The 72,089-nt window shown below is 38.7% G+C and overlaps 4 protein-coding genes across 7 annotated transcripts in view; 2 read left to right on the forward strand and 2 right to left on the reverse strand.

Annotated features, from left to right (window-relative positions):
• Nucleotides 1-5,625, forward strand: part of LOC145482134 (calmodulin-binding transcription activator 1-like) — a 23,796-nt gene extending 18,171 nt beyond the window's left edge. For 2 of the 3 annotated variants that reach the window (XM_081460737.1, XM_081460738.1), the window contains one exon: nucleotides 1-409. This exon is cut by the window's left edge and continues 4,343 nt beyond it. The gene's annotated coding sequence lies outside the window, so the exon portion shown is untranslated. Of the gene's footprint in view, nucleotides 410-5,238 lie in introns of those variants that run through there. The other variant, XR_014048723.1, reaches the window with a different exon arrangement.
• Nucleotides 5,626-6,110: 485 nt separating this feature from the next.
• On the reverse strand, nucleotides 6,111-12,415 carry LOC145482137 (adenosine receptor A1-like). The gene is made up of 2 exons (XM_081460742.1): nucleotides 12,398-12,415; nucleotides 6,111-7,294 (listed from the first exon to the last, which is right to left on the reverse strand). Exon 2 carries the CDS (start codon nucleotides 7,285-7,287, stop codon nucleotides 6,241-6,243), a length of 1,047 nt encoding a protein of 348 aa, XP_081316868.1. The 5' UTR covers nucleotides 7,288-7,294; nucleotides 12,398-12,415; the 3' UTR covers nucleotides 6,111-6,240.
• A 10,180-nt stretch (nucleotides 12,416-22,595) lies between these two features.
• Nucleotides 22,596-25,923, forward strand: LOC145480350 (uncharacterized). 2 transcript variants are annotated; one of them, XM_081458640.1, is made up of 3 exons: nucleotides 22,596-22,865; nucleotides 23,625-23,704; nucleotides 24,400-25,923. In XM_081458640.1, the coding sequence occupies exons 2-3, from the start codon at nucleotides 23,654-23,656 to the stop codon at nucleotides 24,631-24,633; spliced, it is 285 nt and encodes a 94-aa protein (XP_081314766.1). In that variant the 5' UTR covers nucleotides 22,596-22,865; nucleotides 23,625-23,653; the 3' UTR covers nucleotides 24,634-25,923. The 2 variants fall into 2 exon arrangements, with proteins under 2 accessions (XP_081314766.1, XP_081314765.1); XM_081458639.1 differs by lacking the exon at nucleotides 22,596-22,865 and having other exon boundaries at nucleotides 23,533-23,704.
• A 24,853-nt stretch (nucleotides 25,924-50,776) lies between these two features.
• LOC145482140 (uncharacterized) lies at nucleotides 50,777-59,879 on the reverse strand. Its single transcript, XM_081460744.1, has one exon. It carries the CDS (start codon nucleotides 57,803-57,805, stop codon nucleotides 56,774-56,776), a length of 1,032 nt encoding a protein of 343 aa, XP_081316870.1. The 5' UTR covers nucleotides 57,806-59,879; the 3' UTR covers nucleotides 50,777-56,773.
• Between the last annotated feature and the right edge of the window lie 12,210 nt (nucleotides 59,880-72,089).

The raw sequence follows: 72,089 nt of genomic DNA on the forward strand, positions 1-72,089 counted from the left end.
AGCACTGAACAGATTAAAACGAAAAACAACTCGTTAGAAAGTTTTTTCAAAGCGCAGGACAGCTAAAATATTTGTTTACCGTTTGTTAGAACTTTCGCTCCGTAAATCCCGGTGCAAACCTTTGCATATTTAATTTTGTAAGTGAAAATGTCGTGCGCGTGTAAATGGTCCTAAGTCATGTAGTAGGCCTGTCGTAAGCTTTTCGCATGCGTCAAAGTCGTACCGTGTAAATCGGCCCTTATATGGCTTGTGTTTGAAGCCGATGTTACGCGCGCTCTTATTGCCTATCTGTAAGACATTATTCTCCCGTTATGCCCACGGGCCGATTATGGGCCTGCAAAGACAAAGCAAAACGCCATGTGTTAAACAACGTATTAACCTGGAACGTTCGGTCTTTACGCCAAAATCTCAAACCTCCACCTAGCTGTATCAAAACGACACGGTCCAGGTTTGAGATTTTTTCGTAAAGACCTCACTCGCGGTTAATAAGTAGTTATTGTTAGCTATTTCGGCGTATTCTATTTCATCCGCAAGAAGACGAATTACTCTTATTCCATTTTCAAAAACAAAAAGATACTAAAAGGAAGGGAGGGAAAGCAAGTTTATCGAGTTTATGAGAGTAGATTCTATGAAAAAAGGACAGTAATGGCACTGTTAAACATGACGAAGACATTGATAACCTTTGCAGCGTTAAAGAATTCGTGAGCAAAATCTTAAATGATTTTCGTATCAGAAAATTCTTCCTTAAATTAGCATGAAAAGATCTCTTGTACTTACCATTCAAATGATTTCTGTCAAGGTTTATCCTGCAAATTTGCTTGTTCCCCCTTGATCTACCGTTAGAAGCAGTTTGCTAACTTGAGCGATTTCAATTGTGGATTCATGAAGTCTGTTAAAGTCCCTGTGTACTCGAATATCATTGCCAAGGTGTCTTGCAAGCCAGTCGACTTCTGTTTCTTTCAGAGACAATACTAGCAAAACAGTTTCACTGTACTTCCTCAGCCTGGTACTGGTGATATTTGTAAGGTTTGACAAAGGTGGTTCACAATTTGTGCTTAATATCTTGAGATAATTCCAGACATGCATGGGCTCTAACGACTCTCAATTTGGTCTTGCAAACACGTACGGATTTTCATCTGCGATGCCCACTGTTTTTCTCCTCTTGATAAGAATATCAATGCCGTTGATCATCTCAGGGGTCAAAATGACTGGAACCTTTCTGCCTCTCTTGCCGCGAATCTTCTAGCCTGTTCCAAGCTCTCGGTAGCTGGGCTCTTGGTAGTTGGGGACGAGCGAAAACGAGCGAGAGAAAAAACGAGGGAGGACTAAGGCGAGTCCTTCCTCATTGTTTCTCTCGCTCGCCCTTTTTTTCGCTTGTCCCCAACTACCGAGAGCCTGGAACAGGCTACGAATCTCCACCATGTCTAGTCTAAATAAAATAATAGAAGATAACTGTCTTCATTTGTGCAAAGTCCACTCTTTCGAAAAAATGGAGTTCTTCTTAATGAAAGCGCAAAATAGGGTTTGGTCAACCAGCCATCTAAACAAAGAGCGAAGCGAAAAATACATTTATAAAGTGACATAGTTAGATAACCATTTTCGCCTTTAGCTAGTCTAACTGAAAATCAAGAGTTAATTAAAGTTTCCTGAATGATATACAGCAGCATTATATCAGGCAGTCTAGCTTATTTTCAGCATGTTAACGTACATTTATGCACATATTTAAATAATTATTTCACTGACCTATAATGAGTTTAAAACTTGACAGTGAAAGCTTGAAGATGTCGAAACGTTCTTTCTCTGGCCTAAAGGCTTGGAAAAGTATTAGAAATTTGACAAAACGCGCGTTTATTTTCTTACTGTACTCGTCGCTATTTGATTACCCATACTTATAATATATCTTTGACCAATGCAGTTGCAAAAGCCTAAGACATTTAACTTCACGGACACTCCGAGTAATAGTTCCGTATCTTCACTTGCCTTCTGGATAATTCTCTTTCAAAGCTGCTAAATGCTGACATTCTTTCAAGATTGTTCAATTTTGTCCAGTCTGGTCTGTTCTGGTAACTGTTCAGAAGCATCTTCATCCCTCTCTTCGTTTGTTAAATATGACCAGCCTTGCTAGAGTTGCTTGGGCTAAATCACTTCACGCTTGTAGCTCAGGCTGTTCTTCCAGAAGTTTTACACTAGAGGACACCTTGACGAGGACAAACTTCCGTAGTTTATCAAGCTCATCTGCGAGAGACAACAGCTTCACTTTGTTGAATTTGCTTGCACTGAGAGAGTTAAGAGAACGGTGAGATACACAATGACTCCACTCAGATTCCAAAAGTTTTTCAAAATTGTCTGCATCCTCTTGCAAGTCCTTATCTTTCCTGCACAACGCTTGACCCCGAAGAATGTGAACACACTTTTTAAGGGAATGACTCAGCTTTAAAGACAGAGAGGGAGTAGCCACATTCTGGACGCCTCCTTGAAAATGAAACTTTAAAACCTTTTTTACAGCACTAACGACATCAAACTTGTCAGGTTTCATGAAATCAGAGAGCTGAGCATCAGGTCGGAAATCGGTTTTACGAAGCTATATACAGCGCGAGCAGAGCGAGCTCCCTCATTTTTTGAGAAACCAGGTTGTTTTTCTTTTCTCTTCTCGAGAAGCATCACTCCAACATCTCTGATGAGCTCGTCATTTCTGGCGATTACTGAAATTTCATCCGTTTTCATAGTTGCGAGGGGGCAATGGCAACTTCTCTTCCAGACTTGGTGCTTTAGCTTATAATGCCTTGCAATTTCAGAAAACAAAGTGCCACAATAGTAACAAGCTTGTCTCTTGTCATAAAACCTTATTCTTTTCTTGTCTACTTGTCTGTGCACCTCGTAAAGACACTGAAATGATAATGATATGAGTTATATAAGTACGTACGGTGACGTCATAGGCAAAGCTTTTGCCATCCATAGGTTACCACTTCCATATGACAACAACAACAACCATTTATTTGTACTCACAATTTATAAAATAATTACAATAAACATTAAATTAGTATAGAGTACTGCCTGCCCAAAATAACCATAAGGGCTAAAAAGAATGGGCAGACATTAAGTTACATAGATTATTGCAAACACGTACGGATTTTCATCTGCGATGCTCACTGCTTTTCTCGTCTTGATAACAATATGCATGATGCCCCGCTAAAATGATATATAGATTTAGCCAAGCCTAAAAGCGGAGCTCCTAGGTCGGGTTGTTCAAAGCCCAATAAAGCTAACCCAGGGTAAGGGATAATTTTGATTGGAGTTTTGTAACTTTGCGGTGAGGTTTTCTTTATCTTGTTTGGCTTTCTGTTTTGAGTTTGAATAATCTCAGACTAAACCGTGAAAGCAGTGAAAAACACTGTTATATAAGAAAAATTTATTTCTTCGGTTAACTTTTAATCTTGGGTTAGTGTTAACCGCCTTCCGAGCAACCCGGCCCTGATTACAACAAGACGCATATCTGCGTAAACTTGGGCGTCTTTCCTGGCATATCGAGCTGTAAACGCCAGGAAATCGACATGGTGAAGTCTTAGTTGTCTTTTGTCGATAGATTTACTTCAGATCTAAAAATTTCAACAGTCTTTGGCAAATGAGCTGGTGAAAAATTCCCATTTAAACTTAGATTGTCACATAATCTTTTTCCATTGTCCACAATTTCTGCTAAAGTGTTTGAATTCCAATAACTACATGATTTTATTAAAGAGTAGTAGAGAGAGTAGATAGCTACTGCACAACTAAGATTGAAGTTTTGCATTCCAAAAGAATTGTTTGAGAAAGTGTGCTATTTTGAGCTTGATTAATGTGTACCCCTTTTATTTCAAGTATTTCATTTTCATGTATACTCTGAAAATAATGTACCAAGCTAATCAGTGATGGTATTTCAAACAGTACACATGTACCTTGAGGATGCCCTCTGCCATACAAATCCCTTGCATGAGAATCAAATATTTTAAACCCCATATTACCATTACAGTAGAAAGCAACACTAATAACCCCTACTGTTAATATAAAATTAGTGTGACCATCAGATATGAGTGATTCAAAGGCTCTTTGTAAAGAGGTACAGTACTGATATCCTTCTATTATTGTCTCTCGATGCACAGTGCCAGAATAGCTTTCACTGTATTCTAATTGATAGTCATCCTGAAACACATTTAACATAGTTGGCAATTCTGTCTGCATTAAACAGGACTGTCTTGCTAATTGAGACAAACTTAAAACAATTGATTTCCAAAATTCATTATGTTGATGAGATCTTGAGCAGAACTAATGCTTTGTCTGGTATTGTAAATCAAAGAACATAAACTCATTGCTACACATTGTTGCCCGGCATTTGCCCAAATACTAAACCATTACCTTGGCTATATGGTGCTGCAATTGTTTTGCTGGAGTCGACAAGCATTGGGGTAGGACCAGGGTTCTTTTCTATGTCTGAAATCAATTTAAATTTACAATAATTCGCTGCATGGGCCTGACTCTTGTAAAGACACAGTCTATTTGGAGAAAACAATGACAAATACCGACTAGCTCTCTTTCTCAACTCTAATAGACTTTCATGGATTGTCCCAGATCCTTTAAACAAAAACTTCGTTTTATTTCGTTGTTTTATAACTGTTACATAACAATGCACTTTGGAGGACTTCGGTGTACATGAACGAATACCTTTATAAAGAAATTCTCTAACCTTTCTGTTCTTGTTCCTCAATCGTTCCAGAGTTCGTATTGGTATTCTGCTGGGTTCACGATCACGTCTAAATACACGATAATGCTTGTGAAGCTTGTTCTTTGCATGATTAACATTGGATAGCTCATTTGATATACATCTAGCATGGTTCTCGATAGGTTCACTCAGAAATCTTCGCTCGTAAATTGATCTCTCGTAAAGTCCGCGGAGCGACCCTTTCAAAAAACGTTCAAAAACGTTTAGCGTGGGTCTACCGCAAACGGTGTGTGCATTTGTATGTGGTTTGAGCGTAGAAGAAATCATAGTGTTCGTGCTTCCTTCTAAGGACGACGCTTGAGATAAATCCACCATTTTTTACCATGTGCTGATGTGCATACGTGCGCATGCGCAGAGATAACAAGCAGGGACGCAAAGGGACGCATGCGTTGTAAGGCCCAGACGGCGATTTGTGACTGAACGCAAACAAAAATGAAGGGCAATTTTAAACTTGGGCTCCCTTTGGGATACGCCCAAGTAACAAGTTAAGTCGACATGAGCCCGCGATCCAATCGAAAACGAGCAATTGGTCAGCGGTAGCTCGTCGCTGTAATGGGGCCTACAACTCTCTGTTTCTCTCGCCGTACAATTTTAAGTAAAAAATAAGTCAATGTCATTCGAGTGTCTGGTCGTTGCTATATTTGAGAGAATAAACTTCACGGATTTCCTCGCCTTCTGCTATTGAATTTGCTGTAGAAAAGTCCGATTTTAAGTGGGATTTATTGAGGTATATACAGTTTAAACAGGATGAGCTTCATCGACACCCCTGAAGGTATACGGTAACCTTAATGAATTTTAACAGGCTTATTTAATTAGGAAGCAAAGTGTTGCCCCTGATACGTTCTCGGCTTGATTTTTCAATATATTTATATGAACAAAACTTGTAAATAAAATGGAAGAAGCGTGGAAATAACAGTAGTTATTACAATACGAAATCGAGACAGTTCATTAAAAGCTGGACAACATTGCTATATATAACCTTTATTTACCCTCGGCAGTGTTATAGCACAAGTGCTAGTGGGGCCGAGCAAACAACTGAAGCAAATAATTCAAATTGAACATAACATTGTTAAGAATCCCAACTGGCCGGAGGCAAACCAGTTGGCTATTTACAAACATGGCAGAGGATTTGAACTTGGGGCTACCGAAAAACAAATCCCGGTAGTGGTCAGAGCGGGACTCGAACCCGGGACCGCTGGATTGCGAGTCCGACACGCTGACCACTCGGCCACGCTGCCTCCTCTATCCATGTACATTTTCATTATTATCGAGTAGCCTAAATATTTTTGGGATAATGAAGAACTTTTTTTAAGTCTTAAAATGGTACAGCGCACGGGTTACTGGAGTAAAAACACATGTACCACAACTGTCAATGAAAGACATATTCGATAACAACCTGTTGAGGTAACTTTATTCTGCAAGAACAGTGTCACAAGCTCTTATGAGCACATACATCAGTGTATATTAAAATTTAAAACGACAGTCTCTTAAATCTGGCTGCATGTTTTTGCTTCCCGGGCGTCTATCAAGGGAATTCCGGCGGGTTTAAGCGAAGCTGCCCGTGCAGTGTTATAAGGACTAACCAATGGACTGTGTGAAGGGACGCGAGTCATTGACGTGCTACTGTCGTAGGTAATATCTTGCAGCAGCACATCTCGACCCTCACTGCGGGGTTTTGGACGACGAATTGACACCAATATTGCTTCCTTAAACTCTGGAATCCTAAACGTGTACACCGCGGCGTTCATGAAAGAGTTACTGTAGTGTAACAGCTTTATAAAGAAAACAGTGTTCATGGAAAAGACGCATGTCTTACAAAAGTGGACTAAAATGAAGATGAGTTGAAACGGAAGCCATGAAAGGACAAAAATAGCCGTTACACACAGCAAGGTTATACTCAACCGACGTTCAACCGTTAAATCTTTCTGATCTTTTGCACTGTTATTTTTCTGATTGATTTTAAAAATGATGGCTATGTAAGCAAAACAGGCAACAGTCAACGGCAAGGACAGAGAGAAAATCACGGCTGTGTAGAAGGCTTCTCTCACAATCCGCAAATAAAAAGCAATGCTAATGGCTGCAACGCATCCAGCGAGACACCACGTCGCCGCAACACAGCAGAAGTAAACCTTTCTGGGTATCATCCTGTATTTGAATGGAATCGAGACAGCCAGGAGCCTCTCTAGGGACACAATCGCCAGCGTGAACACGGACGCAAGTCCAGACAGGATATCCACTGTTGAATGAATCATCGGCAACACAAGACTCTGGCTCCACATCTGTGGATGCACCAGGTAGGAGATAAACAGAGGCACGGACACGGCTCCGACCATGAAGTCAGCAATGGACAGGTTGATCAGGAAGTAGTGGGTATGTTTTCGACGTGGTTTTGTCTTCATAAACGCAGCAATGGACACCGTGTTGGCCAAAATTATCAAGATGGCCACAATACCGTAAGACGTACCCCAGAACGCAGCTTGGACGCTGGAGAGAGTGGTCGGTAGTCGTCTTTGGGGAAGTGAGGAATTGTTCATACTTATTCTGCGATACAACAAGAAAACGAAAAAAATCATCAATGAGATGCAAACACAGTCATTTCACGGTTTAGTGCTAACGAAGCCAGTTGTAGCATTAAATAGGTGACGTGCGTCAAATGTAAATTAGTGTTCTGGCGTTGTTTTGAATTTATAATTGTGTAATATTGGAAAGCTTAATCCTTTTTATCTCCGGCACATCACGATTATGGTTGACAAAGTTATAAACGTGACCTGACGGATCTATTTAGTTGAATATAAAGCTGATGTTGACATTTTACTTTAATTGCATCTCAAGTCAGAGAGATATAAAATCGGGAGCTAAGACTTTTCAGCTTTTATTTCCTTTCAGAGTGTAAACACAATAGCAAAACTCTTGACAAGCAGTCTTGAATTACATCGTATTTACTCGAATTAATTACTCCTTTACCATACGAAACAATAAATCCCTTTCAACCAAAGCGGGCCGTAAAATAACATTATGACTTAATGTTGCCAAGAGCTAATATCATTTTGTAAGTGTCATATCTTTAAAAATCTCTTCACTTATATTTGCTATTATTTTTTAATATGATTGTAGCCCTTAATTACTTCCTACAAGATACAAGGAAGAACGTGATTGCCCTTGTCACATTTTTCCTTGAGGCTGGTCTAACATAATTTGCAGCCGTTTAAATCACAATAAAAAGTACACCTGTGCTGAATTTTAATTTAGTAAAGTTACTGAGAAGGTTTTAAAAACATTCCCAGTTGAAAACGAGTCCAAAAGTGTGCAATTTTGTTACATTACTGTAGTGCCTCTTTGTATAGAACAAAGTGAACATCAACGGATGATCGATCTACATGATTTAGCCGATTTTTTTAAGCTTGTTGTTTGTTTGTTCTTCTAAATCTCATCTAATCCTTCTTTTATGTACATTTGGGAGGCAGCGCAGCAAAAGTGATTTTTCACGCCGGCAGCGATGCTCTCAAAGTCACCGCGCCGACCTCAAACCCTACGGCCTGCCAAAACAGCATGCATCTTAGGTAGATAGGCGCGAGATTTTCTTCAAGCCAAAATTTATGTTTCTAGCCAACTAATCAGCCTCCACAAGCTGGAGTCTACCTTTTTTTATTCGAGGGTCGAGAGCAGCGGTTTAAGTCAAGTCCAAATGTTGAGGGAACAATGTGGCATAACCGTTGAGGAGCTTTTAATTCCAAAGTAGCCTTTGTCGGGAGATTTATATGCTTTGTCTTGAACAAAAATGACATTGTTAATCGCTGTAAAAAACACACAGAGAGCGGGAGTCAAACTCAAATTTAAACAGTTCACTTTGACATGTTAAAAGCTTTCATTGTCTTAAGGGTTGCCAAAGTAATTAATGCATCCCTGGTCTTTCAAGTCCGCTTTGCTCACTTGGTAAATTTTTGACTTTTTTCGTCACACACAATCACAAAATGAAGATTTTGTTTTGATTAACAGAAGGATAAATAAAAATGCAGGTGAATCATTTTCAAAAATACTTCATTCAATTATCCGTTATCTTTTACCTTTCACAGGAAAGACTTATCTGAACGACGTGATCACAGTAAGGTTATAGTAAAACTAGTCGTAGTCACATTCAGAGTTTTAGACGTTACGTAATCCCGCACATCTGTTCATTTCGAGAGACAAGAAGAGACGCAAGAGAATATTTCCAGAACACTCCACTACTCCAAAAAATAAATAAAGAAATAAATAATAAAAAAATATATCACAGGATGCCAAAAACTGCACCTCTCAAAACAGCCTTAAGCCCTGGCCAAACGGGCTCTCATGTAGTCGCAAGTAGACACAAGTTGAACTTGCGTAGAGACTTGTTGGGTGGTCAAACGGACTCGCAAGGTTTCCTCGCAAGCACACACTACTGGCAGAAAAAAACATTCTCAATTCTCAAAGCAACGGGCTATATACATGTCCTGTATATCATTGGACGTTAACAACGAATGGACGTCACTCAACCTGCGTTGACTTGGGTTGGGTGGCCAAACGGTGAAAAAGTTGCGTCGACTTGCGAGCAAATTTCAGCTGGAATTTGATCTTCACCAAAGTCAGCGCAATTCATCGTTCAAAGTTAACGCAAGTGCACGCAAGGCCTGGCCAAACGGAGTCGCAAGTAGACCCAAGTTTTCCACTCGCGTCTACTTGCAAGTCCGTTTGGCCAGGGTTTTATGCAGAGTTTTGATCGGTGTGTTGCTGTCGTCATTTTGTACTAAAGGAGCGAGCGAATAGCGGGTTCCGCTAAACTTGGTTTCGGTTCTTTTGTTTGTTTGTTTTTTGTAAGTTGTTGTTTTGTTATTATTTTTGCTTGTTTGCTTGTTTATTTGTTTATATTTTGATTCGTATATTTTAATTGTAGCTGTTCAAAACTAATTGGCTGTGAAGTCTGCTTTTCATTTGGACATAAGCACAAGCATAAGCATAATGGGAACTATAGCTTCATCTTAACAAGCTATTCGCTATCAAAGGAGCATGATGTGAAGGTTAATGGGCTGGTTATGAAACTTAGGGTTTTTTTTTCAGCCAACTTGCAGCTTTCGAAGCACGCGCTGGGCTGCAGCCTGGTTGAATGAAACCAATTTTGGTTTAACTCGGCGCCTTCTTTCGTTTTCGCCGATGCTTCGTAGACCTTAACGAAATTTCTGTAGTTCCTCTAATAAATAAACGGTGAAAAAAATCGGAATTCAAGTAACTCGCCACAATTGAATCCAAAATAACTAAAAAATTAATTGCGTGTAAACGGTACTCATGACAAAGCACGACACAAGCGACATGCTGACGTGTTCGCGCATGCACGGTAGGAAATCGAGCGGTTGCGAGCAGAAGTTCTGATAATCTCGTTTCCCACCGAGCAGAAACAGAAGGAAATCCCTCTCAGGGATATATTCTGATATATGGGTAGTCTGAGTCCCGTAGTCGACTTAACAGAGCTTCAGTGGAAAGACAAGATTTCGCAATTAGCCTGCAATTAGGTAGACATTTTGGAGGGATTACAGCAAAGACTTGCGTCACATGTTTGCTCCATAAAAAGATTTGATCTATATTTCACTTCACTGGACATCTGCAATAATAGCTTTGCGTTATTAAAAACCGCATATGGTCGAAGTTTTCACTAAATGTTGTACCACAAAAGAAATGTGCATTAATGAAATTATAAAGGTCCCCCCCACACTTTATTATCGAGTGCTTCAACAGTCCTCCATTGGGCAAAATTGAAATACATTTGACAAGTGAACCGTATTTATGTGTATCTGCTTATGTACAGGTAAATAAAGATCTCGACTAAATGATTTATTCTTTTCCATCAACGCCGCAAATTTTGCTTTTATCTTAGATGTGATCAAAAAGATCAACTAAGATTTTACGTGAAAATCTGCTCCGAGCTTGTGGTCCGGCTGCCAGACCTTTCTCCGATAATTTTTCAACAAGAAAGATGCGCGGAATAACAATCTTGATGATTTTCTCAACATTTATATATGTTTCGACATCCGACAACGCCAAGAAAAACAATACATTTAAAAACCATTTGATTGCAGTGCACAAGAAGCCCACAAGTCTTATTTACAGGCGAGCAAATATTGCTAGCCGTAAAATCAAGTAACATGACTCCCAAAAGCGAAAGAGTAATTTTAAATTTGTTTTGTAGCAGTAAATATCGCCAGGATATTAAGGGAGTGTTACAATTTATGTACATATTCTAATAGAGCACAAAAAAATGTTTCTATCTATATTTGGGTAAACTATTTTCGGTTACTGTAGTATAGCGGATGAAAGTAAAACAGTTTGCGCAAATCTTTTCGAAAAACAAGACTTAAATGAAAATTCAACAAAATTGAATGACCAATTCCCTGTAATTACCGCGTTAACGGATTCGGCAGACACTTGTCTTTGAAAACTCTGCTGGAATATAGCGGAAGAAAGCACACCAGTTTGCCTGTTTTTTTTTAATTCATTTTTTAATAACTAATTAAATGCAATGAGAATAAACGACGAATCCATAAAAAAACAGCGTCAAATGGAATATTCGGCAGACACTAGCCTTCGGAAAACACTAGATAATTTATCTTCGAATAAGTCTGGAATGGATCGGCGGGGAACCGATAATATTTGGTTTTGAAAACCTCCCGCAAAGTTCATTTAAACCGATAATAGCGGAAACATTGAGGGTTTTCATGCTAGCAGTTTTCACGATTTTCTTTCAGACATATCGTGTTGTTTTGTATCTTTCTATCTTTGAAGGAAGACACCGTTGTAGTTTTACTGTCAATGTAATTGAACAAAAGATGAAAAAAAACAGGTTGCTAAATTACCGTGTGCACCGTTTTGGAAGGACTTTAGTATGGATATATTTTACTTCAAATCAAATATTTCATGGACACTTTGGACTAGCTGTATTTTAGAAGAACTCGTGGCTAAAAAGCTCAGCAAATTTTGAAGTTGCCAATGATATAATAACGTGACTATACGGCAACTAGGAATGAAAATGAAGGAATATTTGAGGTTAAACTATCGTGCAAGAGCGACTTCCAGATAACCGCGTTCCATTGAAAATGAAAATGAACATAAATATTGAGCAAGTACGTACATATGTTTATTCTGGTTTTCAATTTTAAGCTATGTCGCTTTTGGTTGTCAATGGAATCGCTGAATATTAAGGAATAATGTAAATTGAACACCTTTGTAAGTTATCTTTATGAATTCATTGGTCGGCAGTGCGTATCTCTTGTGTCTGTCTGTCATCATTTTGGAGAGCCCCACTTAGAAAAACACCGCAATACTATGGCCTCCAAAAAAAGATATTTTCTTTTCTTTTCCTCTAATTTAGTGAAAAGTAAATTATTAAACACTTTACTCACTGCGGTGTCCGGTCGAATTTAGGCTTTCACCAGTTGCAAAATTCTTTCAAACTTTTAAAGTCTTCATGTTTAGCTTCCTGGTTTGTTTTGCTTGACAAGTAAGAGCAAGCCGTTTTTCGCGACAAACACACATATTTATTAAGCGTCTAAAATCGACGTTTATCTTGTGCTTAGACTAAAAAATGAAAGCAAACAATTACTGTGCAAAAACAAAAACAAAAAAAAAAACACACACGTTTCTTCAAGAAGACTTCTTCCGCCACGAAGCCAATCAATAAAGCGACGCACAAAAAGTTTAACTTACCTTCCTGAAATGTTTTGCGTACGTTTCCGTGTGACAAAATTAAATATTCTCCCTTGGCTCTTGATCTTAATTGTAACTCTAGCTAGCTCACCCTGGCGATTGAAGCAACTTCTCCGACAGCTTTGTTGAAAACTGATATCAGAAAGCAATTCGCTGAACATTTTAACTGATCTCAAGATAAATTATCAAAATTTAATGACGTCTTCGTAAAATTAGGATCCGATCCAACTGGACTGGACCAGATGGTAGATGGTGGACTTCTGTCGGTTTTGTCTGGTGTTGTGTTGAATTATCTTGGACACCGACTGAATTTTCCATGACCAGAAAAGCAAAACCTCGCGGATTATATTATCAAACAATGTAAATTGCTTCCATTTGTAATTGACTATAGATAGGAACATATTACTTTGATTTCATGAAATTTAACGAGACGTTCTTTAAAAATCTTACTTGAGCAACTCAAAACCTCTCTTGGCGATCCAAACGGATGTCACTTACATTGAACAGGAAGAACTGTAAAATAAGTTTTGACGACCCAAAAAGAGGCACTATAAGTCTATGTGTGTATTTGGAGAAGGGAAAAAAGATGGAGAACGGGATATTTTCTCAAGTGCAGTCTGAGCCTTTCCGGTCCTTTCCGATCCTAAATTTACAAAACATAAAATATTCATGCAAGAAAGATATCTCATACTTTTGTTGTGAAATCCACGTCTGTGATGATAAATGATCGCTCATGCTATGGGAACGGACTTCAAATTGTTATTTTCACTCAAGAGCTGCGTATACATAATAAAATTCAGACTTTTCTGCTAGAACAAGAGTACAACGTTATTCAGAAGTATTTCCTCAAATAAAATTCATTTACGATGTCTTCCTTGCTTGTCGAAATATATAAATCACGCGCGTAAAAAAAGAAGTCGTGACTTTAACCGCTAAAATAGCACTACTTGGTAAATAAAAGCTCTCTTAGAATTTCCTCTTTCACGAAAAGTTTAAAAAGGAAGTAATTAGGCCTCTTCTTTCTTGGATTAGGCAATAAAATGACAGCACCTCTCCAGGACTTAAGTAAATCTTGAAAATGACCCCTCCAGATACGTTTTCTAACGTAAAGAAATGGCGCAAGACATTCATGAGTGGACAAGTCAATGAACACTAAAAGAAATTTCTTTAATCCCGCTCATCTTCTCTTTAACAATTAACACCTACAAGAACCATGGAGTTTCACCTGCATGTAATTACTCGCATGAAAATGTAAAAAAAAATTCGTATTCTTCAGTATCGTGAGAAACATGATCACATGGAGCAGATGCATGTTGTAAGAATTGACAAAACATAATGGAACATTTTGACTAAAGCGTTCAATTTTATATTTGACCCAGAAGAAACTTAAAAAATGAACTGGTCAAATTCAGACTAAACTTATCCCCACAGTGACAGTGCGAAAAAAACGTGTGAAATGTTTCGTCTGATGCGTTACGTTACGTTGCGTTAATGTTGTCTTTGTACGTTAGCTCATGAATTTGAATGAATCAATTCTTTCTACTAATTTTTATACGCGAAATTTTTTTCTCATGAGAATTTTCTACTTCAATGAACTAATCTTTTGACATCCCCAATAATTTATGACATCAATAACTTTTTATTCTGGTGCCATTTAGCGCTGTGCATTCTCACGAGAGAAAAGTGGCTACCCTTCTTTAAATGGAACATCGATATTCGTCTCATAAAGTTAATGTATATAGAAATTGTTTAGTCAGGGCCGAACATTTTGGTCTTTTAAATTGAATTAATAAGTTTAGTTAAGGAGTTTCGTTTTAGGAGAGATTTACACTTTTAGAAGCAAGGACCAAATCAGCAAGGTTTGTTCAGTTCATTGTTCGTTCAGACGTTATTGAAAGCAAACGAACTGGAAATAGCTCTTCAGTAATACACATTAAACAACCCGGATGCTCAATTCTTCGGAGCCTCCGGTTAATTCCCTTTTTCATGGCATGAATTGATTAGCTTCTCACTCGTAAAACGGAGGCCAATTCATTGCTGAACACTTTGCAGTATTTCTTGAACTTGCCTCTGTAATTCGGCAAAACCGCGCTCTTAGGCCCTTCTGGTTATGGAGAGACTTTATTTGGGATGATGGCTTTGCCAAAGATTGTAATGAAGCATATATTATCCTAGTTTCACTTTTAATCTGAGTTCTATGCGACTTTTTGTTGGATCGAACCAGCGAGTTGCAATTTTTCGCCTTTCTTAAAAATATGTAATTACTCTAACACATCTTGTGAGAAACGACGCATTATTCTTTTAAAAAAATGGCATTGATTTTTGAAATATAAACACCACAAATATATTAGCTCATAAGAGCTGCTGTGGCTGATACATATGAGTTATTGACCAAGTGTGAGGTCAAGATGGCTGGATATTGGCCAAGTTCTTTTTTTGCGAGTTTATGGGCCGAGACGGAGTCGAGGTCCATAAACTCGCAAAAAAAGAACGAGGCCAATATCCAGCCATCTTGGCCGAACAAGCTTGGTCAATAAAGGATTTATTATATGGCTTTCGGGGAAATTTTTCTTGCGGGACACGGCGGGTAGTCCCGAGCGGGCAAGATAGCTCCATCTTGCCCGCTCGGGTAGCCAATCACAGCGCAGGATTTGATTCATCTTGCCCGCTCGCGGAGCTTGCCATATAATAATAGGATTTATAGTATTAGTGCAATATCTAGAGGTGAATATTTGAATTGAACATTCTGATTGGTAGAAAAGTTCGGCTTATGACATTATATTTACGTTGAAAATAATATTTCTAACCTTGGTTACCAAGCTTGCCACCTTTGCAGTTTTGGCAAGTAAACATGGTAGACAGTTGATGAATGAAATTTTCATTTATTCGAAAGACATCGCTTCAAGTCCAGGATATTTGAAAGCATGGGGAATTTTTAAAGTGACTACTGTCGCCCTTGGGTCACTTGATGATTTCAAGAACTCGTATTCCAGGCATTTTAGAATCGTAAACACAGTAGCTTCATTGATCGCAGATTGATCGCCAGCAGATCAGAACGAGTTCCCGAAATTTATTTTTCTTCAAATTGAGGCTCTCACCACACTACAGCGGAGAAATTTGAAAACGAGGCTTTTGCTTTGAAAACGCATCAAATGTTTTCCGTCCACACTACGCCGGAGAATTTTGAAAACGTAACAATCACCGGTCATTTTGGATTTGTGTTTTGGGGAAACACGGGCAGTTAAATCACATCATTATCGTGACTTCATTGTTTTCGAAAAGTTCCGTATTCAAGGTGATTTCCACCCACACGCCATTAGTGTGGGTGGAAAACGCGTCCGTTTACACGGACGCGTTTTCAGTTGTAACCGCATATTTTTCGATGCGGTTATGCCTTCCGTTTACATGGCGACGATGGAAGAAATAATAAAACCGCGTCTTTTTGAAAACGCTGTCAAAAGTGGAGCGTTTTCAAAACGATACGGTTTCATGTGCCATGTAAACGGGAGTAATTTAAACATGTCTTTTTAAAAACGCCTTTGATGTACGGACTCCCAGTCAAACTTTTCTGCACTTTTAGCGACTTTCAATGTTCACTTCGCTTTCGGCGAATAATGCTTAAATGAAACCCCTGAATATTCTTTCGACTTAGTAAAACGCCAAAACTTAATATGTTACCAACACCGTAATCGGCGTTAGAAGATCGTTTTGGCTTGGTAAGCTTGAACAGCACCCTGGCTAGCCTACATGAATGTAAATAGCATTTGGGCGAACCTACATTGTGAGCGCAATTGAAAGGGCTACTTACAGCTCACAATTATCGAGAGCTATCCGTTTACGATACTGTGCCATTTAAGCTAACCGGAGTGCCTTAACTTTTAGCGCCAACCTTCCGAAAGAAGATTAATTGCACGCTATTTTTAAAAACATTCCCCTCGTTAAACGTATTTTCAATGTTTGCCTCATTAGCATAAGCGATACAGTTTCTGATAGAGGTACAGAAACATTAGTTCTGAATATTGAAAGAGCACAGCTTGATTCATTGTCCCAATTAAGGATTTTCAGGCCGATGTATTGAACACTTCTTGTGCGATGCAGGTCTAAAAACTCAATTTTTACAAAGAATATGTGAGATCATTGGCGATTTTGCCACTCAGAAATTTTGCAAAGCCAATTTCTCCTCGAATATTACACCCAAAGAGCCAAGAATTTCACCAGTTACTAAGGGAGTTTTACAAGCTCTTTAAATGTCGCCGGAGAAATTTGAAAGCGGAGGTTTCAATCTGAAAACGCATCAAATGTTTTCTGTCCATACTACGCCGGAGAAATTTTGAAACGCAACGATCACCGGTCATTTTGGATTTGTGTTTGGGGAAACTCGGCCAGGAAAATCACGTGATTATCGTGACGTCATCGTTTTCCAAAACGGCTCTGTTTATGTTTTCAAAAATGTTCTACGTCCACGGTTAAAACGCAAAGCCGACGTTTTCAAATTCCACTGGTTTGAAGAGCGTTTTCGAGAGCGTACGTGATCAGAGGCAAAATCGGCATTTAACATTATGCGTAGTAACCCTTATTTTCGCATTCATTTAAAGAAAGTTGTGGGAAAGTCAGAAAGCACCAGAATGATGAATAATATGTGAATAATATTTTATATGATAAAAACTTCATCTACTTCCTACCTATTTTTTTAGGACAGATTAACTATTATGCATTGAAAACTGAAAACTGCCTGTTCATTAGTAACATTGTGTTTCTTTTTATTTAAATTTTCGTATGAAAAAAAAAACGAATGAAAGTATGTTTGTCATTGATAAGTGTTACTTTGGACGACGTTTCCATGTCATAAGAATGACGTGTGAATTTCTATCGATAATTTACACAAAATTGACAGAGCATACAGAAGGCGATAACTAGTTTTCTTTTGGCAAACTGCAGGCTTTAAAACTGATTGAATGTGATGGCTCTTAAATTGTCTTTAATCCTCTCTTTTACCTCTACACTCAAAAATTCAGTGCAAAGGTTCAAAAACTGTTGAAGGCTCCACATTGGGTGATGGTGTTGTTCTTTCAAGTTTTCGAATATTAAATCTTAGGACCAATTTGTGAATGTCGCTGACTGTAATTTTAGCGCTAGCACCACTGATCTCAGTGGTATTACATTATTGAGCGACTATAGAAACAACATGTTCTATTTTGCCGGTTCTGATGGCACTGCGCTGCTTGAAAGCAATTTCAATGACTTTTCTGAGAGTCGAACAAGTAAACATTTGACACGACTGAAATAGAACTTACCAATTAAGCCTTATTTTCAGATTCCAGTTACTTGATGGATAGATCTTTATCCTAAACTTGTTTGTCTAGTAGCTAGTAGATATTGATTGAATTTTAGTCACCAGCAAAAATACGAGCGATTTATCAGGAAAAACGTCTGCACCTAGCAGCTGTTTTATTTTTGTTTTTAATATGGAGGTGAGTTTATTGAATGCGTTTAGATTGGTCGGGTTTTGTTTTAGTTTCCTTAATTTTCAATGTTTGACAATGCGTTCGAGTGTGGATCTTGGCAACACGCGGCGTCGCGAATTGAGAGTTCTTACATTAGAAACAAACCGAAACATAATGATTTCGCATTCGATTCGATGCCCCCTGTTACTTATATGGCTTGCCTTGCCATATTTGGACTGAACATGTGCTTTCTAGTTATATGTGTCTTACATGAAGCAGGCATTAAAATGAATTGAGTTACGTTTCAACGGGTGTCTTGTTGTGCCATCTGCCCCGCCTCCCTTGACAAAAACGTTCAGCTATCGAGTGTGACTTACATTGTGTTCGCTTTATTCACCTAGGCAGAAGAATAGTTAATAACTGGATGAGTTTGAGTAAAATACTGTGGTTTGTCAATGGCGAGTAGATCAGTTATTTGCCAGAACCGAACGAAAGACGAGGAAAATAATTCATCTGCGAAACACTGACAAAACACGATATTTTGCCACAACTGAGATCAATAATTGTTTTATCAATCGATCACCAAGTGTGCTTTCATATTTAAATCACTTTCTGATAGCTCAAGGAAGCGATCTGCCATTTTTTACACAAGAGCGCGGTTACAATTACGCACGAGCAGAATATTATTTGCAGAAAAACACATTTAGACGGTACTACGCATGACCAGACCTTTATTTGTAGGCATTTATTTGCAGGTCACGTGGTGGGGTCTCGCCCAGTGAAAAGGAAGAAAAAATGCATCGACTGATAACAACCTGTAACACATTAGATATTTACTCCTCAGAATAACATCGGACTAGATATGTTGGTATGTTAACTGAGTTGTCTTTGCCAAGCAATTAAAACAGAACAGGACTACTACAACTGTTATTTTAATCAACCGAACAGCCCCGCTGAAGGAAGCTTTGTTGCCTTTTTGCGCCCTTTTGCTTTTTTCTTTTGATTAGGACTTGCATCTTGGTCTGCAGCTGTTTCGCGCTTCGTGAAACTGTCTCCAGTGTTTGTTCCAGTGAAGACCTTGGTCAAACCACCCTTGCCATCTGCAGTTATGGCTTCATTGCTGAGGGACTTTTCTTCTTCAGATATTATTGCCTGGAGATTTTAAATGACTAATTTAGTGGGTCTCAAGGGAGTATCAATTTCTCGGTTGAGAGGGAAAAAAGGGTATTAAAAATCATATATCTTGGAGTGAAATAGGTTTATAAACCCATGAATTTCGTAGAATACAATGTAAGTGACAAACGTGAAAACACACTGCGAAAAGAGAAAGCCAAATGATCGGTTTGTGCACCATTTTATGGAAACGCTTCAGTTCAAACGCTGAGAGAATAGAATAACACATTACGTTAATACTTGACGTGACATACTAAATCAGTTGACTATTCTGCACTCAAATTCAAATTCATCTAGGAATCGCATACATAATCAAGAGAGTTAATACATATCATTTTGATATCCAGCAAACAATTTAGTTGCATTTACAGGGAAACAAATCTGAGCACTTTCGCAAATCATCAGATGCCCGTCATGTTTTCCCTTGGATTTGAACGAAACCCGAGTCTAAACCCAGTTTGCCACTTTAAATTGAAGGAGTACTGGCCTATCTGATGGTGGTTTGCCAGTGGGCAGTTGTCAAAAGCTCACAGAGGGAGAGCGTGTCTTTTTGTGACACCTTTGCTAAGTTAGACACTAATTCACTAAGTAGGACACAAAGTTTTGAATGCTAAAAAAGGGTGATTATGACTGTTAAAAATTGCTAGAGGGTTCTGCGTTGAGAGAGGACCCTGTTGGAGACCGATGTTAAATAGATGAGTGACTGGCCATTCTCCTAGCCAGTAGGGTGATCAAGGGGCGCGAGTCCCCTTAATCGGCCTTCATGCGGCAAATTAAAATTGGCGAACTATTTTTTGGCAAACTTCAAAACGTTGTTGCCTTCACATGACCAACACGCGTCAAATCACGGCACACGGGAGCGGCAGGAAGGAAACGAGGTTGCATAGAATGAATGTCATGGCGTAAAGCCTCCTAGAATGTCCATATAAGTTAAATCACTTTTCTGTTGCTCTTCATTTTCTCTGAGGTTAAAAATGATTCTAAATCAACCTTTCCTCAAGTTTAACTCACCTTCAGGAAATTAACAGAATGAAAGTCAATACGGCGACAGACTGACATATATTCACCAGTCCGCCATGTTGACCTTTGTTTTCTTTCAGAGAAGGACAGCTAAACTAGCCAAAAATTCGATTTAAAACATATTTTAAGAGCGCACACTCATGGTTCTTTGAGTTATTTTGGCCATCCACAAAATTACCTTTAGAAGGAAACCTGAAAATAGTGGCTTACTGAGATTGAAAAACACCAAAAAGATAATAATAGACCATAAAGGAACAAGCTCGGTTAAGGATGGTGAAGATTACAAACGATGAACTTATAAAATTTAGGCTTACCTCTTCAAGATACACAGGGCTTTAAACTTCAAAAGAATCCCGAGGAAAGAGAAAGCAACTCTTAATTTCTTACCAGCTTCTTCATAAAAGTTTCTTATATAGTCAATGTTGATATATAATTATAAGGACATAATGATAGTTCACCTACCTTCTTATTTTCTCCAGAGCAAACGTTGTCACCGATCGAGACTCAACAGAATGAGTGAACTCAAACCGCAGTCAGTTTCTAAAAGCATTTAACTTGTAAATTATTTACAGAATAAATATTCTTACATCAGAAATCATGGCCATTATTTCATAACTGGAAATATTGCCGACTATTTCGTCTGTGTCCGACTCTATTTTACGAACAGCTGAGTTGGTCAGAAAATTAAAGCACTTAACTAAAATGTCAGTTTTTTTCGTTAAGTTCAAATATCTACTGAAGATATCTAAGTAATTGTGTTTGTCAAAGCATCTCTTTATTCCGTTAACCTGTCCGCTAGCCGGGGGCTATTCGGGTTTCCAATTCGGCTGTCGAGCGATAACGTGCGGCCTTTAACTTGAGAACCGTTTAATACAAATTAAATCTAATTTGTTCTTTACATTAAAAACCAAATATAAACTTAACTGAATATTCCTTTGCTGTTGAGTTAACTAATGTAAAGCTTAAATCGATCGTTCTTATTGTAGGTCAGAATAGGAGATGTCGAAAGATCTTCCTTATATGAAACTCTACTGAGTTTATGAGATATGAAACGACCAGAAAGATAGGCTGCAGGTTAACCCCGAGACTTTGCCAGGTTGCCATTTACACACCTGGATAAAGAAGACCTATAGATAATTATCACACCTTCGACAACTCTACCCTCAATCACAAAAAAACTAGAGGTTTATACAAAAAACATTCTGATTTCTAACCTAAACCTGGAATTAACGCCCTCCGTTCACGCTACGCCGGAGGGATTTGAAAACGAAGTTTCACTCTGAAAACGCATCAAATGTTTTCCGTCCAAAAAACGCCGGAGGAATTTAAAAACGCAACAATCACCGGTTATTTTTGATTTGTGTTTGAAGAAAACTCGGTCAGGGAAATCACGTGATTATGTGACGCCATCGTTTTCGAAAAACTCCGCCGTTTTTGAAATGTTTTCCGTCCACACTAGAACGAAAAGCCGGCCGCGGTTTTCAAAATCCTCCGGTTTGAAGAGATTTACTTGAATTTACTTTTGCTTTTCCATTTGCATCTTCTTTCTCAGTTCAGTAATTTTTACGACTGACCTGTTCGTGATCGGGAGTAGCTAGATCGATATTGAAGGTGCGATATTGTGGTTTTGAGCGAGACACTTAAATCTCACAGTGCCTCACTCCACCCACTGAGGTGTGTAAATTAGAGGCAGGGAAATGTGAGGGCAACCTGAAAAAGTGTTTGAGCTAGGTTACTGAATTATAGCCTGTTGTGGTGAATTGTATCAGAATCTGTCACTAGAGGAGGGCTACATGGATTTGAAATTTGCTACCCTGTTGAGGGCAGGATTGTTTACCTATTCAGGGTCCTAACCGAAATTTATAAGACAAGGTAGGAGACGAAGTGTCTTACGAATAGTGTGTCCTATTCGTGTTCCGGTAGAGTCGTTGAGGAGGCGATAGTTGTTGAAGCGTTACGCAAGACACTTAAAACTCTCACAGTGTCTCGCTCAACACAGGCGTGTTAATGGGTGCCAGGAAGGTCTAAGGGCAACCTAACGACATGCTGGGGGTCAACCTGCAGCGGTTCCTTTTATCACATCCTGTCATTCAGTTAAAATATCCCTGGTCGCTTTATACAAATCAAACAAGACGTTCTCAAGCCTTCAGGGTTTCTGACCTACAATTGGAACGGTCGACCTTAATTACCTTAACCACAATAACTCCATATTAGAGGCATAGACATTCCCACTTTGTTCCTTCAATAAAAAGATCAAACTGGACTCAAATAAGTTGTAGAAATCGTCAAACCAATGTTAACCTCCGTCTAAGTTTTCTTTTTATCAGTTATGTGAGTTCTTAAAGACTGTTGGTTTTAATTTCTCGCGATAGCCGAAAGAATATCCCTCGGCTAAAGGAAGGCTTGATGGAAGAGGACCGGCTTCATGGAATTAAGGCTTCCCTTAACAAGCAGGGTTAGTTTGACATTTTCAGTTGATGTTTACTCGAGAAACACAAAGCTGGCATCATTTTATTTTAGTGCTTTAATTTTGTTTAAATTAGCCCTTCCCAGCAGAACTTGAAGTCGCAGACAAATTATCAGCTAAATTTCACGTTATAAAATGACGGTTCAACAAGTCTGCCAATGGTTTATGACGCAAGAATATTCATTCGTAAATAATTTATAAGTTAAGTACTTTTAGAATCTATGTGCCTTTTGATTCACTCACTCTGTTGACCCTCGGCGACAACGCAACTAAAGGGGAAAATCACAATTATAAGGTAGGTAAACTATTTTAAGCTTCATCTCCTTAAAATAGGTATCAATATTGACTGCATTTGGAAATTTAATAAACAGGCTGGTTAAACAATGAAAACTTGTTTTGGCTTTCACGGGATTCTTCCGAGGCCAAAAATGATTTTAAATTGAGGTTTTGTCTTGATAACTGTCCTTCTTCAGAAAATTAAGAAAATGAAAGGCATTATATGTGGTAGACGGATGTCAATTTTTCACATGATATGATATGGAACGATTCTACTGATTATGCAATTCGCTCTAAAAGAATGATTTTGAATCGGAATGCAGAACAGCGAACTGACTGCATACATACATGGTTGCCACAGACATCCCTTTTCAAAATTCTCTGACTTTTACCTGATGAAATTAAAATATCCCAGACCAAATAAATATGAAATGTCAGATGTAGTAGCGGCTACTAACCTCCCCTCGCAGCCGTCCTTTCCATTCGTTCATTGAGACTGATAATGTTTCAACAAATTTTCCTTCTTCACTGATGAAAACATCGGGTAGATTACAGTGATCCCAACTGATTTTTCCAGCCTTCAATGGTATTAAATAAGTCGCAGTAAATTACTTCAATTTCGCCTAACTTTTCTTCAAAATGTCAATTTTCCCTAGCTCATAAGAAAATTCCCTGACTTTTCCATGACCTTGAATAATTTTCCCCTGACCATTTCCTGACTTGTGGCAACCCTGCCATATGCCATGTCTAATATTAACGCCTTATTATCTTATCCTAGCGATCTTTACTTCAAAGCATATTCAGAAAATGCTGCACAAGTGGACTATTTGTCTTGCTCTTTTCGCAGCGTGTATTGAGGTTTGTCACTTACGTTGTGTCATGCGTATTTGATGGGGTGACACCCTTACCACATTTCAGTTGTTCAAAATATGTGATTTCTATTTCAGGCTGAGTCCGCACTTCGCCGGAGTAATTTGAAAACGGAGGTTTCACTCTGAAAACACTTCAAATGTTTTCCGTCCACACAATATCGGATGAATTTTGAAAACACAACAATCACCAGTCACTTTGGATTTGTGTTTGAGTTAAACCCTGGCGGGAAAATATCATGCATGATAAGCGTAGCCTCATCGTTTTCGAAAAGCTTCGTTTTCAAAATGTTTTCTGTGCATACTAAAACGCAAAATGGGCGTTTTCAAATACCTCCCTTGTGAAGAGCGCTTTCGAAAAGTACCGTTTTCCTGACGGATTAAAGTGAACGAAAGGCCTAACCGTAAAAATAAAGCTGCGTTTTCAAATTCCTCCGGTTTGAAGAACGTTTTCGTGACGGATTAGTGTGGACGGTAGGCCTAACAGTAGAAATAAAGCTGCGTTTTCAAATTCCTCAGGGGTAGTGTGGACGAGCCTCGTACTTGACCCAAACTGGTACTCTTTTTAGACATGTGAAATTGGTACGTTTTTCAACTTCAGCTGACCAGAAATAGCTTCCAGTTATAACAAAAAAGCGTTCCAAATTAAGAGGACGCTTCTGATGTAATTATCATATTTTTTAGGCCGTCCCGTTCAGGGGACAAGAGTTTCTGAGCACCGGAGATGTAATTGTGGGCACCAAGGAAGATGCTACGGGACATTTCATGGGATCTCTTTCAGAAGAGGGCTTTAAAAAGCGCGAAACGGCCGCTGTAGAAGACGTGAGCAGAGATAAAATCAAAACAATCAACTGGCAGCTTAGTGTGAAAGGACGCCAAAAAAAGAGACCGCGAAATCCTCCACCGAAAACAGGCTGAGGCTTAGCCGATGAGCCGTGTACTTCTAAAAGGATGACTTGATTATTAAGACATGCATACTGATCGGTCCTTTGCAGGGACGAATCTTAATCTAACTAAATGTACTCACCATAATACTGAAATGAACCAGAACACTGTAATAACTCTAAACGTACGTACCACCGAAAATAAAGTTGTTGTTACGGCTCTTACGAGAGAGAAATAATTGATGGAAAATTATTAAACCATGCCCATTTTTTTTAAACTGAGTTTAATGACAAGATCATCCCTCAATATTTTTTTTCTTTTTCTGTTTTGAAGAATGGAACTAATTCTTTTGTTCTCAGTTTATAGGAGAACTTGAATTGCTAGAATAATCTGAGAGCGCTAGACAGGCGATTGAACTGAACCTTTTGTTAAGTAGAAAAGCCCCAGGCGTCCGCCGCGCGGGGATTGGATTTGTAAAATTATGGGTTAGAAAATAAAAAGGAGTTGAGCACATGGAATTTTATGGCGTGCTGTGTCGGTTCGTGTTACAGTAGATTATAGGTCCTTTCCCTGCCCGAAAGAATATCCGAGGGCCGAAATCAAACTCTATTACAAGGGAGTAGAAATCATAACTATAAAAAACGAATTCATTGTGATTGGCTCTCTGGTGATTGACCCGATCACCTGGGTTTCCAATTACAGGAATCAAATTAAGACTTTCTGAACACCTTGGACGCTTTCCATTCAACATAAACTTTTGGAACTTTCGAAACAGGAGCAAAAGGTACACAAATGTTCAAGGAACGTTTCCGGAATATCCCAAAAGAATTGTCGAAAATGCAAAACGAAATAAAAACCATTCAACAGAAAATTTCGAAATGTGAAAGTTTGGAAGAACATCAAAAAGATGTGGAAACACTACAATTTTTAGGACGTCTGCATCGAAAAGGAAGAGTTTGCCATGAAAGGATACAGAGAACTTTGGAAACAATCTTGCAGATTCTAAGAAACATTTATAGTACGAAAACCGAGATAAATTGACCTGCTATATCGAGATTCGGTTAGTTAAGGTAATTATTACAAGTAAATCGAGGAAAATAAAGAGAACACTTGCAGAGTGCTCACTCACGTGGCCGGCAGCCATGCAAAGTCATTGAAACAAAAGATAGTGTTTACATAAGAAAAAAACTTTAACTCCCAAAGGATTGGTTTGGGATAAGGATATGCACGGGTTTTAAGACACCAAAATGGCTACCGTGACATCACGTGAAAACAGTCTATAATCCTGAAAAACATAACAATCATGTTTAATAGTTTACTAGTGTGTCCTATTCGTGATCGGTTAAAATCGTTGAGGGTTCGATAAAATCTAAAATTCCCGCAAAGCCTCACTCAAACACAGATGTGTAAATATGTACCAAGAAGGTGTGAGGGCAACCTGGTAAAGTGCTGGGGGTTAAACTGCTGTGTTGTCTTTTATTACGTCCTGTCATTCAGTAACAATGTCAATACGTTCTGATCTATTCGGGGTTTCTTACCTATTAGGAAGCTTAAGCAAACCACCGCTACGATAGCAATGACAATTAACGCCACCAAACAAAAGGTTTAATGAGCAAAACAATAGCTGCAGTGCACGTGCATTATAAATCTTCTTACATTGCTTTGCCGTCCGCTGCAAAACAAAAACTGAAATAACCAAGTTCTGCGTAGTCTGAGGAACGAGAAAAACGAAGGCTAACTTTTCATTTTCTTCATTTGGAACTAAATGCTGTCATTGCACATTTAGCCCGAGTACGTTTTTAGAGCCATTGGCGTGCTGAAAAGATCTAGACAATTGCGAATTTCGCTGATAAATATAAACTCATTTTTGACTAGGCGTCGTCCTTAGCGTCGCCGACGTCGTTGCTTAGGCTCCCTATTTTGAACGGTCCAACTTACCTTAACCTTAAATGACTACACAAAAGAAGAATGCCCACGTTAACTTTGTTTCTCTAATATATCGATCAAATTAGATTTATTTAAGCTGTGGAATTCCTGAAACCAACCTCCCTTTAAAGTGAGTTCTTTAAGGCTGTTCGTCGTCGCACGATAGCCTGAAAAATAACCCCCAGCTAGATGGGCACATATTATTTGATATTTTTAGTTAATATCTTTACTTGAAAAACAAAACTGACATCATTTGATGATGTAAGAAGACTTTCCTGTAAATAATTTACATGTTAAATGCTTTTAGAATCCATGTTCCCTCCGATTCACACATTCTGTTGACCCTCGACGGCAACGCAGCTCCGGAGAAACTCGCAACTGAAGGTATGTAAATTATTTTAAGCTTTCTGTCCTTCCTTATGTGGAGGCGATGATTTTTATTTAAGCTAGATAAGAAATTAATAGTGGTTTTCTTTTTCTCGGTATTCGTTTCATGTCAAAAATGACTTTTAAATGGACGTTTCAGCTGGAATAAGTAGAGATGCACGCTTACTCCACTTTTTCGCGTTGGAAAAGAAAGTTTGGTTTGATGACATTAACGGAATGTGTGGGGAAATCAATGGACTCTTTATCACAAAAGAAATAAAGAAGCTTGGACTATGCTCTGTTCTATTGTAAAGCACTTAGGAAGCGGTAGAGCACTCAAGAAGTAGGGAGAAACACTCAACTACGTCTCGTGTTTCCCCCTACACTTCCGTTGTGCTCTACCGCTTCCTGTGTGCTTATCAGAGCACACAGAGAACAGAGAGAACAGAGCACAGTCCAGGCTTATTTATTTGTTAATCAAAATCTTCAATGTTTTCCTGTACAGCTTCTTGTCCTATACGCCACCAACAGAACTTACACGGTCTCCGCACGAGATTGCCATTTAGTTTCAATTTTCGAGTATTTATCGACTAAACTATTTTAAAGTTCTCCCATTTTAGGTTGGTTACCCACATTTCATAAGATAATAGATAACATAACATAAGATAAAATAAGATATGCTTAGCTAAAACCGTGAGCCCCCACAACTGGCCCAGACTTAAAGGGTCAAGGTCTGCGACAGTCCGCGTACCAGCTAGTCTATAGGTATTACACATATTTTTCGAGTTTGGTTGAAAGTTTGGTTTTTTGCAATTTTCAGACCGTTTACGAACCAAAACAATTAATATTTTCCATCCATACAAACCGTGTGGGTCGTCAAATCGCTTCACGTATTTCTTCAGGTAAGAAGTGAAAGTCCCCTCAATGAGATATAAAATAGTTTTTTTATGGCCTGCCAAACAGTATGGATCGTAAAGCTGTTTTTTTCGAACCGCTTCAGTTTTTGAATATTGAACAACCCTCGTCCCCTTCTTCTACGCTTTTCTCCCTTCCCCCAACTACCTGATATAATTAGAAAATGAACAGCTTAAGTGAGTGCCCGCTTCATGAATGAACTTGGTAGACATGAACACAGCGCAAAAGTAAGGTGTGGTTCTGATTATCAGTTCATGTAAGAGACTGACTATAACCTGTACGACGTAACATAAATGCTGGACCACGCTACATAAAACAACGTACCGAGGTAGGAGGCAAGGTGACTTTTGGATTGGTGAGTCCTGTTCGTGATAGAGGGAAGAGTTGTCGTAGGTGTGATCATTGTATTGTGCTCTTAGGCAAGACACTTTAGACACTTTACTCTCACAGTCCGTCACTCCACCCAGGCGTGGAAATGGAGCCAGGTAGTTGTCAAGGCAGTCTAAAAAATAGCAGGGTGGTTAACCTCTTGAGTGGTGACTCGTATCAAATTTTTTCCTTCAGTAGCAATATTCCTAAAATTTGAACGGTTGATTTTACCGTTACTTTAAAGAACTTTGTTTCCTTAATACACTTTCGATAATGGATATATATAGATAGATAGCGAAATGGCTTCGTATGCCACGTCCAACATTGACATGACTTATTATCTTAACCTAGAATTGCTAGAATCTTCATCAAAGCATTTTCAGAAAATGTTGCCCAAATGGATCATTTGTGTTTTTCTTTTCGCAGCGTGTGTTCAGGTTTGTCGCCGGCTTACATTATATTTTACGTAATTTGCGGGGCTGACACCCTTACCCTATTTCAGTCCAAAAGATTTGAGTTTTTATACTCTGCGTCCCACTCGACCCAAAACCTGGCCTTAGTTTTAGACCTATTAAATAAGTACATTTTTCAACCACGGCTAACCAGGAATGGCTTGAAGTTGTAACATGCAGAAGAGCATCTTACACAATCAGTTTAAGCCTCGGTAAATATATTTCTAGCTTTCTGGTTGGTTCACTGAGTCTCGGTTACCAGTCAATATACCTGTGTTCGACCGTATTTCGAAAATGAGCGCGGCACTGAGGTGTCGCTTGAATTGACGTCAACTTTTTCGCAGACAATATGGAAAGTTCTGTAAGGAAAAAATGACTGAAAGCAGCTCGATTCATTGGTAAGCTTTTTATCGCTGAAACATACAGGGAATAATCGGTAATGTCAACCCTGAAACTATAAAAAGCCAAAAACATCACGTTTACCCCTACCCACTTAGAGTTTGATAGCTTCATTTAGCCGAAAGGACTTGTTTAAAATGTGCAACTGCAAAAGCGACGGAATCAAGAAGAAAATGATATGAGAAGATTCCAAAATGGACCAGGAGCCATAATCGGGGACGGAGACCGTAAGCGCGCGCCATTTCAAGTATTGGGGTTGTCCCCATGATATGGGACAATAATTCTATTTTTAGAACAAATTGCGCCATCGCCTGCGGCACACGCGCGTACATGCTGCGAGGATTTTTGCGGATGTCGCGCGGGGGAAATGGCGTCCGAAATTCCCGAAATTTTTCATGTTTTTGGCCCACAACTCAACGCGTTTACGTCTGTTGGAATTTTGCTTAAGTATTTTCTTCGTAAGCTGCTCCAGTTTGAGTGAAGGAAGACAGTGTCGAATTTAGGTATGTTTCGCTGTAAGCTTATATATATCGCTGACCAAGTTGTGTTCCGACGGATGCTTCTTTTACATGAGCTGTACATTACTCTACTTTAAATTTCACATATGTTGAAGATTAACAGATTTTCCATTACACAGCAAAAAAACTAGCTGGATATATTTAGATATAGCAGAGCTTCAGGACTTCATAGTTTCCTAGCTCCTCTCGCCACACGCTTGCGAGCAATTTCAGTCTATCGCGACCGAAAAGTAAAACAAAATAATTGCTAGTTTGAGTTTCGCTTGAATTGTAAGCAACGCTTGATGTTTCATCAAGGCCCAATAACTTCACTTCCGTATATACTGCTCAGTTTTATCCGTGTATAAATCCAGTAAATTCTCTGTTGTCGATGAATGAGAGCGCCCGCCGATGCGTGTTTTGTACAGTCAGTAAACATGACAAACTGTACTTCCGCCGCACTTTCGTGTGAAAGCGTACATCGAACTCAAACAATAACTCTATAGTTTTTAAATATGTTTAAGATCGATAAATGTTTGAGAACATATTAAAAGCTAAGCTGAAAGTATGTGAATAAAGCAGAAATAATCAGCAAAGTTACGATGACGCTTTCTTTAATCAACTTGGAATAACGATTTCGATTTTGTTGATCGAGTGATCAAAACTGCTTGTCTATTTTCATTTTCGCAGTGTAAAACTTCACTATGCTTATGTTGAAGAAACACACATGATGTTAGTTGCCTTTTTTGCGTTCGTGAAATTTGTTACAGCATCTCAGCAAAAAAGATAACGAAAGAAATCTTTGTCAAGATTTGTTGACAACTGAAAACACCGACTCGGACTTGAAAGTGCACGAGCTGCATTATGCAAATGAGCTAATTGTACGCGTCAGACTTTCCTTTCAAAAACTTTTGCAAACTCACTAAACAAGCAGAAACAATGAGAAACCGTCCAACCAGGTTTTGGTTCTGATGAACCATTGTCTGAGAAACTCACAAATTAGCTCGGTACCAGAGTAGAGAGTTTTCTTGCTATATTCTTAAGTCAGAACAAACGCAAAAACATACGTGTAAGCTTACAACTAGCGTGAGCAGATATTATTCATTCCCAGCGCGAGATTGAAGTCTTGTTTTCGACCCTGAAAAACCCACCTTTTCCGTTAGCTCAGAGCATAAAACTACATATAAGCGCCCTGGTTCGTATTCCCTGCCTTATTCCCTGCCATCGCTGCGAAAAATACGCAAGAGACTCTCTCAACTCTCACCATTTGATCACACAACGTGACAACATCCACGCGAGAGCCCCCGACATGTGCGTGAATCCGCGCGGATATATGACGTCAGGATGGCGCAATTTGTTCTAAAAATAGAAAAATTGTCCCATATCATAGGTGCGCGCGAATCCCAAGACTTACGGTCTCCGTCCCCGATTATGGCTCCTGAATGGACATAAAATCGGTTAGTTAGTTAAACAAGTTTTCGGCATAAAATTAAGCTGAGCACTCCATTAAAATTTGATACTTTACATTTGTTGCTCGGAATCGATCGAGTTCAATGAAGTATAAAACAGGGGGGATTTCTTGATGACAGTCGGGCAAACAGGAAAACTCTTAGTTGATTGCTTTTTAGCAATTCCACTTCTTCGGATCTTCCCCTCGTAAACCTTTTGTCGTTTGTCACCGATTTTCCTGCAGAATGCGGACAACTTCGGAGGTTTGATTAGATGAAAAATATTTCGTAAGAAAACAATTTCTATGTCACTTGCTTTCCTGACAAGTTATTTTTTCTTTCTGACATGTTTCATTCAATTCAAAAAGTGAACAACGCGCAACAAATTTTCCCGCCTTTTCGTGCCATCACTTCGGTTAGATCTAATTGAAATATCCACCCGCCTCGTTGGATCCTTGTTGGATACGGGGTGATTATCAAAATTTCTCATGTCCAGCGTTATGCACCTCGTTTATTTTTTATCCCGTCCGTGCAACGGACATGTAAGTTTATGGAATAATTGTTAATTATTCACTTTTTAGGAAATACCGTTCGTTTAGGAAAGATTCTGGGCATTGGTGCTGTAACTGCCCATGTCAAGGAGGCTGCTACGGGCAGTATCTCATAGAAACTGTTCCTGGAGAGAGTTTTGCAAAGCGTGAAACGGCTGCTGAGGAAGACGTGGACAGCGATGACAACCAAAACAACAAAGGGCACCATGGAGTCGCAAGTGATTTTTGGAAAGGTCGTGGAGGTCTAAGCGCGAAAGGTCGCAAAACCAAGAAACCGCAAAGAAGTGACCAAACGGTCTACTTCTAAAGCAATGGCTTGATAAAGAACAGTGCCTGTAATGAAATGCAAACTTATCGTTCTTTACAGGAAATGAATCTATATCTAAAATAACAACTGGTAATAGTTATCACTTAAGCTGCGCCCGCTTTTTTTAATTTCTGCTGATTAAATTTTTTTTTTTGGTAACCTATATGACTCATACTGTTTCAGTAACTTAGGCATCTTACCATGAATATGATCCAAACAATCAACCAAGTTAACTAAACCAACACATTCCGCTTAATTCATTCTATCACATGATATTCTTTACATAATATTCTCACGAAGCATTTACAGCAGAGCAGTTTACCATATCTCGTTAGAAAGGACACAAAAAGTACTTTCTGAAAAAAAGGTTGCCTTCATTCAAACTAATGTTTCTTTTACAAAAATTTCACTCAGTAGAACTTAATGGGGAAAAAAGTTTAAAAAATTATAGCGAAACAAAAAATTATGTCAAACTACTCTGTTATTCCATATTGATGCTGAAACAAACCATTTGTCTTGATATACGAGCAAACGTATCTCGAAAGCAGAACAGAAGTCAAGATTTTTTTCCGAGGTGTAAACAGAAGCATCGCGTTTCAGTCACCATATATGCAAATTAAAGTTAAGCTTTCGGTCCTCAGCGAAAACGCAGCAAAAACGCTGCAAAACATAACACTTACATTTGGATGCCCGCAAAGTCACCCAGCCGTCACATGAGCTCTACGCCACGTAAGATTACTCAATACAGGCGGCCCAAGCTCACAATGCGAGGAGTTTTTTTTTTTTTTTTAGTCTTTATGCGAACGTTCAGCGCGCGAAACGTGACACGGTTACCGCCGACATCTACTATTACATAACGACCGAGTTTGGTTACGGGAAACGTGACCTTCGCCTTGCAGTATGTGGTGGTGTTGTGTTACAACGGTTTGAATTTATAAAGGTTTGTATGGGGAAAAACGGTAATCGACATTATAGCTGAAATTTCGGTATTTTTGCAATAAAAATGACTCACCTCAATGCCTTGTTGTCTTTTCTATTGTCATCTCGCTTCTCAGCTCGATCCGAGGCTATTTAAGCAAGTTGTCGCTTTTTGGTTTTCCTCTACTAAGAAAGAGTAAAGGCTACACACTCGATTCTGGACTGACCCCCGCAAGAAGCGAAAAAAAAACACTGAAATCCCGCCAGCCGCCCCAATTCCTCCGCAGAATCATAGTACAGGTTTAAGCGCTCCCTTGCAGTTAAATTCCAAACCAAATTCATCTCCACAGCGCACGATACAAAGCTCTGAATCGAAGAAAGCTGACCATCCGGAATCAGTGATCATGCTGCCGGCACCATTTGTGGACACATTCGAAACCCGAGCGGAATGCCGGGCTAACAAATTGACCCTGACCAGGGGAAGGGAGCGCACAGTTCTCGACAAGCCAGGTACTTTGAAACGCCTTGTACGCGAATTACAAAATGCGATTTAAAAATTTACACAGCGAATATTACTTACCACGTTTTCCATTGAAAATTCGAAGACATCCTTCAAAGCAAAGCTAGTTAAAACTTTCACGGACAATCCAACGATTAGATTGAGATTGCCGGTGCGAACGAAGCACTTTTCTTCAAAATTTGTAAACACGTCTAGTCGTTGCTTTGATTGGCTTGTCACAACAATGCTCGGTCGGCGGCCTGGACAAAAATCTTCCCAGAGGACCGTGGAGCAGAGTGCCTGGCTTGTCGAGAACTGTGTGCTCCCTTCCCCTGGTCAGGGTCAATTTGTTAGCCCGGCATTCCGCTCGGGTTTCGAATGTGTCCACAAATGGTGTCGGCTGCATGATCACTGATTCCGGATGGTTAGCTTTCTTCGATTCAGAGCTTTGTATCGTGCGCTGTGGAGATGAATTTGGTTTGGAATTTAACTGCAAGGGAGCGCTTAAACCTGTACTATGATTCTGCGGAGGAATTGGGGCGGCTGGCGGGATTTCAGTATTTTTTTTTTCGCTTCTTGCGGGGGTTAGTCCAGAATCGAGTGTGTAGCCTTTACTCTTTCTCAGTAGAGGAAAACCAAAAAGCGACAACTTGCTTAAATAGCCTCGGATCGAGCTGAGAAGCGAGATGACAATAGAAAAGACAACAAGGCATTGAGGTGAGTCATTTTTATGGCAAAAATACCGAAATTTCAGCTATAATGTCGATTACCGTTTTTCCCCATACAAACCTTTATAAATTCAAGCCGTTGTAACACAACACCATCACATACTGCAAGGCGAAGGTCACGTTTCCCGTAACCAAACTCGGTCGTTATGTAATAGTAGATGTCGGCGGTAACCGTGTCACGTTTCGCGCGCTGAACGTTAGCATAAAGACTAAAAAAAAGGAAAAACTCCTCGCATTGTGAGCTTGGGCCGCCTGTGTGTTAAACTGACTTTAGAGATTCACTGCTGACAAGATAGCCCTGAGCAAAGACTGTACAGTTGGACCCCGCTATTTCGAACTGGGTTATTTCGAATTCCTCGTTATTTCTAGCCTCCCACAAAAGGAAGGAACGCGTGACGAGCCTTAAGAGCGTCAGTAGTGAAGGGCGCATGATAGAAGCCTTTCTGAAGGGCAGCCATTTACATAAAGTGGGCAGACATAATACGACGACGTTACAAAGCATGATAACGTGGCGCGAGCGAGAAACTTCTTAATTTATGCAGAACATGTCTGGGCAAGTAAGTAAGCTTCGATATCAACTAAACACGAAATTTATCTATATTTTCAACCAAAAATGTACATTAGCAACTGTCTACAAAGAACGAACACACCAAAGCTAGTAATGATTGAAACCTACGTACAGGTCATCTGGTATACTCTGCGTCGCATACAGAATTGATAAGGGCTGATATGAACTAATTTAACAACTTTTGAAAAAATGAATCCGAGCCATAAAACTAAAAACATACATTAATCAACGCGGAAAAGATCTAGTCATTGAATCAACCAGTTATTCTGAAATACATCTTACATGCCGTTAGAATTTCCCGTAGATCCCGGGCAGGAATCGTTGCAAAACTTAGAAAGTAAGTTGTTTGTGTTCGTCGTCATCCGGAAACTCTGCTGGATCAAGATCCATTACGTGTGCAATACACTTGTAGGCAATCAACACCACAGTATCTTTGGTTTTGAACACAGTTCCCTTGGACTCCTCCAATACCTTGACTTTGTAGTGGGCTTCTATCCCGTAAACTTTGTCTCCGACTCGTTTCACCATTATGCGCTCTTGCCAGCGAAGGATCTCTTTAAGATCATCAGAGGAAGTCATGGTACTCACCAACTTGGTCGCCGTCTCGACGAGAAATCCCATAATGGGGAAACCACCGAAGATTCCTTGGATATCACGTGTGATTTGTTCTTTATCTGTCAACTGGCTGTATCGCATCAACAGCGCGTCTTGCTCCTGGCAGACAGTGTGATGGACATTGCTCCTAAAGGCGGATTCGACTGTGATCACCTCTTGTTTGAGCTCCTCAAGTTGATTTTCGAGCCGACCGATAAGTCTTATTCTTTTGCTTTCGTCACTTTCTACGACTTTGACAATTTCCTTCGGGGTTTGTTTGGACGAAGACGAACCCATGGTTGACTAAAATGTTTTCAATGGACAAGAACACAACAACTGTTTCTCCGAATCTCTGGGTTTGACAGGATCATTGAACAGAGGGCGCGACTAGTTCCTTTTATGGTACAGTGACGTAGGCTGGGACAATAGACTCGTTGCTATGAGTGACGCAAGAGCTACGTTGTTGTCATTAGGAAAACGTTCGATAGACCGTCGCTTGTGCCGAGCAAAGTCAGACGAGAAAGATTTAGTAGTTGGCTAGTTTTTCTCGAGAAATCAAATACTGCACTTTCGTCATCACTTATCGTTCAGTTTAAGAGCGTGTCCATGGGTGCACCAGGCAAGTCTGCTACATGCCATCTCACCGATTTCAATGAAACTTAGCCAGTATAAAGGGCCTACGCCAAAACTCAGAAAGACACATTGGTTTCGGTTTTGGATCTTTCAGGGGGGAAGTAGGTCACCCCCTCCCCCTGGTTTTACTAGATTTTTGTCAAGAAAATTGCCTCAATATAGGCAAAATGTATGAAGCTCTCAGAACAACTGTATTCAACAGATTGCTACCAGGTTTTGTACACATATTGGTATATCTATAGTGAATGCAAGAACCAAGTAACACTCTATTTGATCAGCCGCTTGTCAATCAATGGACATAAATACGTGACTGTGTTTTTAGACCTTCAAATATTTGACGCTTTTAAGGTCAAATATCTCCCCTTGCCAAAAAGGTATGACACTAATTTCAACGTTCCTTTGTCCATCGATCATTTATCTTTAAAAAACAGTTAAAACATCTTTGGGCACTGCCGTATTTTCGCTTCGAATGCCACTTGAAAACTGCACTAAAACAAGCTTACTTTAACCCTATCCATCATACAATGCTGGCAAAAGCGGCCACTAAAGAAAATAAATCGACATTTACAAATTTCTTTAACAAGAAAGCTGCACCAGAAGGAAAAGTAAGGCTAAAAGGTTTCGAGATTTTGAGAAGAAATTGATGAGATTACGCGTTTTTAGAGATATGTGTCATCAAAATATCGGATCACTCACGGTTTCCGGTAAACCAGGCTAATAGGACTCGACAAAAATCGTCTCGATATAATGTGTGCTCGATATGCAACGAAGACGTGACTCGTTTAAAACGCCAGGCTCGTTCTTGAAATTTTCGGAAAACGAGACTTGTTTTGACGGAAAACTATTCAAAGAAGAAGACTCGTTCGGAGTGTTCGGAAAACGAGACTTGTTAAAACGAGACTCTTTTGAAATAACGAGACTCGTTCGGAAAAACGAGACTCGTTTGGAAAACGAGACTCGTTTGGAAAAAGAGACTCTTTCGGGAAACGAGACTCTTTCGGGAAACGAGACTTATTCAAAAATCGAGACTTGTTCGTGAAACCATTTTTGTTCGTGAAAGGAGGCTAGTTAATTACTAAGTTCTTTTAGGTAAATTGACAACCCGATCAATAGACTGAGTTTGATTTTAATTTCAATGTTAATTGTAAAATTTAAATATTATGCAAAAGTTTTTATTCGCAATCTTACAAACTATATAAATGCTAACCAGAAACTGTAACTTTAAATAATCTTAACCTTGAAGCCACACGCGTAGGCTCTCACACGCTTGCCCGGTTCCTTCTGCCTGTGAAATTAAATCTTGCTGTTCCTCTTGATAGGAAATTGTCATAGGTTTTTATAAACAGATGGGTAACGCCCCTGAGAACCACATCATTATAGGCTAAAAGCGATAAAGGCGATTTAAAACGCTTTGTTCCACCAATTGCAAGATATTTTGCTTACTAAAACATTACAACAATAAAACATTTTTGAATTACTCCCTAGACACTACGTACAATCTGCGACAAAATTCAGTAAGCACCTTTTTAGGCCGAACTCAAAAATGAACTTTAAAACCAAACACACCTCGAAATACAATACTCCAACCCTTTCCTACATTCAATGTTGTACAAGCACAAATGAGGAAAAAACTAATTTATCAGGGGAGAGTCGGTCAAATTTAAGGGAGTCGAGTCTAAAATAATATAAAAATATTGTGATCTCAGCGGCAATGTGTGGGCTATTGTGTGGCAGATTGTAGGCCCATCTTTCTTTCAGACGATATGCTGTAAAAATTATCGCAATGATTTAAAAAATGATTGACAGGCCTAACACGACTCCCACTGTTTCGTGATAAACGGTCTTTGACCTTTAGAGTTTAGCTCTAACAAGTATGTCTTTCAGAGATTTTCCTCTCCTGTAGGAGATGAAAGGAGGGTCTCTGTATATTTCTCTAAGCAGAGGTTGATCTTGGATTAAATGCCATTTGCTCATTAAAATGCTTTTAAGATTGGGCACTGATGGATTATATTGTGTGACAAAAGGCAATAATCTCTTTTGCAATTTTGGTTTCTGTTGTAGTGCCGACTTCCTGTTTTTAAATTCGATTTCTGCGAGGACTTTGTTGACCAGTTTCTCTGGATAGCCTCGAACACGCAAATTTGATCTGAAATTTTTGATCTTTTCTTCAAAACTTGTTTTTGAAGAGTTTGTTCTCAGAAGCCTAAGTGCTTCACCTTTTATAAAACCTTTTTTCACACCTGGAGCGTGACAGTACGTCAAAGTACATAAACACGCGTTATGTCTACATTTGTGTAATCAAAAGCGCTCGAGCGCATCATAAAGAAGTTTACGGTAAATAATTCTCAAAAATAGCTTTTCTTCATTTCAACTGAGTTGATATTAGGCCTGTTCAATCCAAACCAATTGGGTAAGATTTTTAACAGCCGTAAGTCGTGATCATTAGCTTAGATCTCATCAGATCTAAAACAATCACGCGTGGGAAATTTGAGAGAAATCAAACATTTGTTGCGTCTGAGAAAGTGCTCATTTTAGCTCGTACTGGTTTGTTTGGTCATTCTGACGGCCGCGATTTCACAATATGCCCCAAGCATCGTGCAGAACTTGGGGTGAGATTCAGACCTTCAATAAAATGCCGGCATCCTCTTCACGGCAATCGGAGACGCAAGGTTGAGAGGGGAATAAATCTGAAAATGGCAAAAGAAATCAAAGCAAAGTTTAACACTGTTGTTCCATTTTGTGCAGGTAATTTTAGACTGTATTTTTTGTACTGATTAAAGTAGTCGGATTGTAAACTATTCTTGAAATAAAAAAGTTTGGAGGAGCAATCTACTTATTAGGCGGTTATCTAAAATCAATTTTCCCAAGAAGTCGGGTATGCAAATGAAGTTTACTTAAAAAGATAAATCCTATCACTTACTAGGTATATGCAGGTACTGTTGAGGCGCCCATACAGATAATATGGAAGAGGGTGAGCCACCCTCTGAGATCCCCACCGAGACACGGGGATCCTGTAGTCCCTTCGAAATTTCAGCTAGGCAAGAGGGGGAGTCTATGGATTAGACTCTAGTGATATATATACTGGGCAGGGAACAACAGCCATTGCGAACAATTGAGATGTTCTAAGTGAGATGTTCTCCTGTCAAGAAGAAGGATGCATCAAGACGTTCAAGTCATTCGCCGCCCTCCAAAAACACCTGGACGTCGGGAAACACATGGTGAAGCTAGCAAAGGAGTCCGCGTACGACGAGATCAAACGGAAATGGACGGAGGTGTGTCATTCCGTAGGTGGTGGTTACGTTCGTGGTCAGACATCAGCCAGCAGTTCTGACGACCAATTCCCCCGCCCTGGCTAGCCAAGTGGAACACGGATGGGTTCTTCGGAGAACACGGAAATCAGTGGCCTTTTCGGAAAAACCGAAGAGCTATCTGTTAGATATGTTCTGGATGAGAGAAGAAACTGGTAAGAAGGCAACCGCTTCCGATGTGGCTTTTAGAATGAAGTCTTTAAGAGACGAGACTGGTCAGAAAATGTTCACCAAGATCGACTGGTTGACAGAGCAACAGATCGCTCGATACTTTAACCGACTTTCTGCCCTGAATAAGAGCGGCCAACTACAAAGGACCAGCTCTGTAAGTATGAATGAGGACGAGGAAGCTGATGCCGATGATCTTGCTGCTGAGGCTGAAACTGTCCGAAGAAGGCAGCAGATAAGGAGAGAACTTGAACTTTAGATCATTAGTTTTGATAGGGGTGCAATTATCACCTTGTAAAGAAGTAGGAGGGAGGGTCTGGATAGGACGTTAAAAATGCCAGTTGTAAATGTAACTTTTGACAATAGACCATTTTACAGCTGTCTGCTCAGTGGCCTGCACGGATTTTGAATGGCAGCGAGGCTGCAGATGACCTTTTCTTGATAAAGACCTCACTGCTTTTGTTGTGTAAATCAAGTTGTTCGCATGCTCACTAGTTGGCAATGAGGACCGCAGAGAGGTCTATATCAAAGCAAGGTCACCTCCAGCCTCGCTTGCATTCATAGGCCAGGTAACTAAGCACACAATTGTAAAATGACCTATTCATCATTGGTCGGTGCCATCTATCAGTTGATTTTAATTTAGCTTAATTTTGTTTTGTCGGAACTGATTTAGGTGAAAAGTCACAAGAGATAAGAACACAATACTAGTTTGTAAAAATAATAACTTCTTAAATAATTAATATTAATTAAAAATGCAGAATTATTAGCCAAATAGGATTAGATTAAAAGAGCAATCAAGTGTTTTATTAGAGTGGTTTTTAATTTGAGCGTCGAAAAGTAATTGGTTTTGCATCACTTTGCTACACAATTGACTCAAAAATCTCGCGCCACTTTCTTATTCAGTCCCAAGTAAAAGCAAAACCAATGCTGCCCCGTTCTAACGCGCTTTCTCCTGTTTTACCTCTGCGTCAGTTACATGTTATTACTTCGATTTTGATTGGTTCACTGTATTGTTTGTGTCCTTTGTGATTGGCGAGAGTGATTACTTTGGTTTTAACTTTACGATACTCAATTAAAACCGCTCTTGTTGTCAGTAAAACGGACTACAAATGTCAGTAGCCCGTTACATTTTAAAGGCGATTTTTCAGTTGTTAGTGAAAATTTTAGCAATTTGTCAGTTGTCACTTAATCCCGCCCAAACCCCCAGTCTGATATGGATTGTTGAAAGAAAGCAAAAAAGTTAGCCCTACCTTCCCTCCGTAGCTAGGGAAGACTACAAGTGGGAAGGTACTGATAGAAGTGAGCTAGAAAAAATGTAAATGTTTACTGCTAATCTAACTTTTTTCAAATTCACTATCTTTCCCTATGCGAACAACTGAATATGACTGAAGAGTCGACTGAAGATGCAAATGGCGGGAAACACGTGGAGATCTGCTGGTCAACACATTGCTGGCTCAACCTTTATGTAACGCAATTCAACGCTGCCGATCCAGAGAGATACAGATTTAGTCAGAACAACATGTATTTAAAAAAAAAATGCGGATATATGCCGGCCAGAAAGTAGATAAATGTACTTATAGAGATTTGTAGAACATTCTGAAAGCGTTTCTTTACTGAAGGGATGAACAATTTGTTGGAATTCTGAAAGGTTGTCAGGTCACGCTACAAGTACTTCCCGGAGGCAATTTTCGATGGTGGTAACCCGTGGTAAGTGACAATAATAATACAATTGCAGTCTTTTCCTCTAGAATTATGCATGGTTGAACCAACGAATTTGTTAGAACTGTATTTCCTTTTTAGTCAGTAAAGGAAGATTTCCTCGTAATGTCATTTTTAGCTTGTGCAAGTTTATGTTGCTGCACACTAGCTGGGATGTACTTGTCAACAACAACTCGGCATGTGACCCTGAAATCTCCTCAGGGCATTATAAACAGCACGACCTCTTGATAATAAACAGCTGAACGAAAGACTGAAAAGTGTTTTATGCCGTACGAAAGCCAACAGCTGATTTTGCGAGCAAATCTCGAAATAACAAACGTCAAATCACAAACACTGCGATTTTACTATCGATATTTTGGTGACACGTATCTCTAAAAACGCGTAATCTTCAATTTCTTCTCAAAATCTCGAAACCTTTTGGCCTTACTTTCCCTTCTGGTGCAGTTTTCTTGTTAAACGAGCTTGTAAATGTCGATTTATTTTCTTTAGTGGCCGCTTTTGCCAGCATTGTATGACGGATAAGGTTAAAGTAAGCTTGTTTTAGGTGCAGTTTTCAAGTGGCATCCGAAGCGAAAATACGGCAGTGCCCAAAGATGTTTTAACTGTTTTTTAAAGATAAGTGATCGATGGACAAAGGAACGTTGAAATTAGTGTCATACCTTTTTGGCAAGGGGAGATAATTGACCTCAAAATCGTCAAATATTTGAAGGTCTAAAAACACAGTCGCGTATTTATGTCCATTGATTGACAAGCGGCTGATCAAATAGACTGTCACTTGGCTCTTGCATTTACTATAGATATACCAATATGTGTACAAAACCTGGTAGCAATCTGTTGAATACAGTTGTTCTGAGAGCTTCATACATTTTGCCTATATTGAGGCAATTTTCTTGACAAAAATCTAGTAAAACCAGGGGGGGTGACCTACTTCCCCCTTGAAAGATCCAAAACCGAAACCAATGTGTCTTTCTGAGTTTTGGCGTAGACCCTTTATACTGGCTAAGTTTCATTGAAATCGGTGAGATGGCATGTAGCAGACTTGCCTGGTGCACCCATGGACACACCCTTAAGTATTAATGTAGCTTTCATGTCACTCTAGCTGCAAATCTATTTTCTACCGTAATGGTCTTTCGTCGCATTTAAGACCTCCATGTCCAATTTTGACTCCCGATATTTCTTGAGGATTATATCTTTAAAAGCCACACATCAGCGAAACAGTACTGAGTCGGCTTCTCGCCCTCGATTTACAATATATGCCTAAGCGTTATGCATTGGTCACTGAATTTACAAAAAGTGTCGCTTTCTATTAATTGACAGGAAGTGAAGGAGCGTTGTATCGGACGAAGTTGTGAAATTAGCCTCAAGCCTACAACTCCATTTTCCGTGTCAAAATGGATTACTTTTCTTTGGCAAAGAATATGAATTAAGTTCAAAGCAAGATAAAATTTGCCACTCGTTCACAAACAGTAATCACAAAGGAATACTAGACGACTTTTATCCCTCAGGCTCTGCTATAGTTCGAGCGAGAACTTTCTTAGAAAGCTTAATCACCGATTGACATACGAACTCAAGCAATGAGACATTGCATCTGACAATGCAGTTACAGGATGACGTTTAGTAAAAGCGGTAACAAAACATTGCTTTAACAAGGCTTATCGGTGCTGTGTTTGTGCACAGCGCTGTTGTAACAAGTTATCGCTAGGAGAGGAAGCGAAACCGCCATGTTATCTACAAGGACGTAACAGTTAGTTCTAAGAAATGAACAGACTGAGGATGGTTATCTGATTGACCTTCGTAGTTTTTTGGGGGGCGTAAATATTGAAATAACCATCAATAACTCAGAGAGTTTATTTGTGAGCTCACTATACTATTCTACAAATGGCAGAACAAATTCCGCAAACATTACTGAACATCAGTGTGAGACGATTGCTAATTTTTTTCATACGCTTGAAGATAGAAACTAAATCTACAAACCCAATCTACCTGATAGTATTCGGTGAAATAAATTTAAAGTAAGAACTAAACTTCGGCCGAGAATTCTTCATGTATATTAGAAGCTGTCTATAAAGAACGAGCACACCAAAGCTAGCAATGATTGAAAGCCACGTACAGGCCATCTAGCACACTCTGCGTCGCATACAGAATTGATAAGGGCTAAACTTTTGAAGACATGAATCCGAGCCATAAAACTAGAAACATACATTAATCAAGGCGGAAAAGTTCTACTTATTGAATCAACCAGTTACATCTTACATGCCGTAAGAATTTCCTGTAGATCCCCGCAAGGAACCTTCGCAAAACTTAGAGAGTAAGCTGTTTGTGTTCTTCGTCATCCGGAAACTCTGCTGGATTAAGATCCATTACGTGTGCAATGCACTTGTAGGCAATCAACACCACAGTATCTTTGGTTTTGAACACAGTTCCCTTGGACTCCTCCAATACCTTGACTTTGTAGTGGGCTTCTATCCCGTAAACTTTGTCTCCGACTCGTTTCACCATTTTGCGCTCTTGCCAGCGAAGGATCTCCTTCAGGTCATCAGAGGAAGCCATGGTACTCACCAACTTGGTCGCCGTCTCGACGAGAAATCCCATAATGGGGAAACCACCGAAGATTCCTTGGATATCACGTGTGATTTGTTCTTTATCTGTCAACTGGCTGTATCGCATCAACAGCGCGTCTTGCTCCTGGCAGACAGTGTGATGGACATTGCTGCTAAAGGCGGGTTCGACTGTGATCACCTCTTGTTTGAGCTCCTCAAGTTGATTTTCGAGCTGACCGAGAAGTCTTATTCTTTTGCTTTCATCACTTTCTACGACTTTGACAATTTCTTTCGGGGTTTGTTTGGACGAAGACAAACCCATGGTCGACTATAATGTTTTCAGTGGAGAAGAACACAACAACCGTTTCTCCGAATCTCTGGGTTTGACAGGATCATTGAACAAAGGGCGCGACTAGTTTCTTTTATGGTACAGTGACGTAGGCTGGGACAATAGACTCGTTGCGATGAGTGACGCAAGAGCTACGTTGATGTCATTAGGAAAGCGTTCAATAGACCGTTGCTTGTGCCAAGCAAAGTGAGACGAGAAAGGTTCAGTAGTTGGCCAGTTTTTCTCGAGAAATCAAATACTGTACCTTCGTCGTCACTTATCGTCCAGCTTAAAGTGCCACTAACCCCCAATTTTTTTTTCGCTAATATAAACGGCCTTTTTCTCCTGATCACCACTCGCTGTAGCTATTTTTGTTAATTTTCTATGAATTTTTAAAGTTTGTAAATTGGCCCTTTTCCATGTTCACGACCGAGGAATAGCGGAGAATGGGACGAGTTGGCTTTGACGTCACTTCGTTCATTTTACGTTGCTTTACTTTAAAAAAAAATTTCCAAGTTTCACTGCCGGACACGGAGTATTTTAAGAAACCTGTCCGGCTGCCGGGCATGTAGCCACAGCGAACAGTATTTTTTTTCTGAGAAGAATGTATGCGAACGCATGGGCTTAGTTGTGTTTATGTTGGGCCTAGTTGTGCTTTGTTGTGTATTACTGTGCTTAGATGAAAGGCAATACAGGTGGATGATGACGAACGAAGTCAGATGAAGCTGGACGAAGGTAAATAATGTGAGATGGAGTTTCATGAATTAGGATTTAGTTAGATGAGGGTGACTGGAGATACATGTGGATGAGGTTAAATAAAGTTACACGAGGGTGGATGAAGCTGGATCGGATGAAGTTACACGAAGTTCCTATCTCAGGGTTCGAGATTATAAAGTTCGCCAATAAAAATGGCGGGAAATGAAGGTGGATGAAGTTAGATGAAGGCAAATGAAGGTAGATGAAGTTAAATGAAGGCAAATGAAGATGGATGAAGCAACATGAAGGGAATTGAAGTTGGATGAAGTTAGTTTTAGGCAAATGAAGAGGAATGTAGCAACACGAAGGGAAATGAAGTTTTGTGAAGTTAGATAAAGGTGAATGAAGGGGAATGAAGCCTCATGAAGGGAAATGAAGGTAGACGAAGTTAGATGAAGGTGAACGAAGGTGGATGGAGCTAAATGAAGGTGAATGAAGGTTAATGAAGCTATATGAAGGAGCATGAAGGTGGATGAAGTTAAATGAAGGTGAGTGAAGGTGGATGAAGTTAGATGCAGGTGAATGAAGTTAGATGAAGGGGAATTAAGGTGGATGAAGTTAGATGAAGGTGAATGAAGGTGGATGAAGTTTGATCATTGTGGATGAAGTCAGATAAGGGGAAATGAAGGTGAATTAAGCTATATGAAGGGAAATGAAGGTGGTCGAAGTTAGATGAAGGTGAATGAAGGTGGATGAAGTTAGATGAAGGTGAATGAAGATGGATGAAGTTAGATGAAGGTGAATGAAGATGGATGAAGTTAGATGAAGGTGGATGAAGGTGAATGAAGTTAGATGAAGGTGAATGAAGGTGAATGAAGTTTGAATATTGTGGGTGAGGTCAGATAAAAAAAGATGAAGGTAAATGAAACTACATGAAAGGAAATGAAGGTGGATGAAGTCAAATGAAGAAAAATAAAGGTAGATGAAGTTTGATTATTGTGGATGGAGTCAGATAAAGGGAAATTAAGGTGGATGAAGTTAAATGAAGTGAGTTGAGGTAGGATGATAGTGACGGTTCCCGTCATTTGCAGCTTCGTCTAGTCGGCGCAGGGATGTAGCTATGTTTGATATCACGCAAATCTAAAAAAAACTTATGCTCGTCAGTACTGTAGCGAAGTATGGTGCTTTCTTTTATTGTGTCCGAACACGTACACATCTTACCGTCTGTATTAGTTTTTCTACAGGTAGGGGGGCTTATTTCAAATTTTTTTTTGAGTAGTGCACAAGAGAACAAGTGAAGGAAACCGTTTATAGAGAATGACTGACAATCTGAGAATGTTCATTGCGTCGAAATTTAGACGACAATTGGCAAAACTAGAAGCTTTCACCTGATTCTTGTAACGAAGAATACTTTACACAATAGCTGTTATTGAAGTTGTCAGCGGTTTGACATACAAACGAGGCGAGAGGGTCAATTTTGCTTTGTGTTGACCTGTTCGCCTCGTTTGTATGCCGTTTTAAACAAAGGAACATTTGACCGCAGGCTCAACTGCAATAAGAGCTATTAGTCACAACAAAAGACTACCAAGGTAAGAGAGTGAATCCTCCATATAGGCCTCTATACCCAAGGTATAAGTTATTTTCAGACATGGTAGCCAGCTCTGCCGAGGATGTTACCCGCACGATGCGTGGACTGCCCAAACGGCTTTCTCCCAATTAATTGCGACGAGATGGCGGGAAATGTAGTGTTTTGGTTTTTAAAAGAGGTTTCATAACACAGATATTTGTTGCACTCTCACTCTTTCGCCGTTCTTCGGTTTTACGGAGTTTAAAAATAAACAAACCCTCATGTACAACGGCAACGGCAAAGAGTACAATGGCTATGTGCGCATGCGTTATAATTCTTTGTTAATTTCTTTGCCGTTCTTTACAAAACAACGCATGAAAAGGCCACATTCTACGTATTGCAGAGACCGGGAAATACGACTGCCAATTTTTAAAATTTCTTTTTCAAATTTTGACGCTGTCAAACATATTCTGTATAAAATGTCTCTGACAGTGATAGACAAATTTAATAAATGTAAATTCTTGCGACATTCGTGGGTTGAAAATAAAGTCGTTTTTTAATCGACGTTGTTCTTGGCGTTGTTGTCCTTGTTGCTTAAAATTCCTTTTGTTGTTTGCGCGGCGAGTGTCTGCACTTTCGACGATCTATTTGTTCAGCTGCGTTGTGTTCGGGCGTTCGTTTGCTCTGCACTCGTTTGGATGCTGATTTCTCTATCGTTCAATCAGTTTAATATTGTTTGTGTAGGAGGCATCAGTTTCTTATTTAAACTCCTATTAAAGTTTCGAAATGTATTAAAACATAGCTAAGGTAGAAGCTCCTTAATATTTATATAAAAGAAGGCATCTCCACACGTTGGAGGTTTTCCTTCGCTTTGAAACGAAACGACACATGGACAAATCCTCCACGAAAACATCCACACAACGCGCGAGTAAGGTACGCGGAAGAACTGGCTACCATGTCTAAAAATAACTTCAGAGGATTACCTCGGGTATAAGGCCTTTAATGAGGGTTTCGCTTTCTTACTTTAATAATCTCTTGGTCAGAAACAACACCACAGTATTAGATTGCCACAGCAATTGGAATCTTACATCAAATATTACATCAAACGCCTGATGCCTTCCCTCAACAAAGGACTCAAACCCAGCAGAGAACTTTGCTTTCTCATGTGTATTACTTTTTGTTTCGTCTCTTCATTGTTATTAACACCGTATTTAAGAGCTACCTGTTATGCAGATTCTCGTCTGATGATGGTATAGCTCTTGCCGAAATATAACTTCTAGTTTTGCCAATTGTTGTCTGAATTTCGACACTGTGAACATTCTGGGATTATCGTTCATTCTCTATGTACCAAAACTATCAGCTGGTGCTGAGGTCGTTTGTATTTATTAATGTTCAGTGAAGATTTTTGTTTCTACAGAAAAGGTACAAATAAACGTAGAGTAAGAAATTTGAATTTACTCCTTTTTTTCATGTCTCACCTCCTCTCCATTGGAGAAGTGAGATCTGAGGATATAATATGTATGTCAATTAAAGTGCTGAGGATAAATTGCTTTTGATTACCATTTTGGCCCTGGAAAGGGCCAGTAAAAACTGCTACGAAAAGCTGTTAGTATATCTTTTGTGTATGTCTCAAGGGCTACATTAGCAATACGGTTTATGGGTGATTGCATTACAAGAGAATATTACTTACCAAATAGCGACAATAGAAATAGATGATCAATTCAAAATCGTTCATCGTTTTATCAAGACGATTATCAGTTACCATAAACCCATTATTAATCCCCCTGATTGGTATATACAAAACTCAGTTGATGGCGGCTCACTAGAAGGGGGCAGGTTAATTTGTCACTCTTTTGTTGTAGTGCGCCCCATTCGATTCTGTTTGAGCACAAGTACTAGCAATATTTCACCAACTTTCTTAAATATGTTATGCAAGTTTACACTCAGATTTGTTCAATAACAATGTTCCAATAATAGTGTCTGCCTTTTTTGGTTTTGATGTGAATGAAAAGGAGGAGGTGAGGGAAGGGGGGACTTTCACATTTACCATTACTTTCTGTACTATGTATTTTAAAAACACCAATATATCCGGACAAATTTTCTAGCTATGATTTCCTTTCTTTTACAACAATTCATGAATTATTGGGTTTGAAAAGGAGTCATAGATATTCCAAGGCAGCTAAGTGAGATAAACCACTTTAAAACCTCTTTATTTAGGAGCAAATTTGCGAGAAGCAAGCATCCTTTTGTATTATGAGGCAATCACTGAAGTTGAACAGGTAGTCTCAAAATAAGCGTTTGTAAGAGTCTTACATATAACTAATCAGTGAAGAGGAATTGATTCTATTTCTCAAAACAAACAAAACACAATTATTTTTCCTCATACATATAATCAGTCTGCATCTTCTCATAATTGGGAAGTAAGACAACACATGCTCAGTCAAGGTCCAGCACAGATTCCTGTAGTATGGATCTATTAGTTTTAATACAAAGTGAAGCATATTGTTAACTCAATACCGATGGATCTTTGGGACCTTTTTCTAAGGTGAAGGTAGTATGAATTCCATAATTCCTATATTTTCATCCATAACAAGGGAAAAGCTGCTCTTTCCCTGTTTGGAGAAACACACACAAAAGAACTACTGCATGGGGTAAGAACTTTTTTTTATTAGAGAATGTTTCTTCTGGCAGTTGGTGCTAACAGCATTACTCTGAACATGTACACCCAATCCAAAACAGTTCTTATAATTAAGAGCTGATCACTGTTGTGGCGATAAAAGTGATACTAACTTATCAGAAATGAGAGCAAAATGATGTATAATGACAGCTGGTCAATACTAAGTTGGATCAGTCATGTACTTTCGTCCGTCATAAAGTATTTCTTTTAATTCTATGCCAGTGAACAATAATTTAACAAAAACAAATGATGTCATTCTCGATTACGTGCTGATATACTTCATTTAAAAAGGAAAACCTTACAACACATAGATCTGGCAAAAATATTTACCAGATCAAGTTTGATTTCGGGTTAACTTTACAACTGTTTTCAAAACGTCTGAAGGGTGAAACCATGATCTTCTCTCAAATAGGTATAATATAAACAGGCTTACATTTATGGTTATGATGTCATGTACTGTAACGTTCCGGATTCTTTAACTACGCGATCTGCTTTCCAACACCCAGCGAAAATAACGTGTTATCTTTCTACGTCGCCATCTTTGCCTCGTACCTAACGTTTATACGCGTTTTAAGGTAAATTTCGAACTAAACTTCTGCCACCATTTTATTTTGATCGTCTCATCAGGTCACGTGATAAAAAAACTCCGAGATTTTTGGAGATTTTGTACCACGTGCCTTTGCCAGGTCTTCTTTCGACTAGCCACCATTTTGATATTCGTCGAGAAGAAGGCCCTGGGGACGAGGTTAGGAGCAACTTTGGGCTCGAGATTGACAGGGCATTCGAAAAAGGCTAACGTCATCCACATTCTGTGCGCATGTGCAAAGGACAGTAGTGTTGTTTTCTCGCAGTATTCTCGAGCAATTTAGTGTGGACGAGAAAACGCTGCAAAAACGGTACCGTGGACGGGGTAACGTTTTCCGGGAAAGCACATCGTTGAAAACGCATTTATATGGACGGTTACTGGATCATTAAAACTATCGAAGTGTGCAATAAGTTGGTTGCCATAGTGATCGTTTTTGAAGCCAGCAGTAGAGCAGCAGGAGAGCCTTAAAAAGAAATATCACAAAAGTTATGAATGACAAGTAAAGGTGATTATCTCTCTGTCCCACGTTATGTTTTTATCGTTTCCAAAATGTTGATGGCCACTTTGTAACTTTGATAAGATAAATGTCTCTCATACAGGTCGACAAGGCCACAGAGTTTGATATTAAGAGATTTCTGTAGCTCTAATTAATTGCACAAGTATTTAAATTTGAATGCTAAGCATTCCTGAGCAAAAAATACATATAAAGTTAAAAAGGAGCAGAAGATTTCAATACTTCCAACTTGCAAATATAACATATCCAAAATTAAACAATGTGAAAAGATATAGCAAGCTATAAAGTGCATTTAAATATTCAAACAACTGTTCTGAATTGTTTTTACACGAAAGACTTTACTGGGTCGTGGGATTTGTATTCCAAATCGTTCTCCGTCATAACAAAGATTGTCACATTTCCCCTTTTGATCGCAGAATAACTTCGACGAAGTTCAGCCGACGTGACTTTTAACAATGTAAAAATGAAAATACGGTGTGGTAGATCAAAAAATGTTCAAATTCCTCTCGTGGATTTTATTCCAAGTACACTTATGTATTACAGTGTCTCTTATTTTAATCAAATTTTTACATAAATAACGTTGTAACTCTTCCCACGCATACTAGGCAGATATTATCGGAAATTGCAAACATGACACAATTAGCTTCATTTGGAACTTCCGACAGTTTGCGATATTTTAGCTTCAAATGGAGGTAATACAAATTCCAGAGTGAAAAGTTCGTAATGATTTGAACTTCCGAAGCTGCTCTATCGATACATAATACTGGCTTTAGCTGGAACAGTTAGCGCCAGCATTGGAAATGGATAGATTTTTTGCTCAATATTACTCTTTTCCCAGAGCTCGGAAAATACCAAAAGAAAGGGGTTTCGAGACAGTATAAAGCCCTTCTACGTCAATAGGGTGACAGTCAACGCTGATAAATCTTGAAGCTTGTATCCAGCTATTTTTAGCTTGCTATTTATTTTTATTTATTTTTTTTTTTTAGAAACGTGCGAATGCGTCATTAACCCTCGTTGCTTACTGATAAAACTAACAAATAAACAAAACGTGTTTGGGGTTATTTTTACAACCAACAAATATCAAAGGAAACTTGCAAAGGAACCTAGTTGACACATGCCACCCCAAGCTCTTCTTTGTTTTGACTTTATCTACAAGTGAAGGAAATGTTCTGAACGTTTGGTGTCTTCTGAAGGCCGTATAAGCTCGTAAAGAGGCGATTTTTTTGTGGAGTGACTGAAAATATTGGATAGCATAGTGATTTAGATCACGTTTAGATTCAGACGCTGATCAGGGATTCTGATTGGCTAACCAGCATTGGACGAATTCGTTTCAAAGTTTTCAATACTAACGTGCCACAGCAAGTTCCGCAAAATGACTAAAAATAGAATCTTTTCTTTCTGCAGGCCATTGATTAAGATACCACAAGATACCGAACTAACCACAATACATTTATCCAAAATTCAAACAATGTAGGATATTACTGTATACAAACCTTCGTGAACCGTTTGCTGCTTTGTTTGTTAGTAGATTATAACGCTGTTGGCTGTTGTTTACTAGTATAGGTGGCGGATATATCAAAGAAGTGCTTCATGTTTTTAATTTTCGGAATTAGGTAAGAAATCATCGAAGATTTTGAAAAAAAACTTAAAATTGGTGGGATTCCAAAGTTGAGAGTTCCATCTCGCCAATGACTGAATAGTTTGTGGCTTACCTCCTCCGGATATAACCTGGCTTGTTCATAGCGACACAGACTCTTTCAATTAAGTCATTGCGGCAAAGAAATAAACCTGTGATGATTACGGGTAAACCATTCTCACGGTGTACGGGAAACGAGCTCGAGAATGATATCGACGTAAACAAACTACTGGAAAAATCGACGACAGAGCTCATGCAACTTATAATCATGGGGCGACTATGTCCCACTACTGTTTAAGAAGTGCAAGGAATTATTATTGAAGGTTTTCGAAGTGGATCATTTTTTTTGTAAACCTTTATTCACAAAGCCACCCAAAATCACTCGCCTTAGCTCTCAGTTGTAATTTAATGTATCAATAAGTGCCATCCATGTCTTTTCGCGTTCCATGGTCAAGATAATATATGCGAATTTATTCCAAGTTCGAAACACAAAAATTAACCTTTCACAAGCAGGGTCAATTTCTTTTTAACTAAAGATGTTTCACTGATACCGACATTTCTTCTTAAACAAAGGTTAGTTTTGGACTTTTTCAATCTTCCATCGTTCCCCCCAAAAGACACTCCTCTAGGGCATGTTGTTTTATTCAAGTTACACAAACAAAATAAACGAATTGTCAACGTTTACTTGTCAACCTTTCCCGAAAATAAAGGAAAATGCCTCTTAACATTTCCTGTAGAGTTAACATGGTTTAATCACATAAACGAATAAAAGTTATTTTTGGAGAATTCGTACAAATTTAACCGATATAGGCTGAAGGTAAAAATACAAATGTTTTAGATAGTTAATGTTGACAGAACCAAAACAAAGAAAAAACTCTTGGAAATATTTCTTGATTTTGTTTTTTTGGTAGAATGATAAAATCAAGTAATAGAGTTTACTAGGAAGATCAAATATGGAAACTTTGGTAGATTGAAAACGAGAGTTTTAATGACACTCGGAGGGCCTGGCTTTTTAAGGCGAGATTCGCGTATTCAATCGAGCGAGCAAAACCTTCTAGCTCATTCCATTCATTCAGATTTCGAGGAGATCGAAAAAGAGAAAGAAAGCAAACGCATTTAAATCTAGCACAATGGAGTTTTCGTTTTCATGGAAAATCATTTCAAGTCGCGCGAGGCAGCGAGGATTTTTACAGAAGAGTTTTTTTTTCGGTCAATACACCATCCAAAAACAGTACAAGTTTTTTAGAAAAATTTCTTTCATTAATGCCCGTAAACTGAGCATAAGATCAGTGCCAGATTGCGGCTCAGAAAGTTTCCCAGGCGCAATATAAACCTGCCTTGTAAGTCCATTAGTAAATATTGGTTTTTGTGCAGGAAATTCGCGACCATAGAATCACACGCTTGCCAGCTACTTAAGTCGATAATAAGGAAATGTTCCAAACAAAAGAAGAAAAAAGGCTGTAAAGATGATAGTGGGAAAAAGAGATGGCCAGGTACGCAGTGGTGACGAAGTTAATGCTTCTTAAAACAGGAAATTTACGAGAAAGTTACTGAATGACAAAAGAGCAAGAAGGTTGAATGAAGACTGGTGTTAATGCGACTCTTATCTGTTCAGTACAGTGACCAGATCTCTGTTGTATCCATTCTTTAAGCACTTGTGCCCTAATTTACATTGATTTTTTCCGAGGCAATTTATCAAATTAAGCCGTCCAGCCACCTAGTGAAACCTCGAAGTAAACGTTTTAGCTTTCTGTACTCGCCGACAAGTTTTGAAAATAGAATATCTCAAAGGAAGCTAAATCGTCGACTCAGCTCAGTTGCATACTCTGGTTTTATCTATCCCCCATTAAAAAAAATCAATTCTGTAAAGAATAAAGAATGAAATACGATGACAGAAATTTATCCTTGTTCATATCGGCAGGGTAATGTTGGTCGTGTTTTTTGATTTGAGCGGGTTTCCATTTTGATATGAGTCAAACATTGCACATTCGTGATCGAGTCATTTACCTTTCATGTCCCCTACTGCGTTTGATTCTTATCTCTCGGTCACCTTCTCGATCTTTCTTATTATAATCTTTGTTTAAAAAATCGTTGGTAATTCACGATTATTGATTTAACTTCTATAAACGTAGAAAGTATCTGCAACAAGATCACTCCAAAGTGTTAAAGTCACACAGGACAAGATTAAAAAGGTGTAAATCTGAGTCACTCTATATCTTTATTTGTTTTTATCTCAGCTTAGATCGAACTCTACATGGTGTATCAGCCAACTGAACTGGAGGGAACACTCTGCCAACCAGCACATCTAATTAAATTACTGTTCCAGCTATTGCCTATTTGGCATCGTCGGTCTTGTAAAGAACTCGGCGTAAATGAAAGGGAGCAGAGATTTTGCGTCCAAGAAAAATATATTAAATTAAATTAACATGCAAACCTGAGCGATTTAACTTCTGTCTGCCTGTTGTACAACCTTCTAATTTGAAATGAAAGCTGAGTTTTTTTGGGACTTCTTTAAGTCTTTTCATACACAATATATTAATCTTTACCCTGATTTCGGAGATTTCATCTTTTCTATATCTCAATTAGGGTTCCCAAATCACTGAGTATAACTGCCTTTGTTACAATACATATCCTGTATCCTCTCCAGGCATAGAACTTAAGCTACCAAGTTTTGCTTATTCATTTATAGTGATCAGAAACTAATTTTGAGTCCTTGTTTCCATTTGCGGTAAGGCAGCGACACCAGATTTATCACTCTTTGTATACAACAAGTTTTTGTCACTTTGAAACAATCTTCTTTTATGATTTCGTGGTAAAAGAAAAATCAAAAGTTAATATAGTGCGTGTGAAATTTGCAGCTTTGTAATTTGGAAACACAATGGGCAAAATATAAAATTTACGTGGCGGGCTGAAAATGGAAAGTGCTGAAAATTGATAAAAAGTTGTCCTGTTTAATGCGAAAATGTTCACTTTTAGGCAGGCGTTTTTGAAATTAAAATCACCGAATTAGGAAATTTTAATCAATTCCTGTGTGTTCATCTCACAGGGGTCGATGAAAAAGTTTGCCGACTTCATTTAACTGGCCAGAAAGCTTTCAATAATGAGTCACAGTGTGGGTACTTTTGTCCACAGTTAAAAGCTTTTGTTTCCTTTTCTAACAACGTACTGATGGAAATATTTCAAGTGGTGATTCAAACCTTCGAAGGGTTTTTCATTAAAATTTGATCAGATGAATTCTTTGCTTAGAATTAAGCCCGAAACAAGCTGACGTCTTCCGGATGAAGTTTTGTGTCCTTTGAAACAGACGAGCAATCATTTGTGAAGTTTTCAAGAAGTTTTTGGCAACTGTAATAAGTGTTTAACTCTTGCTTTTATTTTTTTACATAATTCGTGTTTACCCCATTTATCAGAATCATACCCATTTATTCACTTCTACCCATATATAGTTCAAAGGTGCAACTTTTTATCTGCCTTGCTCGGAGAAAGATTTGTTCAAATTGATTTTTTTAGCTTTTGTATTTGTGTTCAAGTCGTCATTAGTAAGTCGTGGTGAGAGAATCTACCGGAATCACTATTCTAAGTCCTTGATGGAGATAAATCAATTCTTCTGTTACTCTTTTGTACGTTTTAAGTATGTTAATATTATATGAACAACGAGCTAACTGAAACAGGATGGAGGAACAAAGAAATTTCTACCAGAAATGGAAACAAGTCCCTTTCATTTTATGATAATACCACATAGGTTCAATATTTCAGTACACGTCTTCGAAAAGCGATCAAGTCATTGCGTGGGGCAAACTTTCCAATTATATATTGTTTAAAATGTGTTGCTTTTTGAAACCCCTCTAATAAACAATATATTAGAATGAATCTGATATACCAAATACGTTGAAATATTCTGTGATATTCTAACAACTAGTCAATAGATTTCTTAGTCTTATTTACAATAAAAATATTTCGAAGAAGATATTGCTTTGCTGGCACTATATCTTGACGTAATGGCCTCTTCCTCTTGTTAATTTTTTTAAGATTCTGCTCTAAAGAGTTTAACTCAAATAGTACTTTCAGAGTTCTTGATAAAGAAAAATTCCTTTGTTCCATTTTCGGTGAATTTTTGCCACATTGGTTTCTACTTTTACGCCCAACCCAATTCACTAAACGCAATGTTTTCAAACAATTGACGTCTTTCTGTTTTTCAGCAGTCTATTTGAGTTAAGAAATGGCAACGTGATTAATCTGGAGAGCGCTTCAACGCCAAATATAACTCATTTCTGAAATCAAAGGCATTTATAGTTCTGGCAAGGGCGTTTGGTTTTTCTATACCCTCCTGTTTTCACATGATTAAACCGGGCCATGAAAACGAGTGTTTACCCCAAGAACTACACAGTTATTAAGTGTGTTTAAGACAATGTTTAATGTGCGGTGAAAAGCACAGATCAACAAGGAAACCGCAATTAAAAATGTACTAAGCTTTATTTAACAGTCAGAGAGCCTAAGCGCATCTATCTACTAAGGTGTTACATGCCGGTCTAAACTCTAGCGTCTTTGTTGTTTGTTCGATTGCAGCTGTGGCTTACATTATATTATTGTTTCGCTCACTATTAGAGGGATAACAGCGCAAATAAACTTCATACTTTACAATACCATCAGTGGCATCAGAATTCCACGAAAAACTACTCTATGCATTCATTTACATGTTGATAATTCCGCTTTGGCAAATAAATTTGTCTGCACAATGAAATAACTAATTTTCTTCATGAGACTCTTGTCAACTTTGCAAATGAGTTGTTAGTCGCCTCCAGCTATGAATGAGTAAATTAACAAATCTGTAATTATTTATATATCGTTTTCTTTGTCTATTCCTCCTTAATTTATCGTAAAAGTTCCTTTAGCCTTAAAAGAAACTGTTTACATAACTGATGTGTATTCAATTCATTCATCAACTTTCCTATAACAGGAAAAATTCCTTAAATTCGACACAGTCAAATACTCTGGAACTATATTTTACACTCTCTCAATTTCGACTCGTTTCGAGCCATTCTAAAATGCAATAGATAAATTCAAGATTGATTACAATTTCTCTTTCGTAAGCGTTCATTCCTTGCAATGCCTTTAAACACTGTTCTTTTATTGTTCAAAATTTCTGAGATTTAACAGGCGAATGACCTCAGCTGGTGGGAATGGTTACAACAGTTCCATGATCAACTGATCGACATATTCCACTGAACTTCAAAACTCTTTTCCAAAGAGTGAAAATGTGTAAATTAGCAGGCAAGCCTGTAATTGTATGGGAAGATCAGTCGAGTCGGCTCCGATACGTGAAACCGATCAAAGGCGGGGGAGGAAGGCAGGTAGTCGCCAGAATGAGTCGCGTACGAGTTGTACACAAGACTTGGCTCAAACGCTCGAGGATATACCGGCATAAGCAGTCCTGCCTCGCGCTGTCCTCTGTCAGGTGCCAACAGGCTGGCCATGTCAAATGATTTGCGCTTTTCTTGGTAGAAGCCCTCTGGTTTTTCAGTGGTGGTGGTAGCTTCCTCGTCTTTCTGGTCCGCATCGCACTCCGTTGTTGAACAGTCGACAGTGAGTTCATCCTGATCTTCGGAGACTTTTTCCACCTCTTCACTGCTCTCAGCTTTGCAGATTACAACATCGTCTTTGGACTCGCTGGATGCTCGTCGGCTCTTGTGTGATCTTTTCTGTATTCTTCTTCGCCTGAAGTCGCCGCGTCGGAAGTCGTCATAGTACAGAGAACTGATTGCCCAGAAATGTCCTTTCCCATTTGGACTCCGGCCGGCTTTGACAAAGCAGTCGTTTAGGGAAAGGTTATGACGAATACTGTTTCTCCAGCCAGTCCCCTTGTTTCTGAAGTAAGGGTAGTGTGTGAGGATGTAGTTGTAGATGTCGCTCAAAATAAGCTTCTCTTCGGGCGTGCTTAAGATCGCCTCGGCAATGAGTCCGATGTAAGACTGACTGGGCTTCTCCTCGTCGGAAGACGAAGCGAATCTGAACTGGTGAAAGCGTTCTTTCCAAAGAGATGGATACGCCGGTGCTCCAAAAGAACATACAGGCCAAAGTGGTGGACTGGAAGGCTTTAAAACGTGGTCCATGGCCGCAGGGCTAAAAGTTGGAGAGTATGGTCCCCAAACGGACCAGAAATGGCGAGAAAAAGGCACGCTTGAGTTGCGATTTCTCCAATGGAAATCATCTCTGTCGCCATCGGCCTCACTCGTTGGTGATTTTGGAATCGAGACGGGTGTAAACGCCGAAGCGCCGGCTTCGGTTGACGAAATCATGATGGAATCGAAGTTTGGCCTGAAGTGATGTTTCTGGTGTTAAGTTTAACGAAATTCTGAGGGTGCTGTGTCGTTTCTTGCTTATGTAGTTGAGAGGGCGATTGTTGTGATGCGTCGCGATTGGCTCGCCGTGTATCAATACACACTAAATAATGGCGCTGGTATTGTATTATCTGTGGCTGGTTGAACTTACTTATATCACGCCTGCATCCAAGGAAACAGCGATATCATCACGTAGACATGAAGAACAGATACTACCGCCCTCCCACTACAAACTGTTTCCGTGTTCGTGTAAATATTTTGATCAGCAATGCTCTGAACGCAGGATGTCGCAACGAAGGGGCTTGGTGCTGCACGAATAAGTCTTGTAATCGAATTCTCTCTCGTTTAGACAAGCGTTAATTAGCCTCCACGCCTCCATTGTTTGCGGTTGGCAGTAACAAGGGTTATTCATCACCCCCACTATAATTTCCTGTCAAAACACAGCTATGTTTGTTATTTTTCCTAGCGGGTGGCACATGGAACTTCCATTTTCTTTACGGTATTCCAGGCGATCCAGTGAGCAGTTAATACCATTCTGTCACTGAGGTGGTCTAGTTCGTTCGAAAGCCTCGAGGAATTACCCACCCATTTTCTGAGCTGTTCAATTCCAGCAACGCTTTTTTTCGCTTGTGACACAAACAAAGCAATTAATGCTCAGCGAAATATTGACCAGCAATTTCTTTATATGCTTACTGCACATTTAGGAGGTCGATCGATCGGAACGCAGTAGTTTAAATAATCAGTTGTGTTTTGAATTGATCGAGATGGTTAATGAACTACAGATAACCTTGAACTGAAAGACCAAAGAAAACTCTGGGCAGGAAATTCAGCGCATTAAGGTAACACGCTAAACCTTCTTTTCTGGAGTACGTTTTTCCGGCTTTTAAAAAGTTATGTTTTTTGCCTCATTAAAAATTCAGACAACTTCTAGATGAATATTCAGCATAACACGATTTCAGTGGCTTAAACGATAACAGAGACCGCACCAGAGGTGACTGAACCTTCTGAAGCGACTAATCGATATCGTTGTGTTATTTTGCGTGTTTTCAATACACCATTAGCAAGCGTATTTAAATAAACCGTGAAGGCGTATTGTTCTTTTTGCTTTTCCGTGGGATTCAAAACGTGAAACCCAATTGGCTTCTATTGTTAGGTATGCGCTAAGATTAACAACCTTTTAACCAGAATGGATTTTTTGATATTGGCTCGCTGGCGGCATAAAAACAAATATTTGCTTGGATGGAGTAAGTGCGCTTTGGAAAAATCGCTTCAGAAAAGTTGACAAATTTTCTCACGGTAGCGGCTAATAAAACAATTAGGTAATAATTGGTCAAACAGGGTACAACTTTACGACATTTTACAGGGTCATTTCCAGACACTCCTCTACACTAATTACCGAGGAAGACTGGACACCTTGGCGTAAATTGCGTTTATTCATCCCTGAAAAAAATTCGTAAAAAAAATAAAGAACAAAAGTCTGCTAAAACATTGCATTCAGTTATTGCTTCTCGGTTGTGTTCAAAAATAACTCTCCAGGAATATTTTTAAAACCCGCAAAGTAATTAGTACTAGTATTAAGGCCTAAATTTAGCATTGTGACAATGAATGCTTGGTGATATTACGCTTTCTATTTGCATTTGAGTTGAAAGGGTTTCGACATACTCCGAGGGGTCAAGCCTCGTGGATATGATATCCTTTAGTAATGTGTTCATTACACAAAAGACAAATTTGAGTTAAGTTATAGTTGACCATATATTGATCTCATTCCCTGAACCTTGAAACAATTTCCTTGATATGTTCAGTGGAAAAAACGAACCCCTTTTGTGAACTGGTCATGAGGCGAGGTATGCCTCGAAATTTTGCTGAAAAAAGAGGAGGCAATCAAAAGAACTATTTACTCTGTCGCAAGCAAATCGTCGGAAGACATTGATTTTTTTTTCTTTATGCATAGGTATATATTGAGCAAATTTTCATTATTAATGGTTACACATAATTGCAAACTTTTTAAAGGTATTACAAAATTGTGTACTTTCAAGTATATTGTGGAGTTTTTAGCATTAATTCGTTTTCTTGTTGACATCAATCTGAAACGTGCTTTGAGCACGTATCACGAACGCAAAGTGGTGAATAAAACTGTGTATTGCCTCCATAATAGTATGAGTTTATTTTAATGTCATGCAACCTAACTGTAGATCAAACTATAATATTATAAGAGGAGAAATTAATGAGCAATCAAGAAATTAAATCAGGAGATAATAATTTTCAAAAAAGCCTGATAATGGTAACTTATGATTTTTGCATTTCGATTTCATTTACACTTGCATATCTGCGGTCATTTCTGAGAAATAATTACGTATCTCTCAAAGTATGACTACCTTTTTAGTTACATGTCTTAGCTATATTGGGTAGTGGATTGAAATGTTCAGTTGTTCTTTGGTAAGAATCTCAACCGTTCGTGGAATTTTCGAGAAGTATTCTTTTACTTTCGTGTGTCAGTTGTGTTTCAGTCTCAATCAGCCAATCAGAAAACAACAAATCCGATATCAAAACACGAAATCACGCACGGGGCCGAAGATTGGCACTGGTGAGGAATTAGAGATTGGTTACGTGCTGCAAGGAATTGTGAAAACGCACAAAACCTCGCCTGAAAAATCATCTTATGTAGAAGGCAACGAAACAAAAAGGATTGCTTATAGGTATCATCTCTTGTTATCCGCCTACTGTCGGTTTGCGGGTTTTTGAAGGTCTGCAGTTCCATAGAGGATCTTGGAACAAACTTATAGTACTCCAGAAGCCTCCCAACCTTTCTTGCAAGGATAAACCCCCGGAAACTCCCAGAGGGTCCACAGCTAAGTTTGCTTGTAATTTTATGGCCTGCGATTAGAGAAAGAATTAAGAAGATTTACGCCAGGCTATTTTTTCCACCTTTCAACTAATCTTTTGAAATCTCCGACTTGTTTTAAGTGCAACATCAATAACTAAGGAGAGAGAGAAATCCATAAAACCATGGCTGACTAGCATCAAGTTGCACGAATCAGCCCCACGATAACAATGCAAACGCTATCTTGATACAACCAAAAGGAAGTTTATACTAATACTAAGTAATGATTCACTAAGCAAACACACGGTATGGAATGTACAGAACTGAAACAGATGATTCGTGTCAATCCTTTTTTCTGAAGAACATTTCTCTTGACGTCAAATGAACTGTAAAATGGCTTCTTTTTTGCTCAATTGTCTCAATATTATTAACTATTTTTGTATCTCAACATTGATTCTTCATCCAAGAACAAAAGAAGATTGGCTTTATTCAAGCAACCTAAATACTACTCTTGGTTTTATACTCCTGTACATGCCAAAAATGGGAAAAAGTGAAATTGCGTCGGTAGCAACACTTGCCTCTTGGTTATTATCTTGGTTATTATTAACAGAAATTATCCAAATTACAGTTTTTATTGTGAAATAAATGATATATATGGGTTCGACTAAATCTTTCTCCTCCTCTCTACCCAACATCAGATCCTTCCACTCAATTTTGTGGTTTTTGCTTCCGTGCAGATAGCAAAAACTACACTAATCGTGTTGAAAACGATCATTGATGTGTTGTTTCAAATATTAGAACTTGCCTGCTTTTCCGGTTAAGAGCAAAACGTGCATAAGGTTTAGTCATTGGCTGCCAAGAATTGGCCCTAAGCCCGTTGCTGTCGTGCTTTTTTTCCTAATCATGTAAACAAAAATCACATGTTAACTGCCTTGCTTCTGTTTCAATTTCTTGAAACTGAACACCCTTTTTGATCACGCGTTAAAGCTTCTATGATCGAGTCTGCCGCATTCTTTCAATCTTTCTTATTCCTTTGTTCTTTTGTTCTTAAGAACTGTTCCTTCCTTGAATCATTTATTCGATATTTGTTTCATATCACTCGCTTTGCTTAACCGAATATCTGCAACATAACTTCATTTGCCACAGCTAACCAACCATAAAATCTCGTATATTACTGAATTTTTTCACTTCAAGACCACCGCTCTATCAAAAATCGTCCTCGCTTTTTTCGTACGTTTTTAGTCTTGGAGTAAAAACACTATTGTTACAGTTAATAAGGTACTTAAGAAAGTTCTGGCAGTTTTCCCCATTAAAATAATTAAATAATGATGAACTTGAAATTAAGTTGTTTCAGCGCTGTTTACCATAGTTCCATACACGCTACCTCAAGATAAACCCCTAAAATTAAAATAAACAGCAAACCATTGGTAACAGCTTCACGTACGTCATAGTTCTTCAACTTGTTGTACCTCGTGTGATATTTGTTTCTTCTAAAGATAACCGTCCTTATTTATTTGTATATCTATACATGTAAGCGTCAGCGAAACGCGAAGCATATTGCAATTGTCAGTGACGCATTTCACGGGGTTCTGTTTCTAAATATGGGACATTTCCCATATTTAGATATCACTGATATCATTAATATCTGCAAACATTCAAAATCGCTTTCGGATCTGTAAACGAGCAAAAACTGTTTTTCGTTCGAATGTGATATGGGTGTAGGCTGATCAAATATAACCACGTGTTTGTAAAGCTGTGTCAACCGATGACAATTTGTTTTCCACCAACAGAAACCTGACCTTGGCTTGCACTTCGAATTTTTTTCTTTTAAACAACATTTGTAAAGTCTAAAATAAAAGATTTTGCGTGAGGTATTCCAGTTCGGTTTTCTTTGCGATATATAGAACGCGCGCAATTCTCGATTTGGATTTTTGGCTGCAGTTTCCTTACCAATACTTGTATTAACGTAGTTACTTGTAAACTTACGTCGTTTGAATAAGATACTTATACTTATAATGTATAAAAGTATTTAGACATAAACTTCTACTAGATTGACCAGCCACTCATGTAGGCTAATAAATCTTCAAATAAACCGAAAACGACCACAACATTCGGCTGAAAAATGCATCCATAATTACACTAATAGCTTAAAACATCTTGACATTCGTGAATAATTTCTGCGGCTTTTTCGATCGATCGATACTGAGGAACTTGCACGTCTTGGAAAAAGTGAGTAGATCAGCTTCCTAAAAAAGAGCGATTGAATTTTTTGTTGAGTGCTTAAATATTTCGGTATCCGGCGAAGGTAAGTTAATACAGCCATGAAGTTATGGAAACTGAGGAAATTTAATTCAGTTTGCTTCAGGACCGGCCTTCGGAAAGTGTATTGCATGGCTTCCTTTTAACAACGAACACTCCTCAGTGGCGTGGGAAAGAGTTCGTGTAAACACTTTGTTGAAAATTAAGGCTCCATTTCGTCTCTCGCATTTATCCCAATTCGCTCCCGGCCAAAGCCTGAACTCGCGTTTGAGCAAGTGCAAGCTAGTCATATCGCGGTGTGGTATAAGGTGATATTAGTTTAAAAAAAGACTCAAGATATTGCTGTAAAATCAAAAATTCCATGACGTGTGAAAAAAACGTTGTCCAGCTAATTTACCGGTTCACGTGTCTTTGTTTTGTTTACTTACTTTGTAGTTGCCATAGCAAAGAGTCGCGTGGCCAACTCCACATGCCAAGAAACTAAACAATCTGAAAACAATCTTGCAACTTCTCATTTTATAAGTAGTCAGTGATGTCTAGTGAAGATTGAAACCAAAAGTTGGCGTTAATTGACCAGGGGAATTTGTTTTCGTGTTTTATTAACAGCTTAACAAGGTTACTGCTGTGTCGCAAGTGGTATTGCCTTAACTACATCGTGAATCGTTTAGATATTGTGTACCTGAAGAATTTGTCATGAAACAAAACACGCTTGCATCTTCAGAATATCATGATTGAGCTCTTAAAATAACAAACAATTTATCGATTTTTCCTCGCTCGAAGCTCAGAGAATACCATGAAACGTAGTTACTGGTCAATGAGCTGTCATAGAGATTAAAGAAACCAAACAATTGAATCTGTCGCAATTGATATTTGTAGTATCATGGATATTAATTTCAGCGTTCCTGTTCCGGAAAAAGGATTTGGCACAGAGTTTGATATTTTAACGCACTAGCTTGAGAGAAGTAAGCTAAAACGGAAATTGAACAATATTAAATGGTGTTCAAATACCAATGAAAGGATATCTTGTGCATTAGTGCGGTCGCTGGAAGAATAGCACAGACGAAATAAAGTTTGTCCCAGGTCACGTAAATCCCTCGGGGTGGTACATGTATTCTGTAAATCTTAGGGTGGGGGTATTTATCACTAATTCAGTAAATAAATCGATGGGTGAGTTTGTTGATTTAAAATGCTTCGTTGCTCACACCCTTGGCAACTACGTATTAACGTTTATTATCTGCGCACTTACTTAAAACGCGGACTTGAATCACAGCGACTGTCGGCAAAACAGTGTTGCCTTTTGATATAAAGCTTTTATTTTAGTGGAATTGACCACCTCTGTTGGTGTAACAACGGTCCAAACCTTGCCAAACTAATTTGCTCGGAAAGAATTTAGCGCCGACTCAAAGCTGACGCCGTTATGCTGTGTAGCCAAGCATCAAGAAAGGCAAAATTAACGGAATCATCTAACAAAACACGAGCAAAACAAACCACTTGAAAACAACGGAGCTTGCCAGATGATTTCGCAGATGTTTGTATCGCAGTAACGCCGATACAAGATCAAGATAACTGTGGAAAACACCTGGAACTTTACTCGTACTTTCTCGTGAACATTCAAAATGTGAATTTAACATTTCAGTCAACCGACTATCATAAGCAGTTTGAACAACTGATGCTTACATCAAGGTTAACCAGGCAAAGAAATGCTTCAACACTCAGAAACTGACGTAGATCTAACTACTGTGTGAAATATATTTAATATCAACATTGCTGATTAAAGTATAAAGGTTTTCTTCTCGCGCACTGGTCCATGAATTGGTTTCATCCCAAATTTTTCTCTTAACATGGTGCGAAACGGAAATCTCTTGCTTAATGCTTGACCTAGCAACAGCCTTGGCCTTAATACGGCGCTTTCAAATTCCATTCACTGATCAGGCGAGAGATGTTTTCGGAAGGTTCAAATTCAGAGCACGTATTGGTAAAATGCCCTGCACTTGTTTTAGTCACGTGCAGGGCACGTGACTGAAACTCACAGTCTGCACTTGTTGTTTCTTCTTCTGAAGAGGACTCCTCTTCTGAAGAAGAAACAACAAGTGCAGACTGTGAGGGATTTATAGAAAATATAGTTACGTTTTTCGGGAATACCAAAAACAAAAAACTACGTTAAAGTAATCTGCGGATTCTTTTAGGCCAAAATATTTTTCGTGAATCTTCGCTTGTCGGGTACATCAATGAAACAATATTTTATCATCGGATTAACACAGAAGCAGACCCGCTAAGCCAATCTGTAGTTGTAGTGTTGATACTTTTTAGAAGACTTTGTTAGTCAAGGCACAAATCACGCGAAGTTATGACCTTGGTCACTGTGTGAATGCAGCCGAATAAATTATGGTTTGCTGCAAGCACTTCAACCACGCATGCGCAGTTGACACGAGAAGCCCGATCCATCAATTAAGACAACCTGGTCCTGGTAGGGCATAGATGTCCCTGTACAGCAAAAAGGTTTATCAAGAGAAACCATAAAACGATCGCGATAAAAGAGGTTTTCGACTAGCGCATGCGCAAATGATAAAACTGCGTAAACGTAATTATTAGCTCAGATTCCAGCCCTGCAGATCGGCTAACTCGGTCTGCATTCGCCCAAGTGAAAATTAAAAGTGCTACAGAACTTTGTCTCCGAAATCCATCACGAGATGAAACAATAAACATTTCAAAACTCAGCTAGCCTTCATGAAAGATATTTGACATCAGATTCCCATAATAGGTACAAAAGATTCCATTTTAGGGCCAGGTTGACTCGGTGTGCATGCGCCCGAGTGAAAATTAAAAATGCAACGGAACATTGTCTCCGAAATCCATCACGAGATGAAACAATAAAAAGTTTTATTTGTGGACAGCCAATTCCTGTTAATTTGCGGCGTACTTTGAAAACACGCCCTGAAGAACCATAAAATGTGACAGCTAGCTGTTGCAATTTAAAACGGACCGCAATGAAATTGTGCCAGGCGTAAAACGATTTTCAATACTGACCTAATGGAACGATGAAATTTCCCTGCCCCTAATACGAAGACAGTATTTTAGCACCATGTCTGCTCAACTTTGGAAATACTTGCCTTTCGTGTCCGCAAGTTAATACAAACATTTGACTTGTTATTTTTGCCGATTATTTCTCCATAGCAACCATTTGCTTGTTTTAGGACACGTTGCAATAAAACTCTAAATCACTCGTTAAAACTAACCAACTGAAAATGGAACATAATTACTGTGAATTAACTATTTTCATAGAACATTCCCGCACGGCATTTCAGTTTCACAGTAATTTTCGTAGTATGTATATCCAACATTATCTCGTTTTCGTGTCGCACAAAAACATTAACTCGGAAATTGCGGTGTCACAGTCGGTATATTGCCTTACGAGGAAAGACGACAACGACGTCCGGTATAGTAAATTGTTTTAATATTGTGTTCTTGATAAGTGTAGTCATGAAACGAAATCTTTTATATCTGACAAATATCATACTGTTTGTGCCCTTGAATTTACAAACAAATCAAAGCTTTTTAACCATTAACTTTCGTATTTTAATACTCCAACATAACTAGTAGGTCTTGAAGACTTAAGGTTTGGTTGTGTTCCAAGGTCAACTGCTTTAAAAACAACATCAAGGCATATCTCGTGATATTTTTTGTTCAGATATGCATTGACCGCAATGATATTAAATTAAAGGAGTCATTCGGTAGATGCCTAAAAGAAAAACCAAAACAAAACAAAACAAAAAAAACAAAGGGATATACTCAACCAAACAGTGTTGACTTTAAAGTCTAATAGCAATTCAACCTAAATTCATTAACGTGATGTTTTAATTTCCCCAGTAAAGTTTCTATAGATACTTGTTTCATTGGCATATAACGAGTTAGCTGCCTATAACAGTCTTGTTACAAAGGCTGCTAAAACATTCGTTGTTTAACAAACTTTGCGTTGCAAACTGAGGAAAGTATCAGATTGAGTCAGTTCTAATTTTGAAAGGGACTTTCACTCTCCGTTCTGCAGAAAGTACATTTAATGTTTATAGTTAAAAAAAAACTGTGAATAAATGTTATTGAGTGTCAATTGAAACAACGCCTTTTAACTCAGAATAAATATAAATAGATACTCTAACTATGTTTTACCGAGTTAGTTACTTTTAAAATTTCCCCTGAAAAATTCTAAATGGTGGAAATTATCAAATTCACCGCCCACTTTTAAAGAAACAGACGCAAAGCCATCCATATACGGCAAGTAATTCAAACAGATGAATCGAAAACATTTGGTAAAACAGACCTTATCAAAGGAGACCGCTTGAGGTTAAAGGCGTCGCCCTGCCGTGTTTACTAGAGCACCGATGCGGATATAATAATCGTGAAAAACACTTGAGCTGTTTTGATTTTTCGCTTAAAATACCGTCGTTCGCGTCTGGGCAGGGAACACGTAGCGAAGTTTATTATCTGTTCAACTCAGCAAGAAACGTTTGAATAGTGTCCCAATTACCTCGCAGTGTTTATCCTCTAAGAAGTTACGGCAACTTCATTCCAGCTTTTCAGCTACCGGTTCACCTTTTAATGAACGAGAATGATTCTGCAAATGAGTTCTCTTTTGTTGTTGCCTCATTTCGCTCGTGTGGCAACCATTGCTTTTTGTTGTTTTCTTTCCTTTTCAACGCGTTTATTTACGCTCGTTACAAAACCGTTTCTTTGTCAAACTTGGTTCATTTCTAAATACCGTGTTCCCTTTGGCGTTTTCGGCTTCTTCTCCTATCTCTTCTTTACCACCTTTTTCCTTCTCAGGATCGCGAATCTTTCGAAAACCTCTGTTAAAACAATTTCCAGCAGTAAGATTTTGATGGATCATTTTAACCACTTGATGTCAAAGTCATAATACCAACTGCCCAATCATTGGTGAACACGTTGTTACCATTTTCGTGACGCAATACGTTACCATAGCGATAGTATGACCTGCTAAAACACCCTTAATTGCAGCTTTAGGGACCTATAATTCAGAAACGGCACGGTGAAATCATTTTATATTATCACATTTTCATACGTATGATAAGATGCAACTTTTGGCACAGCTTAAAAAAATCTGTACATGGGGCTCAGAGCCACCTTAAATTTTCAAAACCTTAAGGTGGCTCTGAATCCCATGTACAGAACACCTTTTTTGATCACGCGTTAAAGCTTCTATGATCGAGTGTGCCGCATTCTTTCAATCTTTCCTATTCCTTTGTTCTTTTGTTCTTAAGAATTGTTTATTCCTTAAATCATTTATTCGTTATTTGTTTCATACCACTCGCTTTGCTTAACCGAATATCTGCAACATAACTTCATTTGCCACAGCTAGCCGGCCATTAAATCTGGTATATTACAGACCAACGCTCAATCAAAAATTGACTTCGCTTCTTGCGTACGTTTTTAGTCTTGAGTTAAAACACTGTTATTACTGTTAATAAGGTATTTTAGGAAGTTTTGGCAGTTTTCCCTATCAAAAATAAGTATTTAAACAATGACGAACTTGAAATTGAGCTGTCAGCGCTGTTACCATGGTTCCATACACTCTATCTCAAGATAAACTCCTAAAATTAAAATACACAGCGAGCCATTGATAATAGCTTAAAGCACGTCACAGTTCTTCAACTTGTTGTGGCTTGTGTGATATTTGTTTCTTCTAAAGTAACGCGTTGTTATTTGATTGTATATACATACATGTGAGCGTCAGCGAAACACGAAGCATATTGCAGTTTTCAGTGACGTCTTTGACGGGGTTCTGTTTTTAAATATGGGGCCTCCCCCATATTTAGATACCGGTAATATCATTAATATCGTACCTGCAAACATTCAAAATCGCTTTCGGATCTGTAAACGAGCAAGAAATGTTTGGTGTGGGTGTAGGTAAAGAATAAAGATTTTTGATCTAATATAGCCACTTGTTTGCAAAGCTGTGTCAACCGAAGACAATTTGTTTTCCACCAATTGAGATGTGACCTTGGTTTCTATTGTGATTTTTTTTCTTTTCGTTTTTTTTTTTTCTTTTTTTGGTGTTTTTTTTTTTTTGGTTTTGTTTTGGTTTTTAAATAACACTTGCAATGTCTAAAATAATAGATTTTACGTGAGGTATTCCAGATCGGTTTTCTTTGCGAAATATAGGGCGCAATTCTGGATTTAGATTTTTAGCTGCAGTTGCCTTACTAATACTAGTATTTACGTAGTTACTTGTAAATTAACGTTGTCTGGATAAAATACTTTTCGTGTAAAAACATATTTAGACCTAAACTTCTACGAGATTGACCGTACAATCCACTTATATAAGCTACTAAATCTTCAAATAAACCGATAACGACCACAACATTCGATTGAAAAATACATCTAAACTATGTAAACTATTTGTTAAGAGTTAAGGTTTCATTTTGTCTCTCGCATTTAACACAATTCGCTCCTGGCCAAAACCTGAAGCGTTTAAGCAGGTGGAAGCTAGTCATATCGCGGTGTGGTATAAGGTGATATTAGTTTAAAATAAGACTCAAGATATTGCTGTAAAATCAAAAATCCAATGATGTGTGAAAAAACCTTTGTCCAGCTAATTTACCGGTACACGAGTCTTTGTTTTGGTTACTTTCTTTGTAGTTGCCATAGCAAAGAGTCGCGTGGCCAACTCCACATGCCAAGAAACTAAACAATCTGAAAACAATCTTGCAACTTCTCATTTTATAAGTAGTCAGTGATGTCTAGTGAAGATTGAAACCAAAAGTTGGTGTTAATTGACCAGGGGAATTTGTTTTCGTGTTTTATTAACAGCTTAACAAGGTTACTGCTGTGTCGCAAGTGGTATTGCCTTAACTACATCGTGAATCGTTTAGATATTGTGTACCTGAAGAATTTGTCATGAAACAAAACACGCTTGCATCTTCAGAATATCATGATTGAGCTCTTAAAATAACAAACAATTTATCGATTTTTCCTCGCTCGAAGCTCAGAGAATACCATGAAACGTAGTTACTGGTCAATGAGCTGTCATAGAGATTAAAGAAACCAAACAATTGAATCTGTCGCAATTGATATTTGTAGTATCATGGATATTAATTTCAGCGTTCCTGTTCCGGAAAAAGGATTTGGCACAGAGTTTGATATTTTAACGCACTAGCTTGAGAGAAGTAAGCTAAAACGGAAATTGAACAATATTAAATGGTGTTCAAATACCAATGAAAGGATATCTTGTGCATTAGTGCGGTCGCTGGAAGAATAGCAGAGACGAAATAATGTTTGATCCCTGGGGGTGGTACATGTATTCTGTAAATCTTAGGGTGGGGGTATTTATTACAGATTCAGTAAATAAATCGATGGGTGAGTTTGTCGATTTAAAATGCTTCGTTGCTCACACCCTTGGCAACTATGTATTAACGTTTAATATCCGCGCACTTACTTAAAGCTCGGACTTGAATCACAGCGACTGTCGGCAAAACAGTGTTGCTTTTTGATATAAAGCTTTCATTTTGTGGAATTGGCCACCTCTGTCGGTTTAAGAATGGTCAAAACCTTGCCAAACTAATTTGCTCGGAAAGAATTTAGCGCCGACTCAAAGCTGACGCCGTTATGCTGTGTAGCCAAGCATCAAGAAAGGCAAAATTAACGGAATTATCTAATAAAACACGAGCAAAACAAACCACTTGAAAACAACGGAGCTTGCCAGATGATTTCGCAGATGTTTGTATCGCAGTAACGCCGATACAAGATCAAGATAACCGTGGAAAACACCTGGAACTTTTCTCGTACTTTCTCGTAAACATTAAAAATGTCAGCGATTTTCATGAGCAGTTTGAATAAGATGCTTACATTAACAGGATGAGCCAGGCAAAGAAATGCTTCACTGTTCAGAAACCAACGGAGACCTAACTTCGGTTCGAAATAGCTTTAACATGAGCATTGCAGATTAAAATACAAAGGTTTGTTTTAGGGCAATGGTCCATGAATTTGTTTCATCCCTAAGCTTTCTCTTATAACATGGCGCAAAACGAAGATTTACTGGACAATTTTGATGGCTTGGAGTCTTATTGCTTAATGCTTGATCTAGCGATAACCTTGGCTTTGAATACGGCACGTTCAAATTCCATTCATTTGTCAGCCGAGAGATGTTTTCGGAAGGTTCAAATTCAGAGCACGTGTTCATCAAATGCTCTGAACGCGTTTCCTTTTCAGAAGAAGAAACAACAGGAGCGGACTGTGAAGGATTCTTAGAAAATATAGTTAAGTTTTTCGGGAATACCAAAAAAACTAAACTACTTAGAAGTAACCTGCGGATTCTTTTAGGCCAAAAGATTTTTCGTGAATGTTCGCTTGTCGGGTACATCAACGAAACTTGATTTTATCGTCGGAAAAACACAGAAACAGACCTGCTAAGCCAATCTGTTAGTGTTGATATTTTTAGAAGATTTTGTTAGTCAAGGCACAAATCACGCGAAGTTATGGCCTTGGTCACCGTGTGAATGCAGTCGAATAAATTGTGGTTTGCTGCAAGCACGTCAACCACGCATGCTCATTTGACATAGGAAGCCTGATCCATGAATTAAGGAAACCTGGTCCTGGTAGGGCGCAGCTGTCCCTGTATAGCAAAATCAGTTTATCAAAGAAATCATAAAACGATCGCGATAAAAGACGTTTTCGACTAGCGCACGCGAAAATGGTACAGCTGCGTAAACACAATCACCAGCTCAGGTTACAGCCCGGTAGATCGGCTAACTCGGTCTGCATGCGCCCAAGTGAAAATTAAAAGTGCTACAGAACTTCGTCTCCGAAATCCATCGCCAGATGTCTCAAGTGAACACACTAAATGGCAAAACTCAGCTAGCCTTCATGAAGGAGATTTGATATCAGATTCCCATAATAGGTACAAAAGATTCCAATTTTATTGCTAGGCTGAAGCTCATTTACTCTTAATGCCACCAAATAATATAAATAATATAAATTCTTTTACACAGTGATGAGAGACGACAGGCCTGTACGAGAGATAAGTGCTTTTTAAAATTAAGGTTTTGCTTGTCGACAGCCGATTCCTGTTAATTTGCTGCGTACTTTTGGTCCTGAAATGCCATAACATGTAGCAGCTGTGGCAACTTTAAACGGAACGCTGTGAAGACATTA

The sequence above is a fragment of the Orbicella franksi genome, chromosome 3 (assembly GCF_964199315.1).
Source record: "Orbicella franksi chromosome 3, jaOrbFran1.1, whole genome shotgun sequence".
NCBI lineage: Eukaryota > Metazoa > Cnidaria > Anthozoa > Scleractinia > Merulinidae > Orbicella > Orbicella franksi.

What these genes read in the sequence shown, in the direction of transcription:
- LOC145480350 (XM_081458639.1), top strand. Translation starts at nt 23,585, where the DNA reads ATGCCATGTCTAATATTAACGCCTTATTATCTTATCCTAGCGATCTTT. An exon ending in TTTTCGCAGCGTGTATTGAG is followed by an intron (nt 23,705 to 24,399) that starts GTTTGTCACTTA and finishes CATATTTTTTAG; the next exon opens with GCCGTCCCGTTCAGGGGACA.
- LOC145482140 (XM_081460744.1), bottom strand. Translation starts at nt 57,805, where the DNA reads ATGATTTCGTCAACCGAAGCCGGCGCTTCGGCGTTTACACCCGTCTCG.
- LOC145482137 (XM_081460742.1), bottom strand. Translation starts at nt 7,287, where the DNA reads ATGAACAATTCCTCACTTCCCCAAAGACGACTACCGACCACTCTCTCC.